Source organism: Lygodium microphyllum, unplaced genomic scaffold, assembly GCF_053477565.2.
Source record: "Lygodium microphyllum isolate KBCC unplaced genomic scaffold, Lygodium_microphyllum_v1.1.10 scaffold_31, whole genome shotgun sequence".
NCBI lineage: Eukaryota > Viridiplantae > Streptophyta > Polypodiopsida > Schizaeales > Lygodiaceae > Lygodium > Lygodium microphyllum.
This window is the reverse complement of record NW_028229514.1, coordinates 16,422,596-16,494,684: the sequence shown is the minus strand read 5'-3', so window position 1 is coordinate 16,494,684 and position 72,089 is coordinate 16,422,596. Positions and strand designations below refer to the sequence as shown.

Genomic DNA, 72,089 nt, shown 5'->3' with positions numbered 1-72,089 from the left:
TATGGGGACTCAACTCTGTTTTAGCACCACTTACCATCCCCAAACAGATGGCCAAACAGAGCGAGTAAATAAAGTCATCGAGGATATGCTTAGGGCATACTACTATCGTGAGCCGAAGAGGTGGATTCAATACTTACCTTTGGTTGAATTTGCCTACAATGCTTCTTACCAACAAAGCATTCAGATGACCCCTTTCCAAGCATTGTACGGTCATGACTATCGAAGTCCCCTAAACTTTTTAGATCCAACCTTAAGGGTTGAAGCTTCAAGGCAGATGTTGGAGGAGCTGGATGACCAAATAAAGTCAATAAGACATGACATCCAAGTTGCCAAGGATAGACAGAAGGCATACGCGGATTGGAAGCGTCAAGATAGAATCTTCGAAGAAGGAGACATGGTCTTCATTCGCGTACGCCCAAAGAAGAGTTCCCTATCCTTAGGAAATTGCAAGAAGCTAAGTCCAAGGTATTGTGGATCATACAGGATCCTCAAATGCCTAGGACCTAATGCTTATAGATTGCAACTCCCTCAGAACCTAAAGGTTCACAATGTATTCCATATCAGCCTATTGAAGAAATATGTACCTAATCCTAACCATGTACTTGACGATCAACAAGTTGTAATGCCTAGTCAAGGAGTCCTTGAACTAAGGCCTGAGAGGATCTTAGATGTTAGGGAGAGGCAATTAAGATCCAAAACCCTGAGAGAATAACTCGTCTAGTGGAAAGATTATCCCGAAGAGGAGGCCACTTGGGTAGATGAAGGCACTCTCAACCATCAATATCCCCAGTTTATCTTGAGATGAGGACATCTCGATTCCTCTAAGGGGGAGAGAATGTAACAACTCTGAAAGGATAATTCCTTCTAATAAAATAAAGGCAAAATTTTTTAATCCCCTCCTCCCCCAGTCGACGTCGCACTGGAGGGGAAGGAGGGAAGCCATGGAATGCAGCACATTGGCGCCCATGTAAGAGCTGAGGCCATGTGTGCTGCCGTGTAGGAGAGGGAGGATCCCCCTCCCCTCCCCTATTTAAACCAAGGGGGGCTACTGCCGTGAAGGGACGGAAGACGAAGGAAGAAAGGGCCGCCATGACACAGTTTTGAGTGTGAGAGGGAACGCATTGAGAGAGGGGAGGACGGCCGCGGAGCTGCTGGAGGAGGATACACCGCCACAACTAGGCCATCTGTTGCTACACTGTGCCATTCAGGTGCCTTCATTCGCCGTCATTGCCGTCGGATGACTATACCCCCTGCCCCCACATGGAGATCTGAATCTCCCCCTCCATGTGGCTAAAAGCTCATGGAAGCTTAGAAGCTTCTAAAGGGGGGCCTTCTTAGCCCCCTTTCCTTTGGGTTTAAAACCCCTCTTTTCCCCATGTTTTAACCCCCTTAAGCCCCCTTTCCCTTGGAACCACACCCCCCCCTCCTGTGTTTAAACCCTCTCAAGCCCCCCTTCCCTTGGGCCTTGGAACCACCCCCCATGTCTTAAAAAAAAAACCCCCCTTAGGGCCCTTCCTGTGGCCTTGGAGATTTTCTCCCCCCATAAAAGGGTTTTGACCTTAAAGGTCTTATCTCCCCGTTTTTTTTTTAAATCCTCCTTAGGGCCCTTGTTCTTATAACCTTCGGGACTACCCCCCTTATATCTTCTCCTAAGGCCTCCTTAGGCCCCCTTTTTCAATAATCCTTTAAGGCTACTTTTTCCCCCCTTGGAGTTCCTCCCTTAGGATTCTATAAGGCCCTTTTTCCCCCAAGAAAATTTGTCCTTAGCCTTTTCTTTCCCCATGCAAAATACCCTTGGAGCTTTGTTTTTTTCCCCCACTTGTAAAAGGAAAGAGAGTGTTGAGGATCTTTTAACACCTCCCTTTCCCACTCAAAAACCCTCGTAAGGGATTCCACAATTTTTTTTAAAATTCCCCGTTTGTGTGAGTTTTTACAAGGCCATTAAGCCCCTCCTATGGCTTTAATGGGTCTTATCCGTAAAAGATTGTGAAACACCCCCCTTTTTGAGATCCCTACTTCAAGGAGGAAGCCTTCTAAAACTACTTTCGACGGACAGTGCAAGTTATTGCAAAAGGGAGCCACGGTGGAATTTCAAAAAGGAGTTGTAAAGCTGATTCCACGTCCGAAAGACTACAATTGCGATGCCTCCCAAGAAAGTCCAAGGCGCAACTGTGGGAGGGTCGTCTCCTGGCATCCACGTACATCTCACCCCAAGCCCAAGTTTTCCTTCCTAATTTTTATTTGATATTGTTATAATTCAATCATGCAAGGTTAATTGTTAGAAATAGGATATATTTTTGTCCTAAATGCTCACGACGAAGGAACTCAGTCATTAATACTTTCAATAAAACATGCAAAATAAAGGAAGCATAAATGGATTTCTAGCAAATAGCTTTATGCATTGAAATGAATAAAAAATTAGATTAATGTCCATTAAAATAGTATATTTCGTTTAAGCCTAGATGTATAAACTGCATATTGCACTATTAACCTATATGCTCTTCGCAATGAATCATCATGGAAAGTGCAAAGCATGAAATGATTCTTACGATGCATGACTCTAGGAAATTATCGTTTGTCAATTGCATAAATTATCAAGTAAAAGGTTAGTTGTTTAGCATGAATTTTTGTTCGCAAAGTTATAGGAAGATTAGTTGGAATTTAACCTAATCCATGCCTGACCTCAAATCGATAAGTTAGGGTTGAAAAATCAATTTAGCCATAGACAACGAGTCATGTGGAAATGATCTTGAAATTATCTTCTAGAGTTGAACAAATTGGCATAAATCTTAAACACCTAAACCGCGGAGTACTCGTTTGGAATGAGTTAAATTCCAAGAAACGCCTATACCTTAAATACTTGCCCACATTCACTGAATGTAGGGACAGCGAAATGTAATCGTAAAGTGAACTAGGGTTTGTCCCTAAGAATCTTATGAGATGGAACTTGAAACTCTACTAATGACGACGTCAGCCTAACGTAATCAGGAAAAGATTGTTTCGTGACTCTGTTCAATGAGTAGAATAAGTCTCATAGTTCGATGCGACACTTGCGCAACAAGTGTGGAGTCATATGATCTTGTGATTGGATCACAAGGGAATGGCCAAATTCGCGCAACGAGGTTGGCAAGTCCTTACGCAAGTTGTCTTGCAAGAGGATGAATAATCATCCTAACTAAGTATCTTTCGTGAGTAAAGAAGATTGATTGGAAACTAAAGACTAGCTGATAAACTTAAATAACCAATGAACTTAAGGTTTTACCAAGTCGAGTTAATAGGTATGCCCTAACCCCAGGATATAGGGGATCTTGCCAAGTTGCAAGTCATTCCGGATCGAGTGCTGAACGCATTCGAAAGGAAGGATTCATTCCTTATCAGTTTGCCAACAAAAACGACCAATGGAAATGTTTGTGCTTGCTACATATTTTAGAGCACTGTTTGGCTTTGTTTGATCAATGAATTAAAAGATAAATGGATATCTATACTTCAGGTTGAAGGCCTGAAGGGAGAGGCAGCTTCAGTTACCCCGACTGCCTGCCTGACCCTAACCTAGGGGGTTGTTGACCGCACCGGGAAAGTGGATCGAACCCACCACCAGAGGTCTCTCCGTTGAGCGCTACTTGGAGCAGGAGGACGCTTGGGTGCCAGGGGGGGCTTTGGCCATAAATCCCTTGCCTTCCGGGTCCTGCACAAGAGGCTAATGTGAGTTGGGATTGGATCTCGAGGCCCGCATACTAGTCCACGGGCGGAAACTTGGATTAGTGATCCTTGTGGATTGCTAGATAGCATTCGGGCGGATTGTGGATAAGCCTACAGGATGGGCTCTTTGTATTTCAAAGATAAATATGATAACTTATTAATAAGGGACTTGTCTGATATTGGTTTTCTATGTCAAGTGATAAGATTACATGAAGGAACCAGTGCCTAACGGGTTAATTAAAGAAACTGGTTGTTACATGTCGAACTAATGTGTTAGGTAATTAAATAGCTAAAACAACCCGAGGAAAGTGCAGAGGATGGGCCATAGGTCCACCGTCCTATGGATGGGTGGGCCCAGTTGGCTGGGAACTTTTCTCAAATCACGATGGACAGGAGGAAGATCGTCAAAGAACGCGAACAACAAAAGCATTGACCTAGAGTTATGATTGAACCTGATTTACGTTATTTTAGGGGAACAGAATGGGACTATGCCTTATGGCAGAGAGGTTGAGCTTTGCATCCCTCTCGTTTCCCATTCTCCTTGAACCAAGTGCAGCGTGAATCCGCTTCGGACCTGGCGTTTTTGTGTAAAGTAGTTCGCTTGGGTTCGACGCTAGTTGCCATTAGGAAATGACCAATAAGGAAAACCCTAATTCAGGTCGATCCTAAGTGGGAACAGCCGGAATACTTCCGCTACGTGGCAGACGCGGAAAGCCCTAGATCGCAAACCCCGTAACATTCCATGTGAGTGCCGGGCGAAGCTTTGTAGACACCCTTTCTCATGGACTGCTAAGACGTGTCCTGAAGATACAAGTGGACACGTTACAAGAACATGGTTAGGGAGAAGGGGGAAGGTGGGAAGGGGCATAAGGAAGGGGGTCACTAAGGGGGGGCATTAGGGGGGGTGGAAATGGGGTGGAGGGGCTTAGGCAGTGGGGATGGGGGTGGAAGTAGGAGGAGGGGGCGGCATGGGATTTGGGGGGTGATGGGCTGGGGTGGTGGTGTTAGTTTGGGTTTGTGTGTGTGTGTTTAAAAAAAAAAAGAAAATTGTGTGTGGTTGGTGTTGGTTTTTCTTTTTGTTTGTTTTATGGGGTCAGATGGCATAAGGACTGACGTCCCGTGTGTGTGCGCTGGGAAAGGTTAAAAAAATTTGTGGACCGGGGATTGAGAGGGCATGTGGAAATACGGATGGGTGGATGATGGCGCGAGGAATGCGTCGACACACCGTAGAAGTCGTAATCAAGGATGCTCGCGCACAAAGACACCGAATATCGGAACATAAATTCACTAAAAAAATAATTCTAAAAAATTTAGCCATCGAAATGAAACACAAAAAGAAGGAAAAGTGGGTAGAACGACATGCCAGACTGGCCTATCAGAAGGAAATGTAGTTTCGATAGGGATAAGACCTCTTTATGTGGGAAAAACCGTAAAAATGCACTCAAAATGGGAAATAAAAATTATTATAAAAGAATCCGACAGTCAAAACCAAGCGTAGTGAAAATGAAAAATGTCAGCAGAAAGATGTTAGACATGATAGGTAGGGTCCTCATCTGGGGACGATAGAGCATATTCGCATGGGAAAAATGACAAAAATACCAATGAAAACAGAGTTAGAAAATTAATATGAAAAAATTTATACATCAAAACGTAGGAAAATGAAAAGAAAAAATGTCAGGGGAAGCTTTTGGGACAAGTTCATCAAGTTAAAACATAGTTTTGATGGTGTTAGAGGGCATTCACATAAACAAGATAGGAAAAATAAGCATAAAAATGTACGAAAAAATTAATAAAATAAAATCGGTGGGTTGGATTAGGATGGAAAAAAAAGAAAAATAATGTAGGGGACCAAGTTAGACATGGCTATTCAAGTAAAATTAAATTTTGAGGTGGTTACGATAAGTTCACATGGAAAAATGATCAAAACACACACACAAAAATTCTCAAAATTATGGAAAATTTTCATAATGGACAAATTAGACATCAGAATGATAGGCAATAAAAATGAAAAATATCATGATGAGGAAGATGTAGGTCAGTCATATCAAATTGTTGTTCTGAAGTGAAAAAGGCATGTTCACATGGAAACACGTTAAATGGAGAGAAAATTCTTCAAAAATTAATAACTCGTGATCTGTGGCTCAGAACAGGGGGCTGTAAGAAGGAAAACTACCCAGTTTTAAGGGATGAATAAGGATGTAAGGTCAGATTGTAAGTTTGGTGAATGTAGGGTGCATTCACAAAAATTGATAAAACAAAGGAAAATGGCAAATGGACAAGAAACAACCCGAAGACGGGTTGAAAAGAGGATAGGTGGGAAGGGACCCCATTAGGGCAGGACTAAGACATGGTATGCTCAAAGCATCTGATAGGGACGTATTCAAGAGGGTATACACAAGAGACACACATGGAGCTATTCCCACACTTAAGACCTTAGTAGATCAAATTAACGACACAACATGGTTCTATCAAGAGATCATAAACCATATATGTGCGTTCCCACACTTAAAACACAATCGACTCCTGAAATAAAAAGGGATAGGGTTAAAAAAACTTGGCCCAGTTTGCAAATGGTCGAGCCGAACCATCATTGTCGCATGAAGGATCATAGTCGTCATGACAGGAGGTACCACAGGTCACCATGTCACACTTTGTTGACCACGGTAGGGACCATGCAACAACAACAACAAGGGAGGTAGCTTTGCTCACCACATGGTGCACGTCGCTCAAAGAATTGTATTAAAAACCCTAGCTCACATCCGTTTTAGAAATCGATAAAGGGAATGGTTCAGAGGGAGTATACCAATGTGCACAATTGATGGTGCATCAGTGCATCCCAACCCATTTGGCATAGGTGCAAAGAAGGAAGGCCAGGGAGCCTTATTGTGCAATGTGCCAACGAGAATGAGGTGTAGAGTGATGGTAGAGGAGACTGGTCCCATGGGTACATAGGAAAATGAGAACATACTTGTCTTTAAGTGTTTAAAAGTCCCTCAATCCTCACCTCTTAGTTGATGAAGGGAAATTAATCACGCTCAGCCCCCCCTCTATCTCATGCTCTATTGATGATTACAGGAGGGAAGCCGAGTTTCTCACATCCCGTTGATTGAATCCTCACTAACACTTGTGCAAAAGGTTGTATGCCTTGTGTGCGCAATTGATAGTGCAACAGTGCAACCCACCCTATGCTGGCATATAGTGCAAGAAGGAAGGCCAAGGAGCCTTATAGTGTCATGCATAGGAACAATTTTTTTCTTTGTGCATTGAGAGGCCCATCCCATGGGTGTAACTCTCCATTTACACATCTCACCTTACAATTGGATATAAAGGGGCAAGGACTAGTCACTCAACCCCACCCTCTGTCTCATGCTATGTTGATGAATACAGAGGGCAGCCAATACTCACATCCCCATCTAGTTAGGATAAAAGCTCACATCACTCTAGGTTTGTCGAGGAAGATCGGCATCATTAGGTTAATGATGTCAACTAGTATCGATTGGTAAAGAGGCGTACCCATGGAGGTAGCCAACAAGTCTAATACTTGGATTGCATATTGGAAATACCGTATGTTGTAGGAGTCAGAAGCACCGATGGGGTTATGGGATGCAGCACACCAAGGGAGGAGGCTTTGGAACTTCTTCTACAAGAGTTCTGCTAAAGATTCAACTATCTTGGACTGCAAGGTGTTATCACCTTTTCCATAGCCAGCTTCACGTCTAAGGGTGTGTGCCATCTTTTCTTGGAACGAGGCTTGTTATGATAGGAAATTTCTTTCTTTTCTCCCATGATAATTTTATTTTTATTTTTTAATTCTTTTCTTTTCTTTTTTTTGCCCTACTCCCAAGGGTGTTTCCACCTTTTCTCAAAGAATAGGTCGACATGGTAGGGACCTTAGTCCCTTTCTCCCATGATCGATATATATTGATTTTTTGTTTCTTTTGAAAGAGGAGAATGGCAGGAATGCCATGTGTTAGAACCATCCTTGCCACCTCTGCTGCATCAGACAAGAAGGAAGCCAAGTTGGGATGAAAGGTGGTTGTGAGGAGCTAACAGAACAAAGACACATATTCAAGATCAACAAGAGGTCTATCAGGAGTATTAGGTAAAGCCATATGGACTGTCGAGCAAGGAATGAGGGAGCTATCAGCGGTGATTGTCACGATCCCCAAGGAGGATAATACATCTTCAAGCGATAGTCATTAATAATCAAGAAGGGATCATCTAAAGCATCGATAGTCTAGACTTGGACAGAGCCATTAGGGTTGACAAAAAGTACCTTATAGGGGCCCATCCATCATTGTTGAAGATTTCCTGGAAACTTAGCAAATCCTGAATCATAAGAAAGGACTAAGTCTCCTTCCTTGAACTCCTTCTGCTTGATGAAGCTGTCATGATAGGCCTTTCTACGAGCTTGTGTGGCTTCCATGCACTGTAGGGCCATCCTGCTAGTCTTATCTAGATAGTCCAAGTGCAAGAGATAGTATTGCAGGGACTTGTCATCTCCCAAGTATTCTTTGATAGCCATGCATAGAGAGGGTAGATTGAGTTCAATAGAGAAGATGGCTTCTACTCCATACACAAACTCAAAATGGGTTTGTTATCATGTACCAACCTTATGGGAGGTTTTGTATGCCCAGAGGGCCTCTGTAAGTGGATCATCCCAATCACGACAATGTGCAACAATTGTTCTTGTTAGAATTGAACAAAGGATGTGATTGGTAACTTTGACTTGGGCCGTTGGCTCTGGGGTAATAGGGTGTGGACTTACGATGGAAAATCTTTTACAGCTCTGTCAATTCTTCCATTATCTTGTTAAGGAAATGAGTATCTCTGTCACTTACAAGCTCTAGGGAACTACAAAATAGGTGATGATATTCTCATACAGGAATAGGGCTACGTTGTTGCCATCATCGTGCTTCAGAGCTTTGGCTTCACACCACTTTGTCAAGTAGTCTATATAGACCAAGATGTATTTGTTCTGTTTTCTTTTGGTTGGTGGATCGATAGGACCAAGATTCCCCACTGCTCGAATGACTTTAGGGGAAGAATGGATTGGAATGGCATAGCGCTAGATTTGGTAGGGTTTCCCATTCATTGACAAGTATCATAACATTTGCAGTAGTCATAGGCATTCTTATCGAGGGTCGACCACAAATATCTTGCGAGTAAAGACTTTTTGGATGTTGCTTCTCCTGCGAAGTGTCCGTCCACAGGGCTCTTCATGACATGCTTTTAGCACTATTTCAATCTCCTCTTCTACAATACATCTGTGCAATACTTCGTCTTTTCCTTTCCTGTATAAAGCACTACCTAATAGGGTGTAGGGGGCTGATTCCAACAAAAGCTTCTTCTTCTCACGGCTCAAGATACCAGGGGGATACTATTGGGCTTCCAAGAGGTTGGCTATGTCTGCATACGAGGGGTAATAATTTCAATTGGAAAAAGAGAAGCATCAGGAAGGTTGGATCATCAGGAAGGTTGACAACAAAGCAAGTAGCATCGGAACATCTCCAAGGCAAACACCATTGCTAAGCACTCAAGCTCTGTCATCACTGTGTAGTTTCATTCTCTATCGGCTACTTTTCGACTTGCATAATAGTGAGGGCTGAAATGATGAACGGGTTGCCTCTTACCCATCCAACCTCCAATCCTCACTAAGAGAACTAAAGAGGGGCACCACCTAGCCAAAGGGAGGATGGGCTAGGACATCCATTTTCTCAAAGAGAATCAAGAGAACCAAGACACAAATTTACAAGAGAGAATATATGTACTAGACACCATATTGAAATATAAGAGAGAGAGATGAGAGGAGAGGGAGACAAGAGGAGAAGAGGTAGAAGAAGCTTGCCATTATGCTACATAATAAAAGAACTCACTCATAGCTTCCCTCAAAGAGATGAGGGTATTCTAAAATGCTCTCATGGACTTGTCATTCTCCCTCCTCCCCCTCTTCCTTCTTCATTCTCCATGGGCTCTTTATATAGCCTTCATGAGGGATTAGATTAAGCTAATCTTCTTGATTAACATAATCCTAGATGATGTATGGCATCTTTGAAAATATGGAGAGTAGTGGATGGGACAAGTCCCCACCTTGGTCATCATGCAAGAAGCCAAGGGTGGTGGTAGACAAAATAGAGAAATGGAGCTAGATTACAAGAGGTGGGTGCCCAAAGCACATTATTATAATATATTTACAAGAAGGATAGAGTGGAAAGTTGGTGTGGTGAAAGAGAGAAGAAAATTGCATATAGCCAGCAGTCTATGCCTTCGTAACTTCAAATCCGTGAGGAATTTGGAAAAAGTTTCTTCTGCAACTTTGTAGACCAAATCGAAATCGATTGGCCTTGGCGAGAATTTTCTTGAAATTCGCTTTTTCTTGGGAGTTATTAAGATTATAAAAAAGGGCTTCCAAAAGCTGCTTTGACTTTAGTATCCCATATGTATATAAATACATATAAGCATGTGACAAAAGGGGTCCATGCTTGTAAGCTTTTGTGCAAGATCCAAATGACACCATGATGTGGATATTGACTTGTGTGCAAGGGTGAGGTGTCCTCTAATGATGGTGATAGATTCCAAATCTTAGTGATGCAAACGGAGCCCATATGTAGTTGGAGGCTAGTCCTTTGAAAAATCTATGCATTCACTCAACTCCTAGGTGTAATCCATTTTCATCTTCCGAGAAGCAATGTAGCATACCTAGTGCTTGAAGAGTAAACCTAAAGTGATATGGTAAGCTCTTGATAGGGGCCTTGGCCAAATTTTGTGGTAATAATCCGGGTTGTAAAAAACCCGGATCATTAGCCCTCCCCTTAGGCTAGAGGTATTCATGCCTCTAGCTTGAGAATGATGGTCCAATAGAGCAAGGAGGACTGCACCCCCTCATTGGTGGCTCTTCATTGAATGACTGCTCCAAAGTGTTCATATTTCTTTGAAAATAAGGCTTCAGTCGCCATCCATTTATCCTTGTCTTGTGAACCTTCCCATCCATGTCACCTATCTTATAGCTGCCATTTGGATATCTCCTTATGACCATGAATGGCCCTTCCCACTTAAACACAAGTTTAGCATCCTTTCTGTTATCAAAGCGGTTATCATAGCGTAGCACAAGTGATCCTTCCCTTATGTGTTTGCTAGCCAGCTTATTATTAAAGGTCATCCTCCTCTCTTCAGCCTGCATGGAATAGTGTTGGACTGCTGCTTCTCTATCTAACTCCAGCCTCTCTAGATCCAAGATCCTTTCCTCTAACTTCTTATCTTGATTCTTCTCTTGACTGGCTACTAAAACACGCAAACTGGCCAGTTCCACCTCTATAGGAAGCAAAGCTTCTTGGCCATAGACGAGGTGAAATGGAGTATAGCCAAGCGAGGTTCTAAATGAAGTCCTGTAGGCCCAAAGAGCTGCATTCAATTTTTTATCCCAGTGCTTGGGGTGCATGTGTACCTGCTTGGTAATTATCTTACAAATCAGCCCATTCACTTTTTCGACCAAACCATTACACTGTGGATAGTAGGGAGTAGAATGCCTGTGCTTGATTTTTAACCTTTCCATTAGCTCCCCTACTAGGTTTGCCCTAAAACCAGGACCCTGATCAGAGATAATTTCCAAAGGTGTGCCAAACCTGCAACAAATATTTTCAAACACAAATTTTCCCACTTCTTGGGCTGTGATCCTACTAGTTGCTGAAGCCTCTGCCCACCTCGTCATGTAGTCCACTCCCATTATGATGTATTCCTTGCCAGATTGAGTTCGTGGGAGTGGCCCTATTGCATCAATCCCCCATTTCTCAAATGGGCCATATGTAGTTATGGGATTTTGTTCCTCATGCACTAGCTTCCTTGGTCCGGCCTTTTGGCAATTGTCACAAGTGCGGCACCAATGTTGCACATCTCGATATAGACTAGACCACACAAAACCGGCTTGGAGAATCTTTCTGCTGGTTATTTCTTGAGCAAAGTGTCCGCCACAAACCCCTTCATGGCAGCTCTTAATCACATCTATAATCTCCTTTGCTGTTGGCACCCTTCTAAGCACTGCATCCTTTCCTTTGCAATACAATACATCATTTATCAAGCGGTATTTAGTGGCCTTAGTAGCCAGCCACCTTTTCTCACTTTTACTCATATGTGTAGGTGCCTCACCTTGCTCGAGAAAATAAAGCACATCTTCTAGTTGAAACTTGCCTTGAAACAAGGGAAGCTTTACGGCAATGATGCCCACCATTACCTCTTTCAATTTTTTCAGCTGCTAGAGCATCTGCCTCGCCATTTGCGCGCCTTGGCACAAAATAGATTTGGACTTTCTGTAGCTTTCTCATGAGAGTTTTAGCTTCTCTCATTTTCACTGCTAAGTTATCATTTTTACAAGCCCAGATTCCTTTCATTTGCTTAACAATTAGCATAGAATCCCCAAAAACATTAAGTCGAGTGACACCATGTGAGAGACACCACTTCAAACCTAAAAGCAAGGCTTGATATTCTGCTTCATTGTTAGAATGGACATCCTCCAAGCTGATACCTTCTCCATAAATTTTGTCACCTTCGGGACTGAACACCATTATTCCTGTTGCCGCTCTGTCTTTAATACGCTTGTAGGCTCCATCAAAGTAGAGGGCATGGGCATTCTCCACCCGTGGCGGCTCCTCAAGAGGAGGTGTCTTCTCTTTTACCTTTCCCTTCTCCTTTTCCTTCTTTTGATGGCATCTATGGGTCAACAAATCAGCTAGGCAAGCTCGAGTAGAATCCTCCACCTTGAAGGTGTAGTCAAACTCCTGGAGTTGGATCACCCACTTAGCTATTCTAGCTGAAACATCCATGTGCTGTAAGGCATAGGGAAAATGCTCTTCTGTCGTGATCACTGTGAATGGCCTAGGAAGAAGATAAGGACGAAACTTTCTTATAGCAAACATTAGAGACAAAACCATCACCTCGACCATCTTGTACCCTCGTTCTGATGCTGTCATTACTCTACTAGAAAAGTAAACTGGTCTCATTAGTCCAGTTTTAGCATCCTTTTGTATTAGTGCTGCCCCTAGAGCATTGTCCCCAAAACTCGGGTTGACAAAAAACTCTTGATCCCAACAAGGCTGTAAAATTATAGGAAGGGTGCTAAGAGCCTTCTTCATCTCGTGAAAGCACCTTTCACTTTCGTCACTCCACAAGAGCTCCTCGAAGTGGGTTAACTGTTGCAGTGGAAATATTAATTGGGAGAGGAGATGAATGAACCGCCCCATATATCGCACCTTCTGAATGAAAGAGGTTAGTTGCTTCACAGAAGATGGTGATGGCACCGCCAATAGGGCCTTAACTTTGTTTGGATCAGCTTCAATGCCCCTCTCACTTACGACATGCCCTAACAAAGTTACACTACTTTCGCCAATTCGACACTTCTCATGGTTTAATTGCCCCCCCATTTGTGCGAGTCGGTTGAAAGCTTCATCCACCTTCCCTAGATGTAGAGCCTTAGAACTATAAATACAAAAATCATCAATAAAGACCCTGATGGATTTCCCAAAATATGGCTGGAAGACATAATTCATGAATCGTTGGAAGGTAGCTGGGGCATTTGTTAATCCAAATGGCATTACTTTGTAAGCAAAACAACCCCAAGGTGTAATGAAGGTGGTCTTTTGTTGATCCTCCTCAGCTATTCGGATCTGGAAATAACCTGAATACCCATCACAAACAGTGTATCTCTCATGCCCAGCCACCTCGTTGAGTATTTCATCCTGAAAGGGAAGAGGAAAGCGATCTCTCTTTGTTGCAGCATTTAGCGGCTTGTAATCCACACAAATCCTCCATTTTCCATTCTTCTTGGGTATCACCACCACAGGTGAAACCCACTCTGAATCCCCTATTGGATAGATAAAGCCTGCCTTTAAAAGTCGTTGCACCTCAATGAGTAGAGCGTTTTGTTGAACTACTCCCAATCGTCGTAGTCGCTGCACCACTGGCCGTGCTCCCTCTTTTACATTAATGTGATGTTGTACTGCTGTCACACCTGTGATGTGTTCATAATCAGAAACAAAAAGTGCAGAGTGTTTTATCACCACTTCCATGTAGGCTGCCTTCTCCTCAACTGATAGATCCTTAGCCAACATTTTTTCTAACCCCTCCTTCTCGACCTTTGGAAGCTGCTGCGGAATTTCACTACTAGAAGGCCCTTTTAATGTAATCCCCATCACTTCTAGAGAGCTTTCTTCCTCCTCATTAGAAGACTCTCCCTCTGTCATAGATGACCAACCCTCGCTGGAACTCCATTCATCAGCGGTGGTTTCTAACACAAGATCCTCCTGTCGGCCCTCCTTCATGTTGTAGATAGTGCTCTTCCATTTTTTATGCAGCCCCTTTTGTGGCCTGAGCTCTAAAGCCCCTGTCTCCCAATCTTGTCTGGCTTTCATTCCCATTAGCCATGGTCACCCAAGAATGAGCGGATAGCCATCCCCCTTCACTGGCATCACATACATGTCAAGCTCCAGTTGCACTCCACACACCTTTACCTTGACTTTCTTTATAACTCCCAAACAATTTACTACCACATTGTTAGCCATTTTGGCCCCAAATTTAGTAGTTTCATTTACCTCTAATCCCAAACGATGCATCAACTTTTCCGTCATGACACAAATCTCTGCACCTCCATCCACATATGTCTTTGACACTCTCTGTCCATTGATTTCGGCTTCCACTAGAGGTACAATATCTTTCATCTTTCTAGCCTGGATTGCATTCACATGTCTATTCTTCATGGGTCTAATGCTTACCATCTTTGACCATTGTCGCCGCACTGTTGGAGATAGATGTAGTAATTGTGGCCATGAAATTTTTGGCCCTTGATTCCTCACATCAGCAAGCAAATCATAAGCTCTAGTACCTTTACCCAAGGGAAAATCATCTGGCTCAATGTGTCGGCGTGAGCGAGCCCTCCTCTTTTTACTGTTGCGTGTCTTTGCAGCCACTGATGACTCTGCCTCCTCTTCCATATTTTCAACCTCCTTTTGTGGTGTAGGCTCCATCTTCTCAATTCTTCGGGCTTTCTTCACCGGCATTGCTTCAACCTCTACTACTTTGGCCTTCCCTTTGACATCACTCTCATCTAAACTAATTATCCTAACATCGTGATTCTCTGGCGGTTGGACAGGCAAGGGCGGCACCTCTGCAAGTGGTCGAGGATGCTGGAGAACTTGAACCGGTGGTGGAGGCCTTGGATTCGGTGGAACAAACCTTTCCCTAGGTGGTGTCACTTGTTGTCCCCTCCTTCTTGGTTGGAATCCATTTCCTGGAAAACGCCTGGGATGAGGGCAAAAGTACATACCATGGCCAGTCTCCCCACAATTATAGCAAACAGACTCTCTTTCTTGTCTTCTTGGACCTCAATTGCCTTCATTTATGAGGGGAGGGGGCTGCACTCCTTGCACCAAATTTAATGAAAGGCTTTCGAGTTGATTAGTAATGCGTTGTAGGAGCTCTTGCTGTGGTATCTCTGGTTCAGGTGGGGCCTCTACTATTTCTCTAGGCCTTTGCATGGTTGGTAAAACCTGTATGGGCTCAACTCCCCCCTTCACTTGGGCTTGATACTTCAATTTTCTATCTTTCTCTCTCGCATAAGTGACTGATTCTTCATATGATGTGGGAAACTTTCCTTTGACTTTCTCCCTTAGTAGAGGATGGAGTCCGGCTAGAAAACAATCTTTCTTAAGGCAATCAGGTACTCTTTCTCCCTCGGCTAAAGATGTTGTCCATTTATCCCACAATTTTATAAACATGCCTTCATAGGTTTGGTACTCCCCTGCTATGGTTTGGCAAAGATCTAAGAGTTGTCTCCAAATATCTTCAGGTGGCTCTGTATCTTGGTACTTGTGCATGAATGCGGTCTTGAGATTCTCCCAATTACACCTGTAGCCTCCGGGAGAGCTTGATACCACACTCGAGCATCACCCTTTAGAACTAAAGGGAAGGCCCGTACTTTGGTTGCTTCGTCATCCTGGCCTGTGACTAGGAAGGCCATTTCTAAGTCATCCAAAAAGTTCAGAGATTTCTCCCCTTTGTGCCCAAAAAAACTTGGAAAAGCCATGATAGGAAGATGTTGATCTAGCTCAATACAAAATAAAGATGAACACGTCTAGGCCCAAGTCATATCTTATTAAGGGTAGAATAAATGGATTTACAGATGCATTAATCTCAGCAAGACGACGAGGGCCCAATAAGACCCTTATAACATTTTGAAACCTGAGCTTTGTGCTAACGATTATATGCACGGTTTGTCTAGCAAGTGGACGGATAGGTCCGTACAAGTCCCTATGGTTCATGGGATACACTTAGAGTAGAATGAATATGTGCACATTAAAGGAGATGTTATAATCCAAAATAGGGAGTATTATGGGATCAGGAGACAACAAGATCTCTCTCAACCTCTCAGCTCCAAAATAGAAGACCAACCTTTGCTGAAAATGTATCTTTCTACTAATGCACACATCCACCCGAATGTTTTGAACCGATTGAAAGTTGTAGAAAGTAGGAGTAGTCATTTATGCATTAACTACAAATTTACACTACAAACTTTCATGAAGCGTGTCGTTGAAGCTATGGCCTCTTAGATCCCACCATTCGAGAGATGCGAAGGATTTGCTCACCACTGATTAGCGTAGCTTTTGTGTGACCATCATCAGCCTTGTAAAGTTCATAGGCTTCGATAGCTATCTTTTCAATTACTTTGAGTCTTCTTGCTAGTAGTAGTTGAAGCGCATCACCATATGTAGCCTCTCGCCAATACCGCACACCATTGATGTATAACTCACCCTCCAAAAACTTGTTAATCCCCGAATTTGAAAGCGCCTTCACCACTTGAAGACGAAGCTCCGTAGGGAGTGTCTTTACACTAGACACCAAGCACTCAACACAATGCCTTGACATAGAGACTTGATGAGAGCAAGATTTCTCATGAAGCAAAGAAGGATGTGTGTAATTAACTTGCTTTACCCGCATACGTGCCGTTTGTCGATAAAGGTCCTTCTTCTCTTGAGCTTCTTTTGGAGACCATTGTGGTACTCTTGAGCGGCGAATCCCTTGAATAGGGTTTGATGAAGATTCCTCCTTAGTGATTTCTTGACAAACACTCGTTGAAGAAGAGGACAACTCCTTAGATGTTTCTTTCTTCATGGAAGTTGTAGAGCATAGCTTGAGAACTCCTCAGCCGGGGCACCAAAAATGAGGGCTGAAATGATGAACGGGTTGCCTCTTACCCATCCAACCTCCAATCCTCACTAAGAGAACTAAAGAGGGGCACCACCTAGCCAAAGGGAGGATGGGCTAGGACATCCATTTTCTCAAAGAGAATCAAGAGAACCAAGACACAAATTTACAAGAGAGAATATATGTACTAGACACCATATTGAAATATAAGAGAGAGAGATGAGAGGAGAGGGAGACAAGAGGAGAAGAGGTAGAAGAAGCTTGCCATTATGCTACATAATAAAAGAACTCACTCATAGCTTCCCTCAAAGAGATGAGGGTATTCTAAAATGCTCTCACGGACTTGTCATTCTCCCTCCTCCCCCTCTTCCTTCTTCATTCTCCATGGGCTCTTTATATAGCCTTCATGAGGGATTAGATTAAGCTAATCTTCTTGATTAACATAATCCTAGATGATGTATGGCATCTTTGAAAATATGGAGAGTAGTGGATGGGACAAGTCCCCACCTTGGTCATCATGCAAGAAGCCAAGGGTGGTGGTAGACAAAATAGAGAAATGGAGCTAGATTACAAGAGGTGGGTGCCCAAAGCACATTATTATAATATATTTACAAGAAGGATAGAGTGGAAAGTTGGTGTGGTGAAAGAGAGAAGAAAATTGCATATAGCCAGCAGTCTGCGCCTTCGTAACTTCAAATCCGTGAGGAATTTGGAAAAAGTTTCTTCCGCAACTTTGTAGACCAGATCGAAATCGATTGGCCTTCGCGAGAATTTTCTTGAAATTCGCTTTTTGTTGGGAGTTATTGAGATTATAAAAAAGGGCTTCCAAAAGCTGCTTTGACTTTAGTATCCCATATGTATATAAATACATATAAGCATGTGACAAAAGGGGTCCATGCTTGTAAGCTTTTGTGCAAGATCCAAATGACACCATGATGTGGATATTGACTTGTGTGCAAGGGTGAGGTGTCCTCTAATGATGGTGATAGATTCCAAATCTTAGTGATGCAAACGGAGCCCATATGTAGTTGGAGGCTAGTCCTTTGAAAAATCTATGCATTCACTCAACTCCTAGGTGTAATCCATTTTCATCTTCACTAAGATAACCATCCCATTTACCCTTTACATTGACATGTCTTCTAAGAACTTGTTCCCCCCATTTGCTAGAGTTATCATAATCGAGAAGCAATGTAGCATACCTAGTGCTTGAAGAGTAAACCTAAAGTGATATGGTAAGCTCTTGATAGGGGCCTTGGCCAAATTTTGTGGTAATAATCCGGGTTGTAAAAAACCCGGATCAATAGGTAGGCTAATCTAACTTCGAGGGGGCCTTTAGGCATAAGACTGCACTTAGGCCTTTGACTGATGCATCAATGCGCACATGGAACTTCTTCGTCCAATCAGGAGGTTGCAAGATGGGTTCTTCAATCAAACACTGCTTCAAGGTGTTGAATGCCTTGTCACAATCAATGGTCCACGTGAACTCTGCATCTTTTTTGAGGAGTTTATGCAAAGGGACTATCTTTGTCGCAAAGTGTACAATGAACCTTCTGTAATAGCCCACATGAATAAGGAATCACCTCAATTGTTTAAGGTTGGTTGGTACTATTAAGGTGGCAATCTTCTCAATGTTTGCAAGATGATATGTTGTTATCCCTTGTATAGAGACAATGTGGCCCAAAAGAACTCCCGACGAGACTCCAAGGACGCATTTGTTGGGATTGAGAGAAATCCCATTCTCTGGACATCTGTCACAAGCATTGCTCTAAGTGTCTCCAATGCTCATGAACTAGGCTATAAACAAAGAAGTCATCTAGGTATACCTCAATGAAGTTGTGCATATGGTTTTGGAAAGCAACCATCATCACTCGTTGGAGGATAGTAGGGGTGTTACAAAGCCCACATGGCATTACTCTGTAAGCATATGTTCCCCATTCTATTGTGAAGGTTATTTTAGATTAATCCTCTTTCCCGATCTGGACTTGGTTGTATCCATTGAATCCATCTAAGAGGGAATAAAGTTCATGGCCTGCCATTGTGTCCAATAGTTGGTCTATGAAAGGGATAGGGAAATGATCATTCTTTCTCTTGGAATTCACCTTTCAAAAGTCCACACATATTCGCAGCTTTTCATTATTCTTGGGTACTACCACAATAGGTGAAACCCATTCACTATTGGCCACTCAGTAGATAAACTCAGCTTCAAGGAGATTCAGTAATTTGGCCTTCACTAAGGTAGAGTAATTTGGATTCTTACGTCTCTATCTTTGCCTCACAGGTTAGGCGTCGGACTCTAGGTCGATGTGATGTTGGCACACTATGTGATCAATCCCCTTTAGATCTTTGTATAACCATGAAAACACGTCCAAGTTCTCCTTCCGTAGGCCTTGCAAGATCAATAGTTCTTCTTTAGGAAGATTGATACCCACCTTAAGGTGACATTCAGTACCTTCTGCATCCACAACGTTAATTTCTTTTCACCAACGCTTCATGGATGAATGTCCCACATGGCTTCCCAATATAGATTTGAATCCTTCAAGGGAGTAGTCTCCTCTTCTGATGGTCCATTGGAACTGATGTTCTTTATTGGTAGAGACTTAGTGCACTCCTTGGGAAGCGGAAAGGGTATTAGAGCAATTTCAGATTTTTTTTAGAGATTAGTTACTTCTTGGCTCGAGGACTCGTCTTCCGAGGATGCGTCCAAGAATGTTACATAATAGGAACCTTTTGAGTCTTGTTTAAGCTGCAAGGCTGGGGATTGTTGGCATGGTGCATCATCATCATCTTGTCATGAGAGGGATGGATTAGGGCAACAAGAACCACTGTTGAAGGAAGGCCTATTCTTGTGAAACCATTTCTTATTGATCTTTTGCATATGACATGACCCATTAGCTAGTCCAAAGGATACCAAAGTCATTCTGTCAAACAACATGGGATTTTTTGCTTTTGAGGCTTCTGAAACTTCATCATCTATGCCTTTTGTGAGTAGGATAGATTCTTCTAGCTCTCTTCCATAGTCTTCTTTTGTATTATCATCTTCGTCCTCTTTAGATTCTATTTATGCCTTTGTGGAGGCTTTGTAAGAGAACAACTTACTCTCTATTATGTCCTCTGCTTCTGCTTATGTGGCTGCCTCTGTCTCTATTTCTGCATTTGTCTCTAGCTTTGCTACAGCCATGTAATAGAGAGAACAATACATCCATGCTTCTCTCTTGCTGTCAAAGGGTCGAATTCAAAAGTCAATTCAGGTTCAAGTAGGAGGTATTCACCCATTGACAAAGAATTTGCTTCCTTCGACACTTGGCTTACAGTGTCCACTGTCAAGGACTGTGCAACTATTTTCTTGGGAAAGATCTGTTTGACAGCTTCTTCATCTCCTAATGTGCCATATGTTACTTCATTGGAGGAATCTGTTAAGACTTTGATGGATGTCGATCCATTGCCTTTTTATGATCCATACAACTTCAACACAACCTTGTTGGGTCCTTTACCTAGGGTTAGGGTTCCTTTCAACCAATCCATTCTTGCTCTTGCTTCAAAAAGTCAAGGTCTTCCTAGAGAAGGAGAGGGTATGAGGTCCCATGAGAATTTGGTTTGACCACTATATATGTCAGCCAATAATCTCTTCCTATGAGGGTGGTCTTCATGCATGGGAGAATGCCTAAAAGCTTGATTTTGCTTTGGTCTGCTAGTTGTCTAATAAGCCACTGTGTAGGTTGCATTCCTTGCAAGCCTAGATCTTTCATTGTCACATCTGTCATGATGTTCAGTGATGATCCTCCATCAATCAATGCATATGCAATAAAGCATCCTTCAATCCACATGCCAATCTGTGGGATTCCAGGATCTAGGAAGGCATTATCCACATCCACTTCTTTTACAAGTTCTGGGGATTTTTTGGGCTAGGTTGCCATTACGGGAGCAATCCTTAGACCTCTTCTTCTTGTCAGTACGCTTTTGAATTTCTTTTGACAGCTAGGAGACAACATCAACAATTGCCACAATGTTAGGTTAGGTTTAAAAGTGTCTAGGTCTTTGACCAATTCATATTCTTTGATAGGATCCACAGGCTTCTCTAATCGACTAGGGAATAGGGCCATACCAACTTTTATGTTCCCTTTTTCTTCTAGGAGCAGCAACATCTGCACTTATTCTCCTTGATGAGGAACTTCACAATTCTCTAGCACCTCGACCTCTGGTCCTGTCTCTATAATTGTCTCTGTAGCTCTCTGTGGCTCTGTAGTATTCTGTACTACATTATTCTTTGCTGCACTGTTTTGTTTCTCCCTAGGAAGGTTGAATTTCACTATCTTGGCAAAGGGAATGTTCTCTTTTGGAACTACAGGTTCTCCTCTCTTTGCATGCATTATTGTGGAAACCTCCAATTCCATCAAATTGGAAGCAAGTCCTTGGGTCTTCTGTTGGGTATCAGGGATAGCTTTCATAGGAGCTAGACTTGGATAACCTTTTGCAATGTGGCCTTCTCCATCAACTGCATAAGGGCTTGTAGTCCATAGTCGTTCCTTTAGAAATTTTTTTGCGCTTCATATCTTCAAAATTTTTTAGTGAACCTTTATCCTTTGTCTCCCTTTTTCCTTGGGACTATCTTCCACTACTGAGTTTTATCAAAAAAATTTACCTTAATATTTCGAGGGTTAACATTACCCCCCTCCTAACTGAGTACCAGTTCCATGGCACTTTATGGTATAGGCTGAAATTGTTGAGGGATAGTGTGGAATAGTTCTTGGGGCATTTGGAGAGGTTAGATTGGAAATGCTTTATGAAATGGATCTTGAAGGTTTCTAATGTTGGAGAAAGATAGTTGGTTGAAGAGGGTCTCCATAGTTGTTGGCTTGTTGTGTTGCTATATAGTGTTTCTAAAAAGGAGAAGAGTGCACTTCCTATTGGGTCATGTCCACCTTATCATACAATATATTATGCAAATGATGGTGGAAATTGGGAGATAGGTCGACGAACCTTATGCGAGAACCTTAGGCAAGCCTAAGGTGTTATCCCAAACTTGAGGACCCAGATCCTATAAAGGAAGATACTATGAGTGACTTAGAAAGACATGTGTATCAAAATATCATGCCCTTGATATGCCCTAAGTTGTGAAGTGGGGGAGGGATAGGGTGGTCCCTAGATGCAGTAATTGTGATAGTCACCACAGAGTAGACATGGACGGATTTCATGTTTGTATTCCTTTTCTTTTCCACTTATTCTCTTTTTTCTTCTCTTTTATTTTTCTCTTATTTTTCTTTTACTTTTTTTTCTCTTTTTTTCTTTTTCTTTCTCATTTTTTTGAATTACAAAGGAAGCACATTAATAGTAACATCCCATTCATGAGCAGGGGTTAAGTTGTGTGGAGGCTTAAGGGATTTGCTTAGGAAGGCCCTACTTTGAATCTAACCCTTCAAGTTAGCTCTTACATCGAGAGACATAGAATACAAAAACGTTTAGTTACACCTAGTGAATCTATTGTCACTCATATTCTCTAATAGGCTCATACAAAATGCTGGCAAGAGGGTGGCTCTCATCATGAGGCAGACCATTGTACACCTATCTATTCCTACATTAATATCAAAAAAGAGGGGTGGTAACTACTCTTTCTCTACATTTAAGGTTTTTGTTTTAGTAGTATTTTCATAATGTGAAGATAGTTACCGATGGTAATGAAAGAGAAATTTAGGCATGAGGAGAATTCTCTGAGGAAACCTACTATTCCCAAAACCTTAGCATGTTGATTTCTTGTATGGTTAATCTAGTTGAGATAAGATGGGCTTGTTGCTCCTCCACTCCTGAACTAGCACTAGGTTTGGTTGCCTTAGCATGGAGTCCATGTGGCAATGCTCTCCTTGCCAGCTCTAATTTTCTTTTTACTACCTCTAGGGTCTCTTCTTCTCTTGACTATGTCACGTTCAGTACTTTGCTTAAACAAGCTCTTTGTTACTCCAATATCTCTATCTATATAGTTGCAACTTTCCTCTCTATTCCCATGAGCTGTTCACTCTCTGAATGGGCTAGCTAATAAGTGAGGTATTTGATTCTATCCTCATTCTTGGCTACCCATTCCTCTCCTTTCTCTTTTAACTACACTAGCCCTTGATTCTAGCATTAATACAATATTACAGAATTTGGGAATCTCCCAAGTTCCACTTTCAAATAAGGAGTAAATATTTGACCAAGTGGTGAAATCCTAACCCCATATTTGAGAGTGGGACTTGGGGGATTGCTTATATAGTATCTAGGAAAAAATTTACCTTCAAGTAAGGGCATACGATTTGACCATGTGTCCAAATATTAATCACATTAGGAATTCCAAAACTTTATGAAAATTCCCAAATTCTTGAATATGTGGTTCATTGGGCAAGTGTAATGATTTCCTGCTCCTACTCCTACCACAGTACACATACTTATTCTTTTTCTTGGTTTTGACGCTCTATTTGCCCCTTTAGGATTGCATATTTGTGAAAAGTTTCTTGAAGTTGGTTATGCATCTCTACCAACTTCTTCCTAGTGTCTTCATCCGTTTGTGTTTTTGCCTCATGCAGCTCTTTCCTTGCTTCCTCTATTTGCTTCTTTTTAACTGCTCTTTGCTCTCCCTTCCACTTGATTAGTCAAGTCTTCATGGGCAAGCACAAGATATCTCATTTGCTAAAGACCTGTAGGCATCATTACTAAATCCACCAGCCACTTAAAATGAAGAGACAATGGATATGTGGGCTGCAATCCATCGTGATGTCTCATAGATGAATACATTTGACATGTCGTACATGTTTCCACAAAGTGAGCAACATCCTTATACATACCCTGCTACCAATATCTTTCTTTGATCATTGCCAAAGTACCCCAAACACCTCTATGGCCAGCCCACAAGCTTTCATGAAATTCATGCATAACATTTACTTGTGAAGCTCTATCACCCAAAAACTCGCAATGGCATACCCTGTTTAGCATGTTTCCATAAGTATCCATATTTTAAGAAAAACTCATAGGATTTCCTCTTGATATTCTTAAACTCCTTATCTGACCATTCATCTCTCTTTGTTAATGTATTGAGGTATCGACCAATTCACAGCTACTCTCCTGCATATTTGTCTTCCAGAAACACTTCTACACAAGATGCAAAACATCTAAAGTGTCTTCTCTTTGTTGTCCACGCTTTTGTTAATGCTGTAGCAACACCTTGCATTGCTAAATTCACCCTTACAACATCGTTTTCAGCCGCAAGAAAGTCATCCTCTTCCTCCTCATCCATCATCCCATCTTCATTCTCATAGCGTGCTCGAGATAACATGTCTACCACTTGATTATCTCTTCCTGCAATATGCCCAAATTCAGGGTTCAAAGATTTGATGTATGCAATCCACCGGAGCATAGAAATGTTTGGGGTAGCACAACTAGTATTCATACCGAATACTGGCAAACAATGAGTCTCAATGACTACATGAGAACCCATAAAATACTCTTTATCACATTTAAGGGCTGTCACAATTCTCCATAATTCTCTTTTTACATGTCAATACCTTCTCTGTCGTTTAGTCAATACTTTAGCACCAAAGCAAATTTCATATCTTTGCCCTTCCTCATCATCTTACCCAATCGCCCATCCAATCTCGATTGGGCTTGTATCAAGAGTAATAATGATGGGCTTTTCATGTGAATAGTCATCCTTTCTCAATGTAGGATAAGATTTTAAGAGCTGCTTCAATTTCTTCATTGGTTTTTGATGCTTCCTTTCCCAATGAAATCTCTAACCTTTCCTTAGAAGCTGATATAGAGCATCAGCTACATGTGCAAAGTGAGGATTCCATATCAAATAGAACACACATGTGCCCAAGAATCTACGCACCTCTGATACATTCGTGCATACATCTTGCATTCTATCAATCCCATCTATTTTTGCTAGTGATGGTCTTCACTCGTAGGGCCCACACATATGCCCAACAATAAAAAACACTTCAAATACAAAGAGAGACTTTTGTCCATAAAGAGTTAAATGCACTTCTTCTAGACACATAAAAATCCTCTCACAATCCACAATATGGTCTGCAACAAACTGTCTGCATCCGTGAGCATCCATCTCTTCATTCTTTTCATCCACTGCACACCCCACAACTAGTATTCATACCGAATACTGGCAAACAATGAGTCTCAATGACTACATGAGAACCCATAAAATACTCTTTATCACATTTAAGGGCTGTCACAATTCTCCATAATTCTCTTTTTACATGTCAATACCTTCTCTGTCGTTTAGTCAATACTTTAGCACCAAAGCAAATTTCATATCTTTGCCCTTCCTCATCATCTTACCCAATCGCCCATCCAATCTCGATTGGGCTTGTATCAAGAGTAATAATGATAGGCTTTTCATGTGAATAGTCATCCTTTCTCAATGTAGGATAAGATTTTAAGAGCTGCTTCAATTTCTTCATTGGTTTTTGATGCTTCCTTTCCCAATGAAATCTCTAACCTTTCCTTAGAAGCTGATATAGAGCATCAGCTACATGTGCAAAGTGAGGATTCCATATCAAATAGAACACACATGTGCCCAAGAATCTACGCACCTCTGATACATTCGTGCATACATCTTGCATTCTATCAATCCCATCTATTTTTGCTAGTGATGGTCTTCACCCGTAGGGCCCACACATATGCCCAACAATAAAAAACACTTCAAATACAAAGAGAGACTTTTGTCCATAAAGATTTAAATGCACTTCTTCTAGACACATAAAAATCCTCTCACAATCCACAATATGGTCTGCAACAAACTGTCTGCATCCGTGAGCATCCATCTCTTCATTCTTTTCATCCACTGCACACCCTTTGATTGGAATATCATCCAAGAAGGGCATTTCCAATTGTGGTATAAAATCCGTGAGTACCCTATTCATAGCATTTGTTATATGTGCCACTGACTTTGTTGCACCCTACGGGAGAGTACACGTTTGTACTAACCCCAAGGGAGTCTTCATGGTTGTGATATCCATGCTTTCAATTGCAAGCTAAAACTGATCATACCCTGAGTAAAGATCACCCAAAGAATAGATCGCTCTGCCTGCAAAAGCCTCCACAGATTCATCAACCACAGGACCTGCACCTACATTTCTTAAGGTCACTTTATTGACCCGTTGCATGTCTTGAATAAATATCAAAGCCCCATTCTTTTTGGGCACAATAAACCAACAATTTGAGTGAGGGGCTAAAGAGGGCTCCAAGATCTTTATGCAAATCTTTTCATTCCGCAAATCCATCAGCTTTGGCAAGTAAGCTTTAGGCACTAGAATAGGCCTCAAGTTCCATGGTACATGTGGCACAATAAATATTACCATAGGAGAGACAACATTTGGATCCACACAACCTATTTTAGTTGGCTAAAATGCAAATGCCTTTCCATGCCTAGCCAACATCCACATAAAACACTCTCTTTCAGTAGAAGAAACCCTTCAGCACCAACTTTCAATTCCTCTAATGTTTCAGATGTAAACTGATGACCTATATCTTTAGGATCACGTAAGCTTGGCTGCCTTGATACTTTTTCATACAAACCCTTACTTTTTGGTCTTAGGATCTTCTGCTTGTAGAAACAATTCAATTTTTTGACTTGCAAGAGCTTGTTGTTCTGCAAGATCCAATTGCTCAAATCAAGTTTCAAATTCTCTTAACAATTCTGTAACCACAAGACCCTTATTGGGTTGTATAACCCACTCCTGAAATGTCTTGCGCGTAATCAAACTAGTATCTTCAATGTAAAATTCTTCCCTAAGTGGCATCTTGAAAGCTACCCAGTCAGCATCCTACATGTACAATTTAGTAATTCACACTTTTAATTCATGTATAGTGATCCGAATAAAATACTGGCTCCATGAAAGTTGAGCCATTCCAAAGAATTCAATCTTTTTAGCATACCTATGTACATATGTAGATACATTCTTGCCATTGAATAACTTCATCTCATGCTCAACTGCTTGCAAAGCATTCATCACAATAGTTTCTATTTGAGCAAAAGCCTGCATCACCTGTTGTTATTTTACCTCCATAAGCATATTCATATTTTGTACTAGCTGCTGCAAAACATCACTAGAATTTGTATTCGAAGGTTCCCCCATCTTGTCTTTCTTTGTGAACGACCTTTCACATCGGGTTCACCAATGTCGGAGGGGTTTTTGTTGAAAGAATGTATCCAGTGGGGATCAAAGGTAGAAGGAAGTAGAGATAGGAGATGGAAGAGAAGAAAAATAATAGATAATAGATAAACACAATAAAGACAAAGAATAATGAATCAAATCAATATGTATTGACAGAACCTAAAATTCATTGTTAAGCACTACTCAGAAGCAATCTCCAATCATTAGATCTCCTAGAGCTCCCTCGTAGTCCAAAAACATGTATCAAACAATAACTTCCTCTCTGCTGCTTGGAACCCAAATCTGATGGCTCCATTGGCTTTGAAAGTGGGGTAAAACCCCAGGACACTTACCAAGACACCTAGTCAGGGATCTCCCAGATCACTTCCTCTTCTTCTTCCAGTTCAAAGTGTTTTTTTGTGGCTGTCATCTGCAATCGTGACGCACATGATTTCACCCATCTTTCTTTTTTATGAAAAACCCCATAACTGGCTTAAAAAAGCAACTTTCTTTTTGCATGCCACCCTAATCTAGAAGTTTTTCTAGATTTTTCAGATATTTACAATAAATAATATCCAACATATCTAGAACAGGCTAAAATTGTCCAAAAATCTAGTATTTTTGGACCATCCATGCCACTCACACTAGCACTAATGACTCACATGTCATTGACTCTCTTGATCAATAAGAAAGTCAGATGATGATGCACTCTAGAGTTTTTCACATCTTGTCCGCGTAGTGACACGACACCATCAATTGTTCTCCAATGAGGATATTTTGAAGCTATTACAAAAGCATAATCCGGATGTTTTGGATCCAAAGAAGGGTATTACCACGTCAGGGATTAGTGTCTCTACGATTTCCAATTCCCTATGGAAGCTGTTGTGCCAATTTCTTCAAGACAGGTTTATGCCTGCCAAAATTACGTCTCATTATCTCTCTAAGGAGTTGTTCACAGCTTCTCGTATGGTCTTGAAAGGTACTACCATTGATTGGAGTACCTATGTCTTAGCAAAGATGGATTACCATTTCATTAGAGCTATAAGAGAAAATGTGACTAACGTAACATTTGGATCCTACCTTTATGTATTCCTGATGCATACTGCCCCTACAATGGAAGTCCCTTTACCTCCAGTTGAGATCGTCTAGAGGTTCCTTCTCCTTCTCATGAAGATGATGATGTGATCATTGAGGATGATGATTCTCCCCCACCTCTAGTCATTCAGAGAAAGCACCTGAAACGAGATCCTAAATCAATGAAAATTCCTACTCCTTTAGTTCTAGTTACAATTCTTGCTCAATCTTACATCACACTACCTGCCTTTCTTCAAATGCCAAACCTTTTCAAAGCCCATAGGGATGGTATGCTAGACATTTCTATTCCCTTTGTGTGTAACACCTAGTAATATGAGATGCCATTCCTTTTTTGTGCAAGGATATCTAGAGTTGAATTGAACTTTCAGTTATTACTGCCTGTATCCAACATCTTTCTTCTTCTGTTTATGAAGAAGTTTAGTCGTATAAGGAGAAGCTTTATAAAGCTAATACTGAGTTTGCTTTTACTTAAGAGAAATTTTCTGACCTCCATATACAAATGGAGTAGCAAACTAAGGTCATGGATACACAGAAAGATAAAATCTACACTTTGACAGCTCAATTGGCAGAAGTCCCAAGTTGTTACTATAATAGAGGAGAGGGATAGGTTATAGAAGGAGGTTCAAGAGATAAAGGGTGTGATAGCTGCCCAAACAAAGAAGCTCAAATAAAATACAACTATCATAGACCAACCTGATTTAGCAAGTCAAGGATCAGTTGGCTTTGTCTCTCTGTTCTTCAGAGAGTCCTATGAAGCTAGTTCCTTATTTCTCCCTTGTGCACACTTAGCAGTTCTTCAAAGACAAGCCACATTATGCTCTTTGTTCCAGGCTAAGGTGGAAAAACTTCAATCTCAAATGGATTTGATGTTGTCTTCATTTGAGCAATTTCAAGAATATGTTCATCCAGATCACTCCTCTTTCGTGCATTATGACCTTTTCCATTTAGCTTTCCATGACAGATCTACCTCTCCCAGAGGATGGTTGGAGTGGGTCCTGGTCTTTAGACTTGTTGAATGAAGTAGTCCGAATGGTTTTTGAAGACTCCATGACTTCAGATACTATGCTTGTGTCTCATATGTATTTGAGAGGTGATTAGCTGATTCCAGACAATGAAGATTTGGTTTGGTATATCGGGGATGTGGTACTACAAGCTATTTTGTATATCAGACATTTGGAGTTGGAGATAGATGAGATGTTTCAGTGTTATTCCTCCAAAGTTGTTGATTGTGTTGAGATTTCATGGCATACCATGATTGAGTCTATCATTTTGAATCAACGCCAAATCAAAGCTTCAGCTCATGCAAAAAACATTAATCAATTGAGGGTGGATCTTTTAGCCTATCTTTCCAAGCAACCCCCATTTGATTCCTTCTTCTTTGAAGCTTATAATCATAGATCCACCTTAGGTCTAGTAGGACCTTCTTTATCTCATTATCAACAAATGGGCCATAAATATGACATTTATATTTCCCTTTATCAATCTAAGCCCCCATGTCATTTTACCCCTTCTCTTTCAACCTCAAGGTGCTTCTCAAATTCCTATCTTTACTTATTGTTCTTTTATCGAAGATTGTGTCTTTTCCCCTCGTTCTTCTTTTCCTTCCCCATCTACCTTATTTCTCTCCACTTTTTCTACCTATCTATCAATACATTTTTTAATAGATTATCCTAATTTTCAACTAATCTCTCTTTAGCTAATTCTTCATTTTACGATTTTTCCTACCCATCTCTTCATCCCTTTTACTAGTTTCTCTTCCATCTCCTACCACTTCTATTCCTCATCCCCCTCAGTTGGTTAGTGGATATGCATGTTTTGATCAAAAGATTCCTAGAAGATGAGGATGGAGTTTATATGATTCTCTTACTAGACCCCACATTAATTGGCCATTTATTCTAGGGGAGTGGATGAGTGCTAGTCAAGCATATTAGAATTATCTACATTATACTCAACAACATTCTCAGTCTACAGATCCTTCAATGAGATTGATGGCTCACTTTGCTTGGTGCCTAGCATATATGCACTAGCATTCACATAATGATCCAAAGGCCATTCCAAAGTTGTGCATGAATGTAAATGTAAACATTGATTCCCAACAACTAGTCTATGTATTGTATTTTCATGCCCTTGGTCTTCCTAGCAGATATATTATCTTGCTAGAGAGGATGTGTTGCCTTTAGTTTTTCCAAAATCCTCCAAAGACTTTTGTGGATGAATCCTTATCCATGAGCCGTTTTGCAATCACCAAGTATTTGGGAGGGATCATCTTCATTGATACCCGTAGATGTATCTTTCATGATTCATAATGATATGTCTCTCTTATGGAGGTGCCATTTAGATGGTTGTTTTATGTTTAGTGTTTGTTTTTTGTTAATATATATGTGATGGGTTTATGGTGGTTGGATATTTGATTTGTTTGAGAGATATATTTTTGGAGATGTACAACGATGGTGATAGTGGATTGATAGTTCAAGATGAAAAGATGCAAAATCTCCTATATCCTTTACGGGTTTGTCATGATTTTTTGTTGTTCATAAGATGTGTTAATGGTGGATAAAGGGTTTTCCTATTGTTGTATTCTTCATTAAATGCAGGTTATAAGATGGGGTCGTGATTTGATGGTGTTTCCTAAAGATTATTATTGATGATCAATTTGAGCTATTTGATGAACTTGTATTCTCTTTTTCCTTGGTCATCAGGATGCTCCCTTATTAAGTGTGGGGTTACGTTGAATGTTGAAATGACTTGTTTTTTTGGTTGATTTTTGTTGTTTTTGTGGGATGAATGGTTGATTTTACGTGATGATGGATTGTTTTGTAAGTGTTTTGAGAGTGTTTTGGATAGGGAGGAATGGTTTTGATAACCTCATGATGTTTTTCAGTAGAGAGATGATGTTTTGTTGATGTCTTGATAGTGTTTGATTGGTTGTGATAGCTTCTGTTTTACTTTTGTTTTATTCTGTGTTTCTTCTATATGAAGGATGGAGTAATGATTGATGAATTTTAGGGTTGTTTGAAAGCTCATTGAATGGTTTTGATTGATTTTAGTTGAGTTGGATACTTTCTATTGACCTTCTGTAACCCTCTATTGAGCTTCTATAGAGCCTTTGTTCTTGTTCTGTTCTATTCTGTATGCCTCTGTAAGTGTCCTATTGGATGAGGGTGAAGTATGGAAAAGTTTTCTAGTTTTGGAAAGAGATGAATGAAAGTTCAAAAAAAAGCTCAAGGAAGTGGAAGAAGTAGTTGTTGAAGACTCAAGTGAAGACTAGAGTGAAATGACTGTGATGAGCTACGAAGAGTCACGATAGTGGCTTTGGTGACCTTTCATATTAGACATACCTCTTGGGAGGGGTATTCATGAACAAATAAGGGATATTATGAGAGATTATTAAGTATTTTAGTGAGGATATGATGCACCATTGAGAGAGAGAGAGAGAGAGAGAGAGCCCCAATTCTATGAAAAACAATGTCTAGTATAAGTGTGAGAGATTGTCAAAGAAAGCTATGGAATCTTTGAAGATGAATAATATGTGATATATTTTCATTAAAAGTGGTGTATTATCTTGTGTTTTTGTAGTCTATTAAAGAATTCTATGAAGAATATGAAGAGCATGATTGGTTTTGTTAAAGTTAAAGTTGTGGGAGAATTGTTTCTATGAAGCTGTGTGAAGATTTTTTCTATGTAGTGTTCTTTTCTTTGTTGAGATCATATCAAATATGAAAAAGATAGTTGTTGATGATACAAGATAGATTTTCTTGCAATAGAATCCATATTTCTTTTTTTTCCATCTTGGGGCTCCAAAGCCGTAACTCTTGGCTTAAAATGCTTGAAGCAATAAGCAGTCTATGGGTCTTGGAAGTTGCTCATGAGAGCGATGACATCCAATTTTTACTTGTTGTAAATACAACATAAAGAAATTGATAGGATCATTAGTAAACATTACTTTTTAAGAAAATATATCATTTATATTGCTCTATGATCATTAATAGGAGAGGGTGACATCTTATAACTCTAGCTATAGTAAAACAAAGAAGCTAGTTGCTGTCATGATTAAAATAAATGTAATGTTTGGTCCGCATCTTGTTGTTAGCCAGATTTATGAATGAAGCGTCTAATTTTTGCAAAAGAATGCTATTTATAAGACATTGAGCAATGCTCAAGAAGATTTTGTAGCTTTCTATATCAATTTGTGATGATATCTTACATGCAAGAGAAAGCTCAGAAAGCCATGGGGGAGGGTCCTTGCTAATTTTCATCACTATTACATTGATAGAAATCAATGGAAATAACACAAAAAAGGATCATATATGCCATCTCAACATTTTGCAAGATGTAAGCAATATGATAGTTGCCTTGTTTACAAGACACTCCAAAGAATCAAGTTAAGGAAGGATGTCAATCCATAAGAGCTAATGAGTAGAGATTTATTGTTGCTAATTTTTCGAGGGAAGCTCTCAAGTATAAAGAATAAGAAATCTGTGGGCCCTCCACTGGATCTATGGCACTAGCCAAGCCTCTACTACACACCCAAACCACTCCTCACCACCTTGGACTAGATGTGTCTAAGGGGTAAACTACCCTAACCTCTAATAGAAGACTTTGTGTTTGTATGGATTATAATCCAATGGATAACCCTTCCCAAAATCCTCAAAGGGAGTCCCTACAGATATTGGTGTAATACACCATGTAATCATAGATAAAGAGAGTGCTCCTCGCAGTTGAGTGCCCTGGCTCCACTACAACTCTCCTACACCTTAGGGATTGGTCCCAAGATGCGCCCATACATAGAACACATACAACACATGCTCTAGTCTTTCAATGAATCGATCAAAATGATGTAATATATTTCTTATCTAGTGAGTATCCCCCAAAGTAAACGAACGCTAATCCTACAGCTTAAGGTACCACTACAAGATATAGACCTTATAGCGACGTTTAAAGCGACGAAAATACAAACAACAAAATTTGCCCCCATCGTCGCAAAAAGCGTCGTTATTGACGATGCCATAGAATCGTCGCTATATGCGGACGCATATAGCGACGGTTGCAGAGTATTTGCGACGCTCATAGCGACGCCAATAGCAACGCGTGCAGTAAATTTGCGACACAAATAGCAACGGTAACAAAGAAAATTTTTTTTTTGTGGCAGGGCAGCAAGCTGCCCTGCCACATATAGCACTGTGTGCTGTATGAGAGCCATACAAAATAGTTTCTGCACTGCTGCATACAAAGCGTTTGCAAACAAAAAGAATGTATACTGAAATCATAAAATTGATACATGAAATAAATACATGATCTCATAAAATGCGATTGGTACAATCATGAAACGATATTACTAGTACATAGAAAATGTCTACATAGATTGGGCGACTAAAAACTAAAGGTGTGTGAGCTCTAAGGATCCAAGGGCGAGCTACAAATCCTCGTCCCCCTAAAGCTCGTCCCGCTGCAAAGGAGCATCAAACGGATTCTGCAGAAAAAGAAACAACATATCAATCCACCATACAATAATGCATTCAAATATCTCATGGTAACTACGGACAAAAAAGATGAGTGACTTACAGGGCCGCCGCGTCTATACAATCAGTCGATCAATGCCCTGAGACCATGCCTCTCTGCATATTGAGTCTCAAGGCCTTGCGGATCGCGATTTGTAACGGAGTGCTGCAAAGAAAACAAAATGCTAACTGTTAGAAACATGATTGTCAGTACAAAGAATATCTCAAAAAAACAAATAAGCAAAACAAAAGAGAAACTTACAAAGTTCTCCAAATATGTCCTGTGGCCGCCACTCCCAAGATGATGTACCGATCCGGCCTCGATTCGTGCCCTCGCCACCTCCCGCTGCTGACTCCAACGTCCTGGCGAATTTGTAGCCTCCTCCCTCAGTCGGCGCCAGTCATCTGCATCTAACCACTCGAGCTTTGGAGCCCCACTCTTGATTGCCTTGCGTGCGTCAGATTGTCTATGTGACATGTATGCACGCATGCAATCCATCATCCAGCCCGTAGAGAATCTATCCACTGCGGCTGGCACCGGGAACTCCTCGTGCAAGGATGCTACTATGTAGTCCTTGCTCCCCTCCGGTATGTTTCTCCAATGATCCAGGACGTTGTGCCGAAAAACTTGTTGGCACAACTCCCTCATGCGAGCCATCACCCTCCTCCCCTCATCAATCAAGATGATGGCTCCTGACCTGCCATCCACTAGGTATCCATAACCCCTAGGAGTGTGCCTAAGATGGGCCCTCTCCCATCTCCATCCACGCTCCTGGGCATATCTAGGAGACCCCTGTACATCCGGTGTACTGATGGGGGTACCCTCTCCCGGAGTGCCACTCAAAGGGGTGCCACCAAAAGGAGTGCCACCAAAAGGCGTGCCATTTGCCGACGACTGCGCAAAAGCCAGAGTAACTGGAGTGGACGTCTCCACAGGTGTGACAAATCCTAGAGGTGATGCAGCTCCAGCTGAACGACGAGACGGAGACACCATGTCCGTGTCTCCACAGCAGCACCCCCCTGATCCTCCTGCAGTCGCAGTCCCTCTAGCCCAAGTCGCAAGCATCGAGATCGTCTGCTCGAAGCTGAAGCATCTGATCGCGCTGAAGCTAATCTAGCTGAAGCTGATCTAGCAGAGCGCCCTGACGAAGAACGAGACAGCTCCTGATCTGCCATCTCTCTGAATCTCGCGAGCTGATCTGGAGACATGCGTGCCATCATGTCCTGAAACTCCTCATCGCTCATCCCTCGACTCATCCTGAAAATGTCGATACCTGCACAGATAAAAAATGATGTTAGAATAATCAATTTAAACTATACAAAGCACATTAATATAAATCATTTTTGAAAAATCCCTCTTAAAATGCATATCTTATATACCTTTATGGAAGATCTAAACAACGAATTGAGTAATACAATTCTCCAAGAATGAAGTATTCTATGGTCCCATGTTAATCTCCTGACACAACTCTGCATACACTGGAAGGTCGATAGACATGTCACCACAAAAGAACGAGTCTGCCTCGTTCTCAAAAAATTCTACGACTTCTGTATTTCCATCATTGTTAGCCGATGCGGGCTCCAAGCTTGCGGTGACCTCCACCCCTTGTAATATCGATCCCTCTATTTGCATATTTTCTTCATCTATGCCTGGAACATCGCTTTGATCATATACTCTCGCACCTCGAGGAGTTGAAGGTATAACATACCACCATCGAGGTTGTCGGGGGTTTGGATAGAAGATTACCTGTTCACAAACACTTACAAAGCGACTTTAAACCATTGTGACATAAACCATGTCGTATTACAATTAGCAAGCAAATGACTATTTGTACCTGTTCACAATGGGCCAGCAACACAAAGGTGTCGCGCAAATCCATCCATTTTTTTTCGGAATCTATTTCGAGAAATCCAGATGGACCTCGTCGAACTGTTGCTCCAACTCCTCCAAGTACCACTTTGAACCACTGCACATCGAATAGTATCATAGAGAAGCTACGGTAATCCACCGTAATAATACTTTGCAAGTTCCCAAAATACTCCATCTCATCCACAACCGTGTTCGGATCCGTTGCTCGTCGCCGGCTCTCTTGCTCAAACCTTGCCATGATACCACAGTCCATTGTGGAGCGCATTTGGTCAATACGCTCCACCTGAAAATGCCGTCCGTGCGACCATGCTGCACTATATATTTTGTACTGCACATTGAAACACTCAAATTAGATGTAGCAAGCAAATTTAGATACGACACATTCTAAACCCCTTATTACCTTTGGACTACATTCACTCGAGAACTCCCACTCCTCCATTGAGACCTCTGTCCCTTCGCTGGATGCTGCGGTCAAGGCTCCATGCAACCATCATGTTGACATAAACCGTGGCATCTCCTCCATGCCTTCGGGATATCGAATCGGTCGGTGACGTGTACTGCGTCGGAATTTAGCTCGCGCTTCCTCTCGATCTTGCCTTGCAATCTGGTACTTGACGAGCCACGTCTCCATGGAGACATGGTGCAACATACAAAAGGGATTCACCTTCTCTTCCATTGAGGCATCCATTCTTTTTTCTACCCCATTTCCAACCACCACATCTCCAGTCAGCCTATCATCGTCCTTCAGCATCCATAGCATTTCATTGTCTGGTTCCACCGTTGGTAGCCATTGTGAGATATGCACTAACGCCTCTGACACCAACCAACCTTCCGCCATGCTACCTTCCGGACGAGCTCATTGTCACACAAAGCCTTTCAGGGTTTTCATGAAGCGCTCCAGGAAGAATATCCATCGCATATGGACAGGTCCAGCAATCTCCACTTCGTCCACAAGATGCACAAGAAGGTGAACTTGTATCGTGAGCATGCTAGTGGGCAGGTATTTCTCAAAGAGACAGACCGTCTCAACTGCTCCCCGCCTTGCAGATTCAATAGAGGACGTCTTAATCTATTTCTGTGAGATCCATTGCACCAAAGGCGACAACTTGTAAATGGCCCCGCAAATTTTTGGAGTTAGGCATCCCATGATCGCGATCGGTAGGACAAACTGCCACAAATGAGAAAGCATTAAGAATAAAGGTCACTTTTCAAATTTCAAAATGTCCACGCTAATTAAAATCCATTTTGTTCACAAACCTGACATATCTTATGCCAATCATGGGATTTTAGCCCAGACATTTGGTCATCTTTAGAAAATGCGGACCTGAGAGAACGCATCATACCCGTCGGAGTGCGGATAGACTTGATTACTTGCTTCACAATGCACTCTTCTTTGGTAGACAAAACCCAGGGAGCGCGAGGAAGCTGCACTTCCCCTTCAGCACTCGACTGCGCCCAAAGCGCCTCCATCTTACCTACCTCCTTTAAATTCATTCGTGACCCTATAGTGTCTCTCTTTCCTGTGATGTGGTCCCATAGCAAGCTGCCCACATTTTTGAAAATATGCATGGGATCCAACAAGTGGTTGACCTGTAAGTGGGTCCAATATGGCAACTCGTAGAAAACTAAGAACCGTCGCATTCCATTTGGATGTGATTCCGGGTTTACCATTTTCAGCTCGTACCAGCTTGCAACGTTCATACGTGCTGGAGGTCGTCCAAGAAAACCTTCCCTGAGTTCATGATCCTCCGGCAAGAAAGTGGCGTGTCCTTGATATACCATATTCTTCATGGTTCGTGACCTTCGGGAGTCTAACTGTGGCCCACACAATGGACATGCATGATAATCTGAGCTAACGAGACCTGCAAGGCGATCCACGACCTAGTGAATACTTGATTGAATGAAATAAAATATAGATATTACCAGCGAGAACAAAGGTCTGCTCACCTGAGCACTCTCCCAATCCCGGAAAGTCATGCATCGTCCACATGAGAATGGCTCGAATGTTGGCTGACCGCCGACGATCGCGCCTGCTCATATCTTGCACCGTGACCCCCTCCTCCCACAAAATCTTAAGCTCATCGACTAATGGACGAAGATACACGTCCATATTTTTTACTTTGTAGCGGCCCGGGATGAGCAAGCTAAGGATGAGACGTCCTTTCTTCGTAGAAAGCCATGGAGGAATGTTGTAGTTGACAAGCACTATAGGCCACACACTATAAGAAGTCGAGCGCAGACCGAATGGGTTCACACCATCCATGGCGAGACCGAGCCGAAGATTCCTTGGCTCTCGCGCAAAGCCTGGGAAGGTAGAGTCAATGTGGCTCCATGCGCGTGAATCTGCTGATATTCGTTGAACTCCATCCGTGGACCTATTCTGCACATGCCACGTTGTCAAGCTTGCCATGGCAGACGTGCGAAACATGTGGTTTATGCGGGGGATGAGCGAAAAGTGTCTAAGAACTTTTTGAGGGATGGTCTACCCTTGCAAGTCCTCTCGATACTTGTGAGCTCCACACTTTGGACATGTCTCCATAGTCTCGTATTCATCTCGAAACAATATGCAGTCATTGATACATGCATGGATGTTATTGTAGTCCATGCCAAGCTTCCGTAAAACATGTCGTGCATCATCACGAGACTCAGGCATGGTGTTTGTAGGTGGCAATATATGATATTTCAATAACCTGAAAAAAATCATAAAACACCTTGAAAAAACACAAATGTTTGCAATAATACTGTTTTTAAAAAAAACAATGAAGTCTGTGTGCAAGGTACTTGAATAACTCAGTCACACTCGTATCGCTCCAACCGTATTTTGCTTGCACACTTAAGAGTGCAAGCAATGTCTTCAACCGAGATACTTGGCACCCATCATATAATGGTATGGATGCTTCCTCTCTTAGCGAGTCAGATGTCTCAACATCCATGGGAATCAATGCATCGATCATTGCCTCCATCTCAGGCTCGAAGATTGTAGGCAAGTCGGGAAGGTTGTCTGTCTCATCTGGCATTGATGGTATAGATGGGCCTTGCGAGTGGTCGATTGGCTCCTGCAATCCATCCATCACACGTCCACAAACTCTTCTAATTGGCCGCAAAGGGTGCACTCCCCCTTGGGTCGAGACATCACCCCCCTGGATACAAAATTTGCCAACAAGACCCAATCTTATTGTGTATGGTTTTCAATTAGCTTGAGAGTACAATGCATGAAAAATGCTAACTTCAAATTACCGTTTGCTGAAAATCCGCAATCGCCTAATCAATGATCTCAGATTGAAACTCGCCAAATCGTCGTACGTGTTCTATAGACAATCGGCGTTTTCGTCTAATTGCCAACTTGCATTGAGAGCAAGGACGTGGGACACGCTGATTAAGATACGTCTCGCGGTCTTGAACAATAAGACCTTCTTCGTTTGCCATCTTATCTACATTACAGCAAATGAGGCTTAAATGGATAGCTTTATGGAGATGTACGTCAAGTTGCAAGTTAACCATAAACCTTGCATTGTATATAGTAGTTGAGAGATTTTCCGATGTTATATCTCGGCCTTGTATCATGCTCAACGATTTGTTTGTCCTGGCAGATAATTATTTGTTATATCTCAGCTTTGAGTATAAGTAATCCATTTTAAAATTAATGCGCACCATCTATGAAATTTTATAACTATAGTAATAAAATTTATTTCAATCAATTCTACTCATAGTCATAAGACCTGAGAGAAATTATTCTATACTCAATTTAAGGGTTTCTTCTTCTATAACAATAATTTTGGGTTCATTTTGATGAAGTACGTGGCCCATGGCAAAGCACATTGCATACCATTATCAATAAGTCTATTATCTTAAATTTCCTTCCCCTCCCTCTCCCTCTCTTTCTCTCCCTCTCTCTCTCTCTCTCTCTCACTCTCTCCCTCTCCCTCTCGTTCTCTTTCTCTCCCTCTCTCATTTCCTTCCCCTCCCTCTCCCTCTCCCTCTCCCTCTCTTTCTCTTTTTCTCCCTCTCCCTCTCTATCTCTCTTTCTCTCTCATTTCCTAAACAAGCAAAAAATAAAGTGATTTAAATATCCTCCAAGCAAAAGGAAGAGGAAGAGATACAATGCACTCTCCCTCTCTTTCTCTTTCTATCCCTCTCTCATTTCCTTCCCCTTCCTCTCCCTCTCGCTCTCTTTCTCTCTCATTTCCTCTCCTAAACAAGCAAAAAATAAAGTGATTCAAACATTAAACAAGCAAAAGGGAGAGGGAGAGAGAGAATGCACTCTCCCTCCTTCTCCCTCTCTTTCTCTTTCTCTCCCTCTCTTATTTCCTCCCCCTCCCTCTCCCTCTCCCTCTATTTCTCTTTCTCTTTCTCTTTCTCTTTCTCTCCCTCTCCCTCTCCCTCTCCCTCTCCCTCTCTCTCTTACTCTCTCGTTTCCTCTCCTAAACAAGCAAAAAAGAAAGTAATTTAAACATTAAACAAGCAAAAGGGAGAGAGAGAGAGAGAGAATGCACTCTCCCTCTCTTTCTCTCCCTCTCCCTCTCCCTCTCTTTCTCCCTCTCTTTCTCTTCCTCTCTCTCCCTCTCCCTCTCCTTGTCTTTCATTTCCTCTCCTAAACAAGCAAAAGATAATGATTTAAACCTTCAACAAGAAAAAGAAAGAGAGAGGGAGACTCACCAATGAGATATGGCGAGCGTGGGCGGATTCTCTTTGCAATGAGGGCTCCTCCTCTCCTTTGCGAACAACGGCGGTGGCGGCGGCGGCAGCGGCGGCGGCAGCAGCAAGTCTCTTCCTCTTTTTCTCTCACAAAGCCTTCGCTCTCTCCCTCGCTCTCGCTCTCAAAAGGCGAAGAAAAGAAAATGAAAACGGCGCTCTGGTTTCGGCCGCGCTTTTTTTTCCTGCGGCGTCGCTATTGGCGTCACTAATTGCCCAATTCCTTGTAGTGACACCTCACCACCTCAACGCAGGTCATTGTTTGGAAAAATAATTATTGTGTATCCAAGATGATATCATATGTTTCTTGTAATGTAATTCTGTATGATTTATAGTGCTCAAACAATTTTCTTACTAAAAACCAACATTGTGAATGTGCAAAAATATTTCTTTTTAAGCCTTTACTCAAAACAAGATTGTTGTGTTGCCTAAGGCTAGCGCTGAGCATGCTTGTGCTACTACTGGACCCTATTAATTTTAAACCACGCATGTCCTATCTGATGTGTATAAGAAAAACATCATAAATCAACATATTATAAGCACTTAACATCCCCCTTCTCCCTACCGCTTAAGGTTATGCATTTTGTGATGGGTTTGGAGAGCATTTTTAAAATGTATTTTTCCTTCATAAAAGTAGTAAATACCCACTTTAACATAAAGATAGGGCTGAACTGAGGCTAAACCTAATGTCTTGGCCTTATCATACATTAAAAAACACAAATGTTATTTTTTTCTATTTTTTGAATGTAAAAAAATTATTTTTCACTTTTTTATATTTCTTTATTTATTTATTGATAATTATGAGTATTTTTTGATTTACTGATTTGAACTAATTGATCTTATTAAGAATTGTTTTTCTATCACATTCCATCCCATGCGAACACCATACGATAAGAAAACCCCAAAACTCCATATTTTCCTTTAAAATCACAATGCTGCGGGTTTTGCATGTTTATAAAGAAATTATTAGATGCCTCACTTTTCTTGATTCTCTTAATATTTTTTATAGATCACAGTATTGACAATCAAATGCAACCATTTTCAATCAAAATTTGTCACAAAACAATTAAATTTATGACTTACTCATAGAACTGCGCCTTATATCATATGTATCTCATGATTGGAGGCCCGCTATAGTGATGCCAACAAAAATCATTGCTAATGAGTTTCACCATAGCTCTATTCCCTTGTAGTGTAATCAACATGTGTGATTAGCATTAATATCACACCAACATGAGGCATTCCTACAACTCCATGTATAATACTGCTACTTTGAGAAAGAATCATGCTGTCAGGAATAAAGTATTCTTGGAAACCCTCTATCATTTCCCATTGGAAATTCTCATTTCCTTGATAAGTAGGTTAGTAGTTCCTCTTCCCCATTGCATGGATCTAAATGTTCCAAGCCTCATATTTTGCATTGATACAATTAATTGATCTTCTGTCTCAGGTGCTAGTTGGGATCCCTATATAGTACTTGATGGTTTTGGCCATTGAGATCTAGAGAAGTTTTCCTACGTTCTACTCTAGGTCTCTCTTGTCTAGGCCTCTCAAATAGATCTCTCTTTCTCATGTTTTCAATTTTACTTTCATTCTTAATTGCTATCCTTACTACCTCTTCAAAGAAAGGCCTAGTTCCTTGACATGCAAATTTGTCCTTACTTTCCCATTCACTTTGTCCACAAATTTTTCTACTTTGAGCATGGTTGATGATCTCTCTCCATATTCTAATGGTCCCACACTCCTTGAGGCAAAAAAATCAATGGTCTGGTCTAGTTTCCTTTGTCATAGCTCAATCCTTTCACATAGTTCTTGTGGGGTCTCACTCTCTCAGAAATGTTCTAAAAAACATTGTTTTGTGGCTTCATACTCTGATTGGACTAGAGGGTTTATTTGATTTACTTTCCTCTCATAGGTCTCTAACTAGTTTCAACTCTCATCCAAAAGTTGACACTTCAATATTTGAACTTGAGATAGCGAGCTTAATAATTCTTTCATCGATGCAACCCAACTCCAACCATTCTAGGAACCTGTGAGGATCCACATCCTTTTCTCCATGAAACTAAAGAAATGAGTTTTTCATCTTGCCACACTAGTTTGGTAACATTTTTATACTAAAGTCACTCACAACGTTGTTGTGACGTTGTGCATCCACCACTGCGAACCTAAGGGTGAAGTTTTCTTGCCAAGAATTTGAACTCATTAGTCCGTGTCATTAGGAATTTGTTTTCTGTTGTGTGTGTCTTTTTTTTTGCCATTTAGTTTGAACTATTAGTTTGAAAATTTGATGGTTTGGTTCCATCCTAAAATTTTTGTATTGACCTTGCAATCAAGGGGAACATGCAGATGGAGATCTATGGTTTGTCATGTGATTCATTCACATATGCACTAGCTAAGAGGGAAGGAAGGGGAGAACTTCTACCTTTCATGCTTTGAGATGGCTTCATGTTAAGTGCAGTCTACTAAAAATGAAAGAATCACATGCTTCTTGTATATTTGAAAGGTAAGTCGTCCCAGCTTCATCATTCTGATCAACCATGGAGCTTTTTGCTACTGTATCTAATCTTCCATAGTCGGCTACCTTTAAATTCCCCTCAATAGAAGTGGCCGGTGTCTGTCTCGAGGAAACGCAAGACCAGACATAGAGAAACCATGGCAATGACTAAGCCCCTATGAAGCTTGGGAAGGCTAGCATTGAGGAAGTGCAAGAAACCATTCATTGTATCCGAATCACTCTCTCTTCCAAGAATGTTAAGAACTTAGAAAAAGTGTGTGCTAACTTGGTGCGAGGATCAAAGAATAAGATGTTGAAATTCAAAGGTCCTATAAGGATGTCAACTAAGGTCTTCCACATTACTACCCGGAAGTCTCGATGAGGTGAAGGTAGAAATACATGGGATAGGTTTGAACTGCTTGTCCATAAGCAAGTGATTGATTTGCATAGTTCTTCTGACACTACAAGATATAGGCCTTATACCAACGTTTAAAGCGATGAAAATACAAACAACAAAATTTGCCCCCGTCGTCGCAAAAAGTGTCGTTATTAACAATGCCATAGAAACATCGGTATTGGCATCGCTATTGGTGTCACTATGCACGTCGCAAACCCTCGCTATTAGCGTCGGTATTGGTGTCGCTATAAGCGTCGCATTTGCGTCGGTATTGGCGTCGCAAACCGTCGCTATCAGCGTCGATAGCGATGCCAATACCGATGCTAATAGCGACGGTTTGCGACGTGCATAGCGACACGAATAGCGACGCGAGCAGTAAAATTTACGACACTAATAGTGACGGTAAGAGGGAAAAAATTATTTTGTGGCAGGACAGCAAGCTGCCTTGCCACATATAGCACTGTGTGCTTTATGAGAGCCATACAAAATAGTTTCTACACTTCTGTGTACAATGCGCTTGCAAACAAAAACAATCTATACTGAAATCATAAAACTGATACATGAAATAAATACATGATCGCATAAAAAGTGATTGGTACAATCATGATAGGATATCACTAATACATAGAACAAGTCTACATAGATCAGGCGACTCAAAAATAAAGGTGTGTGAGCTCCGAGGATCCAAGGGTGAGCAACGCATCCTCGTCCCCTGAAAGTTCGTCCCGCCACAAAGGAGCATCGAACGAACTTTGCAGAAAAAGAAGCAGCACATCAGTCCACCATACAATAATGCATTCAATATCTCATGGTAACTATGGACAAGAAAGATGAGTGACTTACAGGACCGCCGTGTCTATACAATCGATCGATCAATGCATTGAGACCGTGCTTCTTTGCATATCGAGTCTCAAGGCCAGACGGATCATGATTTGTAATGTAGTGCTGCAAAGAAAACAAAATGCTAACTGTTAGAAACATGATTGTCAGTACAAAGAATATTTCAAAAAAATAAACAAGCAAAACAAAAGAAAAAATTACAAAGTCCTCCAAATATGTCCTGTGGCCGCCACTCCCAAGATGATGGACCACTCCGGCCTCGAGTCATGCCCTCACTGCCTCGCGCTGCTGACTCCAACATCCTGGATAATCTGTAGCCTCCTCTCTTAGTCGGTGCCAGTCGTCTGCATCTAACCACTTGGGCTTTGTAGGCCCACTCTTGATTGCCTTGCGTGTGTCGGATCTTCTATGTGACATGTATGTATGCATGCAATCCATCATCCAGCCCGTAGAGAATCTATCTACTATGGCTGGCACCAAAAACTCCTCGTGCAAGGATGCTACTATGTAGTCCTTGCTCCCCTCCAGTATGTTCTTCCAATGATCCAAGACGTTGTGCCGAAAAACTTATTGGCACAACTCTCTCATGCGAGCCATCACCCTCCTCCCCTCATCATTCATGATGATGGCTCCTGACCTACTATCGACCAGATATCCATAACCCCTAGGAGTATGCCTAAGATGGGTCCTCTCCCATCTGCGTCCATGCTCCTGGGCATATCCAGGAGACCCCTCCACATCCGGTGTACCGACCGGGGTAATCTCTCTCGGAGTGGCACCCAAAGGTGTGCCACCTGCTGACGACTGCATAAAAGCCAAAGTAATTGGAGTAGACGTCCCCATAGGTGTGACAAATCTTGGAGGTGACGCAGCTCCAGCTGAACGATGAGACAGAGACACCGCGTCTGCGTCTCCACAGCATCCACATGAGCCACGAGAGTGAAGAGTCGCACCTGTATCCCATCTCGACCATGGGCTCACTACCTCTATATCTCAGCAGCATTCCCCTAACCCTGATCCCGATGCACTCCCTCCCTTTGGCCCAAGTCGTGAGCGTCGAGATCGTCTGCTCGAAGCCGAAGCATCCAATCACGCTGAAGCAGATCTCGCAGAGCGCCCTGACGAAGAACGAGACAGCTCCTGGTCTACCATCTCTCTGAATCTGGCGATTTGGTCTGGAGACATGCATGCGAAGATGACTTGTAACTCCTCATCACTCATCCCTCGACTCATCCTGAAAATGTCACCTGCACAGATAAAAAATGATGTTAGAATAATCATTTTAAATCATACAAAGCACAGTTTATAAATCATTAAAAAAAATCTCACTTAAAATGCATATCTTATGTATTCTTATAGGCGATTGGTCAACGAATTCAGTAAGTGGATGCTCCAAGTATGAAGTATCCTATGGTCCCATGTTAATCTCTTGACACAACTCCGCATACACTGGTAGATCGATAGACATGTCACCACAAAAGAATGAGTCCGCCTTGTTCTCAAAGAATTCTTGGACTCCTGTATTTCCATCATTGTTAGCCGATGTTGGCTCCAAGCTTTCGAGGCCTCCAGCCCTTGCAATATCGACCCCTCTATTTGCATATTATCTTCATCTATGCTCGGAACATCGCTTTGATCATATACTCTCGCATTTCGGGGAGTTGAAGGCATAACATACCACCATCGAGGTTGTCGAGGGTTTGGATAGAAGATTACATGTTCACAAACACGTACAACAGAGTTCAAACCATTGTGACATAAATCATGTCGTAATACAACTAGTAAGCAAATGACTCCATGCACCTGTTCACAATGGGCCGGCAACACAAAGGTGTCACGCAAATCCGTCTATTTTTTTTCGGAATCTATTTCGAGAAATCCAGATGGATCTCGTCAAACTTTTGCTCCAGCTCCTCCAAGTACCACTTTGAACCACTGCACATCGAATAGTATCATGGAGAAGCTACGGTAATCCACCGTAATAATACTTTGCAAGTTTCCAAAATACTCCATCTCATCCACAACCGTGTTTAGATCCGTTGCTTGTTGTCGGCTCTCTTGCTCGAACCTTGCCATGACACCACAGTCCATTGTGGAGTGCATTTTGTCAATACGCTCCACACGAAAATGCTGTCCCCGCAACCACGCTGCACTATATATTTTGTATTGTACATTAAAACACTCAAATTAGATGTCATATATAAAATTTAGATACGACAAATTCTAAACCCCTCATCACCTTTGGACTACATCCCCTCGAGAATTCCCACTCCTCCATTGAGATCTTTGTCCCTTTGCGAGATGCTGCGGTCAAGGCTCCATGCAACCATCATGTTGACATAAACCGCGGCATCTCCTCCATGCCTTTGGGATATCGAATCGGTTGATGACGCATATTACGTCAGAATTTAGCTCGCACTTCCTGTCGATCTTGCCTAGCGATCTGGTACTTGGCGAGCCACGTCTCCATAGAGGCATGGTGCAACATACAAAAGCGATTCACCTTCTCTTCCATTGAGGCATCCATTCTTTTTTCTACCCCATTTCCAAACACCACATCTCCAGTCAGTCTATCATCGTCCTTCAGCGACCATAGCATTTCATTGTCTGGTTCCACTGTTGGTAGCCATTCTGAAATATGCACTAGCCCCTGAGACACAAATCAACCTTCGGCCATGCTATCTTCTGGCCGAGCTTGTTGTCGCATAAAGCCTTTCAGGGTTTTCATGAAGCGCTCCAAGAAGAGCATCCATCGCGTATAGATAGGTCCAGCAATCTCCACTTCATCCACAAGATGCACAAGAAGGTGGATTTGTATTGTGAGCATGCTGGTGGGCAGGTATTTCTCAAAGAGGCAGTTCATCTCCATTGCTCCCCGCCTCATGGATTTAATAGAGGACGTCTTAATCTCCTTCTGTGAGATCCATTGCACCAAAGTTGACAACTTGTAAATGGCCCCGCGAATTTCTAGAGTAAGACATCTACGATCGCGATCGATAGTATAAACTGCCACAAATGAGAAAGCATTATGAATAATGGCCACATTCCAAATAGCAAAATGCCCACGCTAATTACAATCCATTTGTAGTACAAACTTGACATATCTTATGCCAATCATGGGATTTTAGCCCTGATAATTAGGATTATAAGCCACACACTGTAAGAAGTTGAGCGCAGACTGAATGGGTTCACGCCATCCATTGCGAGACCGAGCCGAAGATTCCTTGGCTCTCGCGCAAAGCCTGGGAAGGTAGAGTCAATGTCGCTCCATGCATGCGAATCCGCTGATATTCGTTGAACTCCATCCGTGGACCTATTCTGCGCATGCCACGTTGTCAAGCTCGCCATGCCGGACGTACAAAACATGTTGTTTATGCGGGGGATGAGCAGAAAGTGTCTGAGAACTTTTTGAGGGATGGTTTTCCCTTGCAAGTCTTCTCGATACTTGTGAGTACCACACTTTGGACATATCTCCATAGTCTCGTATTCTCTTTGAAACAGACACCAATCGTTGATACATGCATGGATGTTATTGTAGTCCATGCCAAGCTTCTGTAAAACATGTCGTGCATCGTCACGAGACTCAGGCATGGTATTTGCAGGTGGTAATATATGATATTTCAATAACCTTAAAAAATCATAAAACACCTTGAAAAAACACAAATGTTTGTAATAATAGTGTCGAAAAAAAAAATCAATGAAGCATATGTACAAGGTACCTGAACAACTCGGTCATACTCGTATCGCTCCACCCGTATTTTGCTTGCACACTTAAGAGTGCAAGTAGTGTCTTCAGCCAAGATACTCGGCACCCATCATATAATGGTATGGATGCTTCCTCTCTAAGCGGATTAGAAGTCTCGACATCCATGAGAATCAATGCATCGATCATTGCCTCCATCTCAGGCTCCAAGATTGTAGGTAGGTCTAGAAGATTGCCTGTCTCCTCTAGCATTGACGGTATAGATTGGCCTTGCAAGTGGTGGATTGGCTCCTGCACTCCATCCATCACACGCCCACGAACTCTTCTAATTGGCCGCAAAGGATGCACTCCCCCTTGGGACGAGACATCACCTCCCTGGATAGAAAATTTGCTAGCAAGACCCAATCTTATTGTATATGGTATTCAATTAGCTTGTGAGTACAATGCATGATTGATATTAACTTCAAATTACCGTTTGCTAAAAATCCGCAATTGCCTGATCAATGATCTCAGATTGAAACTCGCCAAATCTCGTATGTGTTCTATAGACAATCGGCGTTTTCGTATAATTACCAACTTGCATTGAGAGCAAGGACATGGGACACGCCGATTAAGATACGCCTCACGATCTTGAATAACAGGACCTTCTTCATTTTCCATCTTGTCTATGTTACAACAAACAATTTAATGACTTGTAATACAATTTGGGGAAACGAGGCTCAAATGGATAGCTTTATGGAGATTTATGTCAAGTTGCAAGTTGACCATAAGCTCTTGCTTGAGAGGTTTTAGCCTCTGCAAGAGGTTGAGAAGAAAATTTTGAAAAACATTGAGGTTGATATTGATGCATCCATTGTGTTGAAATCTAAACTTCAAGATATAAGAAATGCTTTACTGATTGATGTAAAAAATGCATGGGACATAGTAGTTGAGAGATTTATTGAGATTTACTGATTGATGCCTTAGATGCTAAAAGGAAAAGTGATGAATATGTTACTTCATCATTGCAACAAAAAGATTGGTGACAAGGATGCTATGATTAATGAAGTTCTTCATGAGGTGAATATAGAGTTGAAGGGGATGGAACACGATTCTTCTTTGGGATTTAGTGGTGATCAGTCAATTATTGAGGTGTCTTCTTATATGTCCATTATACCTTATATACCTAGCTACAATCTCTAGGTTATGTACTTTGAGTATCTTATCCACGCTCTACTAGGATTACTTATACAACTACACTAGAGGGCTTTGAGTATAAGTAATCCTAGTCAACAAAATACAACTTTGTCAACAAATCCTAGTTGTATAAGTAATCCTAGGCGCCATTGATGAATATCACTTTCCACTTTGTTTCATCATAGTTCTTTCTTAGTCTCATTTTGTTGACACCTAGGATTACTTATTCATCATAGTCTCTTTCTTAGTCTATTGAGGCCATAAAATAAACTAAAGAAAATAATCATCAATTAAAGAGAAATACAATAGGGAACATTGATACTCATCCCTCAAATGTTACATATATATCATAATATGCATTAATCATGCATGTGTGTGTGTGTGTGTGTGCATGTGCGTGTGCGCGCATGTGTGTGAAGTAATATCATGAAGTAGCGATATGTGTCAGCATACACCCTAGTTATGGGATATCAAGATGTCAAGTAAATTCTATATGCTTATGTACACTTACCCATATATTCATATATTCTTTCTAGCACAACATCAACATTGATGGTATAGAAAATTTATGAGTATCATTGAGGATCTCTTAGTCTAATAATAAACCAATCTCAACAAAAAGCATCTTAGTAATGTGGTTTTTTTGTCCAAGGTCCATGTATAATATTTAATGCCATCTATGAAATTTATCAACTTTTATTGTAATGATTGGAAGACATCAAATGCAACAATGTAATACAAGGTTACCATGTCAAAGACAATATAAAATAGTAAAAATATTTGTGCCTGTGTGGGGGTGTGTGTGTGTGTACCATAGTTATAAAATTTATTCCAATCAATTATACTCATAGTCATAACCTTTGAAGAAAATATCCTATGCTCAATTTAAGGGATTCTTCTTCTATGGCAACACCTTTGGGTTCATTTTGATGAAGTACCATAATGACCATTAGCTAGGGGATCATTTTCTTTTAGTCCTTCCGTTGACTAGTTGGCATGATTACTAATTTGTTATGCCTATAAAGTTAATACAAAAATAAGGAATTATGCATATCACAATTAGATCCCCTACTTGGACATTATGAAGGATATGACTAATTTTAAGCCATTTTAAAGAGTCACCAATGTACGTGACCCATGGTAAAGCACATTGCATACTATTATCGATAAGTCCATTATCGTGCATCTTAAATCTCTTAATTAGACTTTATAAAGTGTATGACAAATTTTTAGCCCTCTTAAGGAGTCGTTGATGTAATGGTACCCATAAAAAAAGCAAAGTGCATACCATTACTATAATCATGAATATGTTATCGTTCCAATATATACACACACAGGTGGACTACATCTTGAGTAGACAAAAGCTATCTATTTGAGTAGATATACATCTCCATAAAGCTATCCATTTGAGTATACATCTCTTTCTCTTTCTCTCCCTCTATCATTTCCTCCCCCTCAGAGAATGCACTCTCCCTCTCTCTCCCTCTCCCTATCTTTCTCTTTCTCTTTCTCTCCCTCTCTCATTTCCTCTCCCTCCCTCTCCCTCTCTTTCTCTCTCATTTCCTTTCCCTCTCACAATATATTCTAACACTCTCCAAAAGAAAAAGGGAGAGGGAGAGAGAGAATGCACTCTCCCTCCCTCTCCCTCTCTCTCTCCCTCTCACAATATATTCTAACACTCTCCAAAAGCAAAAGGGAAAGGGAGAGAGAGAATGCACTCTCCCTCCCTCTCCCTCTCCATCTCCCTCTCTTTCTCTCTAATTTCCTCTCCTAAACAAGCAAAAGAGAAAGCGATTTAAACCTTAAACAAGCAAAAGAAGGAGAGAGGGACACTCACCGATGAGATATGGCGACTGTGGGGCGGCTTCTCTTCGCGATGAAGGCTCCTCCTCTCCTTCGCGAACAACGGCGGAGGCAGCGGCAAGCCTTCTTTCTCTCCCTCTCTCATGACGGTCGCTCTCTCTCTCGCTCTCGCTCTCAAAATACAAAACGCAAAAATGCGAAATAAACCCGCACTCGATTTCGGCCTGTTTTTTCCCTGTGGAGGCGACGGAAATAGCGACGGCGGTACCCGCGTCGCTATAGGCTTAAATCCTTGTAGTGTGAGGTTGTAAAGCAAATTACTTCTATCACAACAGAGCCAGGTGTTAGAAGTGGAGGGCGCTGCTACGAAGGAATCCCCTCCCCTTGATTACATAAATGACATAGTGCCAGCTTTTTGCGAGTGAAGGCTACTATTAGCCTTAGAAGACTATTATGGGAAAAAGGTGCTTATTATAAAAGGAAGGATCATCAGGACTGCGTGCTTTTTGGGATGACAACGGAAAATAAGTTAACGAAAAAAGAAGGAGGCTTGCCAACAATTCTCGAGTCTTCCATTGCATATGATACAAGGGACCAATAGCGCTTGGTAAGGGAGGCTATGGCGAGTGACTATGCATGGATTGATTAACACAATTAGCTGAAAGAAGGCGAGCTCATATCAGGTTTACGTGGGCACAAAGTTAGTACAAGGCAACCAGACTATGATTAAAGGCGATAAGCCTTGGAGAGTGACACCGAGTCGTCATTATATTCGAAGACTTAATATGCAACAAATGCAATACTCTGAAGTTTGAGTTGTAGATTGAGTAGAAGAAGGCGGCGGAACTGCAGCACAATAAGATCTGAGAATTGGAAGAAAACCATTGTCAATTTTGGGTCGCACATGTGCGTCTAGTATAGATTGGGGTAGGCTACTGGCGCATCTCATTGCAGGCATGTTGACTTGGATATGGCTCCACCCTCCGGCCCACCAGTCAACGTGCTTGGCTCGGGACACCCCTACAACTGCAAGGCCTGTATTCTAGATGTCTAATTACTAGAAGACTAAAGCATGTATTGAATGAGGAATTCCTACAATTGTCAAGATAGTTGCTATCAAAGCTGTGATTGCTTTTGAGTGGAACACTATCTATGCCTTTCGAAGGAGGCTATGACCTTATCAGTATGTGTGTTGATCGCTAATTGGCAGTTGACGGCTATCATGGCAACATCATTCAAAGGATGACAATTTCACATTGAGCTATTTCTCTGTACTTGGAGTGTACCGTTAGAATAGAAACATGTCTGAAAGGTGATATTGCAATGTATGGACATCGATGGTGCTGAAGAGAGGAAAGGCAACGAGTGCTTAAAGTATGGCAAGATTCTTTGGTTACGAGAAGCTACAAAAAGTTCATCATGTTCTTCATCACCATGCTATTGTGGTTGTCTGCCCGTTCCAATCGTCATCATGCACCTAGTTGTGTTCTTGTGCCTCCAGCTACACTCGTTTCTTTTATAAATGGTTCATTTTCGTCCGACTCTACATGCTCAAAGGTGACTAAAAGGTTTCATAAACTCTATCCTATGCTAAACGAAATTTAAAGCTTTCTCTCACTTGCATGAGGGAAGGCAAGTACTCCTGTGACCAAGGATATTTTGCTGAAAGTATACTATTCAACAGCTTGGAGAAAGCATGCTTGATGTGTTACAATCGTGCCAATAATACTTTGGGTGACTATATCTTAGCACTAAGCTGAGGGCAAGGATAAGGTGGTGATACTTGAAAGGATGGGAGCTCATTGAATGAGCTCAATGTTTTGCTCTTAGTTTTGGAGATTTGTCTTGTTCATATCTAAAAGACATGCTTCAAGTTTACTACTATGGGTGTACATTTAGAAAGAATTTTAAATGCAAGATTGATGCCGTGTGAATTGTGAAGCTATGTCAACAAAATATATTTGCACACACCTTGAACTCTTCATACCTAAACATGAACATGCTCATCTAAGTTGAAATGACGTATTGTGAAGATTGTATTCCTTGTATCCCCACTTCATCTTACCTTGCCTACATATGTATTTGATTGAATGTGAAACCTAATCATTCTTCATACTCCATGCATTTTTCTTGAGTTGAGTACTTTTCATCATCCTTTTCTCCCATCTCGTAGAGTGTTCCTATGATGAGCGACTTTCGCGAACTCCCACGCATATTTCGTGTGCCATCTAGTGAACCCGATGTAAAATCATCGCTTTTGATCATCGAGATGGGAGACCCTTTGAATAATCCACCTTCATCATTGATTGCTACTTCCTACCGATGAGATGAAGACTTTGTTACAAACTCTTTCTTTAGCCATTATGATGCAAAATCAGCAGATGCAATTATGTATGAAGCAATAGCAGCAGTTGCATCAGTAGCAGTTGGATCAACAATGATTATTGCATCAAGAATATGAGCATACGCTTGGAGCGACTAAGGTGATTGAGGTTATGGTTAGTGAGCAAAAATTATTTGATTGCTGGAATGTTTCAGTCTACATTAAGGACTTTGAAAGCCAGATGTGCTTCTTTGGAGTTTGGATCAACTCGAGAAACTATTTCTTAGGGCTTGTTATGCTTGCTTTGTAGGTTAGAGTGATAGATTTGTTTGTATAGGACTCTAACTAGGATGCTTTTAAGAAAGCGCTCAAATATGAATATTTTTTGGAGAATTAGGGTATTGCTACGTGAAAGGCATTCAAAAAGTGGGTTAATCAACCCACAACAAAGGACTTATTGCTTCTGAATTGTTGTAAGAGTCTGAAGAGCGATACAACCAGTTGGATGCACTAGAGCAAAGAGCTCTGAACTTAGATAAAGTGGAGTTATTCTTACAAGTGGTTGATCTTGCACCTCAATATGAGCTAGGAGAGCTGCTAGAAGACCGTATGAAGCCTATGGGATTGAAGACGGATTGGCAAGATGCTGTCGATGCAGTTTTTACACTAACAAAGAGGCAAAGATGGAAGGTTTGCTTGCAGAATGGGATGCAGTCACCACCAGCAATGTCTTCTCTTACCATGACTTCTCCTACTTCACCTATTGCACCATCCACTAATTCTCCTATTTCTTAGCTTCTGTCTATGCCTATACCTAATGACTAGAATTGATGTGCTTTATGATACAATCCATTAAAATACATTCAAAATGAGTTTTCAATTTGTGGTTTCACTTCTTTTTTATCTCCAAATTTTTCTTTTAGCAAGAATGAACTTCCTCTATAGGTCAAAGATCTACTATTGTAGCCCGAGTTGAGTCCTCAACCCGAAACTTATATTGAAATTCTTCAAGTTCAACAATCCATTTCATAACTCTCCTCAAAAGAAGTTTTTCTATTCACTAACTATGGCAATAGTGTATAGCTTGTCAAAATTGTAAAAGGTTTTGGTAGTAAATATCTCCTAAACTTTGTGTAAAAAATTTTACACTAATAATTACGAGTTCAATTTCAGTATATGTTCTTTCTATTTGCAACTTCACTCGACTTGTAAAATAGATAGGTCTCATGTGTTGAGAATTCCTTCCTTGTTGCATAAGGATTGCTCCAATAGCATCTTCTCTTACTAATGGATTCACAAAAAGTTTACTTTCTAAATCAGGTGCTTGGACTGCTGATGCATGATTTATAGTTTTCTTAACGTGTTGAAACAGTTCCTTAGCCTATACTGTCCACTCTAAATGATCTTTCTTAGCTACCATCTGCAACAATGGATAAAGCAACTAAGATACCAAAGGTATAAATGTAGATAGATATCTTACCTTATGAATAAAAGCCATAAGCTCTTTTGTATTTGTAGGTGATACTAAGGTAACCAGAGCTTTCATCTTTTTAGGATCAAGCTCTATTCCATTTTCCAAAACCACATGACCAAGAAGGTTCACTTTTGGTTGAGCTATCTTACTGTTTGGATTTAATTGAGAATCGTAACTATCCAATCTTTCAAAGTTTAACACTTTTTCAAGTTTTTCACAATATTTAAGTCTTGCACTATGAACAAAAACATTATCAATAAATTCTCTAACAAACTTTCCTAGAAAAGAAGCTAACACTTTGTTTACCCCCCTTGATACCAAGCTGGTCCATTATTGAGTCCAAAAGGTAAAGATCTATAAGAGAAACAATCCCACAATGTTATAAAAGTTATTTTTCTCATATTCAAGAGTGATGGGCAATTAAAATTTCCTTGAATAACCAACTGAATCCAAAATTTCATCTGTAAAAGGAAGTGGATAATGATCTCTCTTTGTGACTGCATTTGGAGGTCTATAATTTACACAGATTCTCCAATCTCTAATTTTCTTTGGTGATATAACTATTGTGCTTACCCATTCTAAAGTTTCAACAAGATAAATGAATCCTGCTTGCAATAATTTATCAACCTCTTCTTTCAAAATAGACATTTGTTCTAAGGTCATGGGTTTTAATTTTTCACAAATTGGTGTGGCAACTTCTTTAAGTTCTATTTTTAGCCCTTCCCCTTTCATTCATCCAATTTATGTGTAAGGAGTTACAAAGAGATTTGGATATGTATAGATGGTTGTTTGATATTGTTTTCTCTCTCCTTTCATCAGGTCTTGACTCAACATGTTCTCTAGAAAACTCTTTTTTTAATGATGAAACTTGAGTTCATTCCATTTGTATTTCTAATTCCTCTAGTTTTCCTTCTTCATCTTCTCCAATCAACATGTTTTTATGATTTTCTTTAGTTTTAACATTCACAATTTGAACCTTATTTGAAGTTTCGTGTGAAAGTGTTGAGAGATATGACAAATGATGTATGCTCTAGCAAGGGATGTCCTGAATCCCATATGCACAGTGGAGAAAAAGGGAACCATCATGAGCTTATAAAGTGATATACCTTCTTATCATTCAATGATAGAATACTATTGTACTTTGTCAATTTAGTCATAGTCAGTGCCATACTCAAGATTGTGTTTATGAGTCCAAGCTTCCTTCTTGGAACCTAATTCACTTGAGTAAGAGTTGGTCTCTCTAATCTATGTCATCATGAACATTGTCTTTGTATTCCATCCACCATAGCCATGCTCTAGATTCATGCATTTTAACATGGTATTAGAGCCATGGTGAGCATGGCTAAGCTCAACTTATCTCTTCTTTCTTCTCCTCTAGTCCCTCTCCATCTTTGGTCAGATTAGTACTTGTTTAATATCTCATCTTCCACTTCTATCTTCAAATTACCTTCAGGCCTACCATCGCCAGCCTGCACCCTGCCTCCTTGGAGATTTTCAATCTCTCAAACTAGAGTATGTCTCTGCAAGCTTTCTTCTAGGGATACCTTTGTAAGTTCAGGGCACAACCTCTCATCACCTAAGCCCTTGACATTAAGCACTCCATAGCCCAACGTTACAAAAATTGGCAATTGTTATCTGATTTGCACTCTGTGGTGGTCCCTCAGGGGGGTGTATGTATATATAACGTGAGTTCAAAATAAGGGGTTTTTAAAACACCAATTATATACATTTTTTACATACAAAAGGGTGTCATATAAAGGGGTTACTTACAGATTGAAGAGAAAAGGGTTGTGTTTAATTCAAGAAAAGTTCAAAGATTAAGATATTTAAAAATAGGCCATGAACGCACGTTATATAGAGGATATATATATAGTGAACCCCCCGAGGGTGGTCCTATGGTCGAGGCTATGTATATAGGATGCCATTTGTCCTGCAATGTTAGGGCTTTTTGAGCCTACGTTATAAGCTTCTCCCCCAACAAATCTTGTGGCAAATGGTTGGTGATACGAGCTGCTGCATCAAGAAAACTAGTCACCTCTAGGAAACCCTACTCTGGCAACCATAGCCACGAGCACCAAAGCTCATATTTGTTATTGTTTCTTTATTCCTCTTAGTTCAAGAAACTCATTGTCATTGTGATCTACTATCACACTAAAGACATTAAGATTCACCACTCAAATCATCGAGGGGAATTTTTACTAGAAGATTTGAAGATCTTAATCGTCATCAAGCTTGACATCTAGTTCTTCGCAGCTAGTATCTCTTGATACTAGCCTAGTGCTTCTTGGCATATAAATTTCTTGACACATCCAATAACAATTCATTTTTTGGTTTTACTTCAGTTCTTGCAATGAAAAACATGAAGATTTTTAATGTGGAATGCCCAATTGATTAAATCCCTTGTAAGCCTCAATCTCATTGTAAAAGAATAGACACTGCTGGAGTATACTCGTGGTAACACCTCCTTCAAAATGTCTAAACTTGAGCAAATAGCCAAATTCAATGGTGAAGACTTTCATGCCTAGAAAGAAAAGACAATGTATCATTTCATGAGGAAGGACCTTTGGATCTATCTGAGGATGATGTAGGAGATGCAGATAGCAAGAAGGAAGATGATCAAGATGGGTTCATTGCAGAAGTCCAACTAAAGACAAAAGAGTGGAAAAAGATGAACAACAAGGCTCTAGGCATCAGTGCATGGAGACTATTTGATGATGTATTGCACCATATCTTTGGCATCAAAGATGCAAGAAAGGCATGGGATGAGCTTGATAGGATCTTTGGAACTCAAGCTAAAAACTCCAAGGTAAAACTACTGCAATTCTACAAACTGGATGTAAAAGATAGTTCTTCTATGATCATGTACATTAATAAGTTTAAGAGTCTAAAAGCTCAACTTGCTACTCTAAAGAAGAACATTGATGAATATGAAGCCAAAGCAGTATTACTACAAGTATAAATCAAGAGTCACACAAGAACCTTGTATCTAACTTAAGTAATGTTCCAAGTCTCTCACTTAAGGACATTGAGCACTCTCTACTTGATGAAGAACTAAACATAAAAACAAACATGCAAAGGGAGTTGTCTCAACACAGAAAGACAGTCTGTTGTACACCAAAGGAAATTATGGAGCAAAGGGCTGAGGCCAAGGATTCAACTCCGACAACAAAGATCGGATGACATGTCATTATTGTGGTAAGATCGGCCATATAGCCAGTGAATGTTTCCACCGTAAAAGAGCACAATTAGTGCAGAATGGTAACCATCATCAAAATCAGTTCATGAATGAAGGAGATGCTTCCGCTATCAACAATAACTCTAACAAATTGCTTTGAAGAAATTATCTTTTCCATAGTGGATCTTATGTTTTCCCTTAGTGGATTTTCTTTGAAAAAAAAACCCTTGCCAAAGATGTAAATTTTCAAGCTTTAACTTGACTAGCTTGCCTATGAGCTAGTCTCCCGAGCCATGTCATCTTGTAGGGGGGAAAATCCAGCAAGTGTAGGAACTCATCATTTGAGGGGGGGTATTAAAAGATATGACAAATTATGTATGCTCTAGGAAGAGATGCCCTGAATCCCATATGCACAGTGGAGAAAAAGAGAACCATCATGACCCTATAAAGTGATGTACCTTCTTATCATTCAATGATGGAATACTATTGTACTTTGTCAATTTAGTCATAGTAAGTGTCATACTCAAGATTGTGTTTATGAGTCCAAGTTTTCATCTTGGAACCTAATTCACTTGAGTAGCAATTGGTCTCTCTAATGTATGTCATCATGAACATTGTCTTTGTGTTCCATCTACCATAGCCATGCTCTAAATCCATGCATTTCAACATAAAGTTCTTCTTCACATTATAATTCTTTATCTTTTATAAAAAACAAAAGCCCTATTTCTTTAGATGAAGGGTAAAAACTATGTTTCTCAAAGTTTTTGGATACTCTTGAAACTATTGATGGTTGGATATGTGTTATTGACTTTTCATTGATATCTTAGTATGTTTTCTTTTTTTCCCTTCTTTTTCTCTATTATTATTGATGAAACTTCTGGGTTTGAGTCACTTTTTGAACTTTCATCCTCAATTTCTTCTTATTCATCAGAACTTTCACTCTCCTCCTCCTCTTCTTCTTCACTATCAACCTCATTCACTAATTCCTTTCTTGAAGCCATATTAAATTTCTTTGCTACTTCTCTATGATCATAAATTGTTATGATTCCTTTTTCCCAATCTTGTATTGCACCTGCCTTTCTAAGACAAGGTCTACCCAAAAAAAGAAAAAAATGACCTAAACCTATTGGCATAACATGACAAGTGATTTTCATAGCTACTTCATACACCTTGATTTCTAGATTTTGAATTATTTTTATACATTTCACTTACACATGATTTGCAAGCCTGATTCAAAATCCAGATCCTACAGTGATTTGAAATCTGAATTGTTGTACACATGCTTATGTAATCACGTTGACTTATGCTTCTCCATCAATGTAAGCCTCTCCTATATTTTGATTTTTATACCAAGAATCAACTACATGACAAATATCAGGTAACTTGTTTACACTAAAAACTCTTATAGTTTCTTTTTTTATTTATCTTTGTTTTTAATTTACTAATTTCTTCTACTATCCTCTCATCCTAGGACATAACTCCATCAACTAAGCCAATGTTATATCTACTTTTCTACCCATCAAATCCTTTCTCAATTCATAATAACTTTCTCCTTTCCCTAAAGGTATATCTGTAGTATGACACTACAAGATATAGGCCTTATACCGACGTTAAAAGCAACGAAAATGTTAGTAAAGAAATTTGCCCCCGTCGTTGCAAAAAGCATCATTATTCGTGATGCCATAGAACAGTTGGTATTAGCATCGTTATCAGCATGAGTATTTGCGTCGATATCAGCAACGCTGATACCGATGAAAATAATGATGCTTTGCGATGCTAATAATGATGCGAATAACGATGCATGCAGTAAATTCGTGACACTAATAGCGATGGTTACAAGGAAAAAACAAATTTTGTGGCAAGGCAGTAAGCTGCCTTGCCACATATAGCACTATGTGCTTTATTTGGGCCATACAAAATATTTTCATAAATGTGTACAATGCTCATGTAAATAAAGACAAAGTGTACTTAAATCATAACAATGATACATGAAATAAATACATGATTGCATAATGAAAGCGACCGGTGTCGAAGGGTTTTGAAAGCAATGTCGCAACTTCAGAAGTCCTTGAAAAATTTCAGGATAAAAGATAAATCAATTATGACATTTACAACCTTGTAGACAAGTACAACCTTGCAGATAAGTTCAGATAAATGTATTATCCATGTGTAGCATTTGTTTGTTCCAATACATTCAGATACATTCAGATCCTTTTAATAATCATCTTTTAACGTGACTGAAATCAGTAGTCTCTGTTTATACAAGAACTGAAGTCTCAAAGTACTGTTTTTCATATTAATTCTTCAATGGCACTCTTGATGAGCTTCAAGAAAAGATACAGAGAACACTTGGTCACTTGGAAGAAAGTTTGGACTGTTTCTGAGCAATATTCATCAATCAAAATCTCTCATTTTCTCTTCAGATTGTCGACGGCTCCAGTTCAGAAAAACTCTCCCTAATGAAGCTCGAAGCATGCCTAGCAGCTTCTGTGGCTATTGAATTTTCTTCAATATGAATCCTGAAAGGTCTTTGCTCCAAAGCACCCTTCCAGTCCAGACGATTATCCTCCTCTTCTTCACACTCCGTAAAGCTCACTGTTCATCAAAGTTGCCCAGAGAACCAGTCCCCTGTTACTTAGATCATGTGTGATGACATGTAAGAAACGTGTCTTACTGGCCCATCCAAATGTGGAGCAGTCCAAAAGTCTGAGAGCCGTTTGTATTACGGCCGACATATGCCATTGATTAAAAACCCCTCGTTTAGAGTGACTGTGGATGAAGTTCTCATCAGGGAATTTTCCTCCATATATGCTTTCCCCTTTGTAGGATTTGTTTATCCTTTGACAAGCTATGGCGCCATTAAAGCGTGAGAAGGACGCTCAATCCACAGGCAGGGCACAGAGAGAGCTTTAAAGCGTTTGGCGCAATCATCCACAGTGAGAATTAAGGTCCATGAACTGTTCCGGAATTCAGCTCTCGATTAGGCTTCCAATTTCAGCATATGGCGGTCCCCTGGCAATGCAATCCGTCATTGATTTAATAAGTCTTTTGGTTGTGCTGAACTTGAACTGACTAACTCAAGGTCTAGATCAACGGCAGGAGATAATGCAGGAAGGCCTTGACAGTGTGTTATCGCCAACGACAATTGACCTTCTATCTATCACTGCATCCTTGGGATCAATGATCTCCTTAACTCCTTTTCAATTGCCTCTCTGATTCCGCCTCAGTCCATCCTTTTCATCCCTGCGTGTCGACTCCCCTATTTCTGCCTTTCTTCGGCTGTAGTTCATCGTAATGATTTCCCTTTTCTAGATATGCAAGGACTCCCGTGATCCATGTCCTCCTCTCCGCAGAGCTCTTCAACTCCCTCTACTCCCTCAACTCCAATCAAAGCTTTTCTTTCCCTTGCACCCAAAGCTCCAGCACTTCGTCTGCGCCAGTATATCCTGAAAAGCAGAGTGTAGGACTTCCCCAAATGGTTCTCATTGATGAAGCCTCCTCTCCAGTCGACTTAGTCTTTAGCTGCACCATGGCCTCTTTTTCCTCTGCATCTCCTTTTGCTACAGTGCTCACAATCCGATAGCTCCGTCCATGGCGTTCCTCCTTCATCTATTTTCTCTCTCTCCCCAATTCGTCCCGCACTCTCCTCCCCTGTTTCTCCCTGTAGTTGAAGAAGACGACTACTTCGTGTATGATAACACGAGCACATCCATAATCCTTTGCTATTTAATCTCATTTGACGAATTGGAATGTCTCGACGACAGAGTACCATCTCCCCTTCCCATACAGAAAATCATCCTCTTCGTCTTCCACATCATGATTCCTCGGATCCTCCCCAAATTGCCAAGCTCCTTTTCCTGCGATGCTTTTCCTTCTGCCCTGATTCGATTGAGGAGCCTCTCTTCCCCCCAAAATACCTCCTTCTCAAAATAGCTCCAAAAGCTTCTCCTTTTTCCCCTCAAAGCACGGCTCTCCTTTTCCCTCCTTCTTTAGCCTTCGTAGCTCACATATCATTATTTTTGGTTCAAATTCAAATTATCTATTCTAGAGCTTGTAGAAGTTTTAGCTTATACAAAAGCTCTTGGCTATACTGCATATCTCCAACAATTGTAGTTTGAAAATCACCTATTTTTCACATTCAAGGATCAGCATTAAACCACAACTCATCAGTTCTTCACCTTCAATGGTCCGCATCTCATCTGTTCTTCAAATTCAATGATAATCCTTAGCTTCTTCCTTCTCCTCCAATGCGTGTGTAGTCACATATGCATGCACCTGTGTGTGCTCATGGCCATGGCCACTGTGCTCCCATGGATGCCACAAACCCAGAAGGACAGGGCCATCCTCTTTCGCTCTGTAGAAAACCCAAAACCACATGATGAAGTAGCCTCAGTCATTAAGCTTAAACCGTGAATCCGTCCAACAGTCAATGGCTCCTCTTTTTGCTGAGTCTACGAGCAATAGTGCTGATGGATTTTGGCAAGCAATGATTCCAAACCTTTTTGCAGCAACATGTATCAACATAGGCTGAAAGCATCTCATCATGTTCACTCATGTGCAGAAAATAAATGTAAACAGAACAACTGAGTATATACAAAGTATCAAATCACACACACAATTTTTGGGTGGTTTTCACACCTCGAATGCGCAGCAATACGACATCCACCCCCTCTAATCCTGCGCATCTTCTGGATGGGCCAACTACCCATGATCATTATCTTCAAGATCCACAAACAAATCAATCTCTTCCTTATGCATTTCCGGTAGATCAACAAGATCTTCAGTCATATCATCTGTCCCTTCCATTGGAGTTTCTTGTCGTTGCTCTTCTCTTGAAAATTCTTCCAATGCATAATCCTCATCATCTCTTTTCTTGAAAATCTTAATTCTTTTTCCAGCAATAGGCACTCTAAGCACTGTTCCATCCAATTCTGTCAGCTCATATGTTGCATTATCAAAGACATGTCTGACTATGTACGGCCCAAACCATCTTTTCACCATCTTCCAAAAAATCTGCAATAACTTCCTCATTTTCCGCATGGTTCTAGTGTGGCTCTCATCCCAAAATAGTTTCTGCCCCTTTCGAAACAGCTCATATAAACAATCTGCTATGTGTGCAAAATGGGGTGTCCAAATCATGTAAAACACACAAGCTCCAATGAATCTCTGTATCTCTGAAGTGGTAGAACAATACTCCATAATCTTGCCTATAAAATCCACCTTCTTATCCACAGTCTTGTATTTTGTGTCAACCCTGGCTTCATTATGCTCTTCTGCATTACATAAACCTTGCTGTAAATCAGCAATTCTGCACTCCAATGGCTGAATATTCTCAGCCCTCTGCTCTATGGACTGCATAGAAACAGCCCCAAACTCTGAATGCTGAAATATTTCAGCAGTAAACTCTGTTGGCTGAAAATTTTCAGCCCTCTGTCTCTCTGAAAGCTGATCATAACCAGCTGGAAACTCTGTTTGCTGAATTTCTTCAGCACTCAACACTCTTTGCTGAGTTACCTCAGCCTCTAACTCAATCTGTGACATAAAATCTACAATTTCATGAAACATGTCCAGGGACTGCACTAATACATTACCATGAGAATTCAGCATATCAGTTTTCAGCATATCTCCCATCTCTGTCATCGTATCTGCACAAATCACACTGTCATACATACCATCTATGTGCTCATCATCCTCCAAAATTCCTGCATCTTTCAAATTTTTCTCCTTCCTGCATATATACTGCATGGCAGCTCTAGGCAACCTAGAAGTCTTCTCATAGCTCATTGAACTGTTTGCTGAAATCCCAACATAACCGGAGGAGAAAACACCGCTGCCAGGAGGCGAGAACTCCAATCTCCTCTCCTCTGTACCACCGTCGTCTCGCGAAACGGCGGTACCTAATGAAAACCCGAATCCCTCACAGTGGGCAAGGGTGCATCTCTCAGAGTATCTCTGTTTCTAACATGGTTCACACATACAGTCATAAACTGAACTGCTCTCATATCATCCTTACTGCGAATCCGTGCATAAGCAGATCCATCATCCATGACCTTTGTCTCCATGCGCATCTCTGTAATGAATGGCTGACCAAGAATTATAGGATATGAGCATGAATCCTGCACAAAGAAATGAAAATCCTCCTCTACATCACCAATAGAAACCCTGACACTAGGGCAAGCAGCATATAAATCACCTGCAGTATTATTGGCGGCTCTCATACGCCACCCATGCTCTACATCCATAGGCCATCGGTTACTCTCATAAACTCCACGAACAATGAGATTAATCTCTGAACCATGATCAACCAATGCAACATAAGGCACCTGTTTCTCTCCAATCTTTACCATCGTCTCTGTAGTTGCCCTAGCCCAATGGCTCCGCGAGAAGTGACTACGCGGTATCAAAACAGGCTCATCAATTTCAGCATAATGCATAGGCTGAACCCTCTTCTCTACCTGCGGAAAAACAGAAGCATTATCAACCATGACCTCATCATCATCCTCATCCAACTCTCCAATCAAAACTCCTTGTGTATCAGTGGTAGCCAATGCATGTCTTTTCCTCTTCAGGACCTCCTGAAACTGATCCTGAAACTCTCTTTTTGAGATGCCCAAAATCTCGGAAATAGTGAAAGTCACCTCACTGCCAAGTATCTTATCATTAAAGATTTTCTTCATATCTGTAGATGTCTCAATGTCGGACATTAATCTGAATCCTGGCTGCTTTCTCTCTCTAGGCTCTTGCCTCTTTTCCCTCTTTGGAGCATCCTCCATCTGTCGATCTGGCCCTGGTCTTGAAGACGGTCCTGCAGTAGGTGGAGTAACAAACTCACCCCCTCTAGTCTTCTTAGCTGCACTTGGATTTTCTTCATCCCTCTTACGCTTCTCCTCAACAAATACATCTGCACCATGAGATTTAGCCAAATAAGCATAAATAGAATACCTGTCAACAGGCGAGTCCCAACCTGTCTCTGATCTGATGCTAGAGCCTGCACTAGTCAAAACAGTTTGCTGAATTTTCCCCTTGTTTGCAGACTCCATAGCATAAGTCCATAGTGCGGACTGAGTCTCTAATCCCTTCTCAATCTGTACTCCATATGCAGAAGCATCACCTCTAGCCGTCACATAAGAAGTACGCGCAGCCATGTCCTCCACTAATTTCTTCATTCCACCTTTACCAAAGTTGGTAGCAAGTGGAGCTCCTGTCTCAGTCAACCAAATCTTACCATCTTGCCCCCAATATACCAAATTCTGCCTCCTTGCATCCTGGAAAGAGTCACAATCCCTGCAATGCTGATGCTCCGTACTATCACACCAAATACATCTCTGATCTCTCCTAGGAGCACTAGGAGCACTCCTAGGTGCAGTAGGAGCACTAGAAGAAGTAGTAGGCACAGTCGAAGCAAACTGCTCCTTCAACTTACCCACCAACTCCGCTTTGACTGACTCAAGTGTCAAATCTGTGATACCTTTGATTATGTCATCAAGAGAAGTAGGCACCGATGGAGCGGATGGTTTTGGAGCAGAAGGTGTAGGCATCGGTCGTGGAACAGGAGGAATAGGTGGAGTAGAAATAGTAGGCACTGGCATAGGCCAAGAAACTGGCTGAGGAGGAGAAGAAATAATAGGGATAGAAGTAGGCATAGGAGCAGATGATGGTGTAGGTGTCATGGAACCATTCTGTAGGCGAGTCTTCCATATCCTCCTCTTGGTCAAAGTCGAGACTGCATCCTGAGCATCCTGCCAATCAGTTTTAAGACCCATAGGCTTCGTGCGATCTTCAAGAAGCTCACCCAATTCTTCTTGAAGAGCAGGATCTGCAGCTTGCAAGAAAAGCTCAACTTTTTCAACATCCAATGCTCTTTGTTCAATGGCATCAAGCTGACTATACCTCTCTTCAAATTCTCGAATCAACTCCGAAGCAGCAAGACCTTTGTTTGGCATGTAGACCCACTCTCGGAATGACCGTCGAGTAGCCATACCAAAGTCCTCAAGGAAGTATTCTTCTTTCAAGGCCTTCTTAAAATCTTGCCAATGTGTATTTTGAATAAATAAATCAGTCACCTTTGTCCTCAAAGCAGGTGTGACAAGACGAAGGAAGTACTTACTCATAAGTCCAGCAGGAACTCCAAAAAACCCCATCTTGATCTCATATGTCTTCAAATATGCTAAAACATTACGCCCGTCAAATAGCTTCTTCTCACTCTCAACTGCTTCAATAGCCTTAGTCGCACTGTTTGCATTCTCCTGCTCCGAATAGAGTTGCCTTTGCTGAGACAACTGTTGTTGATGCAATTGTTGTTGCTGTTGCATATAGATTTGTGTTTGCTGATTCTGAAGCTGCATATACATGGACATATTCTCCAAAATCTGTTTTAGATCCTCCGTTGAAGTACTTGATGCAGCAGTCATTGAGGGAGCTGAAGAAGAGGCAGCTGGAATTGTAGAAGAAGCTGAAATAGAGGCTGAAGTATCTCCCATCCTGAAATTTCTGAGACGCTTTCACGTCGGGTTCACCAAAGATGTCGAAGGGTTTTGAAAGCAATGTCGCAACTTCAGAAGTCCTTGAAAAATTTCAGGATAAAAGATAAATCAATTATGACATTTACAACCTTGTAGACAAGTACAACCTTGCAGATAAGTTCAGATAAATGTATTATCCATGTGTAGCATTTGTTTGTTCCAATACATTCAGATACATTCAGATCCTTTTAATAATCATCTTTTAACGTGACTGAAATCAGTAGTCTCAGTTTATACAAGAACTGAAGTCTCAAAGTACTGTTTTTGATATTAATTCTTCAATGGCACTCTTGATGAGCTTCAAGAAAAGATACAGAGAACACTTGGTCACTTGGAAGAAAGTCTGGACTGTTTCTGAGCAATATTCATCAATCAAAATCTCTCATTTTCTCTTCAGATTGTCGACGGCTCCAGTTCAGAAAAACTCTCCCTAATGAAGCTCGAAGCATGCCTAGCAGCTTCTATGGCTATTGAATTTTCTTCAATATGAATCCTGAAAGGTCTTTGCTCCAAAGCACCCTTCCAGTCCAGACGATTATCCTCCTCTTCTTCACACTCCGTAAAGCTCACTGTTCATCAAAGTTGCCCAGAGAACCAGTCCCCTGTTACTTAGATCATGTGTGATGACATGTAAGAAACGTGTCTTACTGGCCCATCCAAATGTGGAGCAGTCCAAAAGTCTGAGAGCCGTTTGTATTACGGCCGACATATGCCATTGATTAAAAACCCCTCGTTTAGAGTGACTGTGGATGAAGTTCTCATCAGGGAATTTTCCTCCATATATGCTTTCCCCTTCGTAGGATTTGTTTATCCTTTGACAAGCTATGGCGCCATTAAAGCGTAAGAAGGACGCTCAATCCACAGGCAGGGCACAGAGAGAGCTTTAAAGCGTTTGGCGCAATCATCCACAGTGAGAATTGTGGTCCGTGAACTGTTCCGGAATTCAGCTCTCGATTAGGCTTCCAATTTCAGCATATGGCGGTCCCCTGGCAATGCAATCCGTCATCGATTTAATAAGTCTTTTCGTTGTGCTGAACTTGGACTGACTAACTCAAGGTCTAGATCAACGGCAGGAGATAATGCAGGAAGGCCTTGACAGTGTGTTATCGCCAACGACAATTGACCTTCTATCTATCACTGCATCCTTGGGATCAATGATCTCCTTAACTCCTTTTCAATTGCCTCTCTGATTCTGCCTTAGTCCATCCTTTTCATCCCTGCGTGTCGACTCCCCTATTTCTGCCTTTCTTCGGCTGTAGTTCATCGTAATGATTTCCCTTTTCTAGATATGCAAGGACTCCCGTGATCCATGTCCTCCTCTCCGCAGAGCTCTTCAACTCCCTCTACTCCCTCAACTCCAATCAAAGCTTTTCTTTCCCTTGCACCCAAAGCTCCAGCACTTCGTCTGCGCCAGTATATCCTGAAAAGCAGAGTGTAGGACTTCCCCAAATGGTTCTCATTGATGAAGCCTCCTCTCCAGTCGACTTAGTCTTTAGCTGCACCATGGCCTCTTTTTCCTCTGCATCTCCTTTTGCTACAGTGCTCACAATCCGATAGCTCCGTCCATGGCGTTCCTCCTTCATCTATTTTCTCTCTCTCCCCAATTCGTCCCGCACTCTCCTCCCCTGTTTCTCCCTGTAGTTGAAGAAGACGACTACTTCGTGTATGATAACACGAGCACATCCATAATCCTTTGCTATTTAATCTCATTTGACGAATTGGAATGTCTCGACGACAGAGTACCATCTCCCCTTCCCATACAAAAAATCATCCTCTTCGTCTTCCACATCATGATTCCTCGGATCCTCCCCAAATTGCCAAGCTCCTTTTCCTGCGATGCTTTTCCTTCCGCCCTGATTCGATTGAGGAGCCTCTCTTCCCCCCAAAATACCTCCTTCTCAAAATAGCTCCAAAAGCTTCTCCTTTTTCCCCTCAAAGCACGGCTCTCCTTTTCCCTCCTTCTTTAGCCTTCGTAGCTCACATATCATTATTTTTGGTTCAAATTCAAATTATCTATTCTAGAGCTTGTAGAAGTTTTAGCTTATACAAAAGCTCTTGGCTATACTGCATATCTCCAACAATTGTAGTTTGAAAATCACCTATTTTTCACATTCAAGGATCAGCATTAAACCACAACTCATCAGTTCTTCACCTTCAATGGTCCGCATCTCATCTGTTCTTCAAATTCAATGATAATCCTTAGCTTCTTCCTTCTCCTCCGATGCATGTGTAGTCACATATGCATGCACCTGTGTGTGCTCATGGCCATGGCCACCGTGCTCCCATGGATGCCACAAACCCAGAAGGACAGGGCCATCCTCTTTCGCTCTGTAGAAAACCCAAAACCACATGATGAAGCAGCCTCAGTCATTAAGCTTAAACCGTGAATCCGTCCAACAGTCAATGGCTCCTCTTTTTGCTGAGTCTACGAGCAATAGTGCTGATGGATTTTGGCAAGCAATGATTCCAAACCTTTTTGCAGCAACATGTATCAACATAGGCTGAAAGCATCTCATCATGTTCACTCATGCGCAGAAAATAAATGTAAACACAACAACTGAGTATATACAAAGTATCAAATCACACACACAATTTTTGGGTGGTTTTCACACCTCGAATGCGCAGCAATACGACACCGGTACAATCATGGCAAGATATCACTACTACATATAAAATGTCTACACAGATCACGTGACAAAAAGGAAGGGTGTGTGAGCTTCAAGGATCCAAGGGCGAGCTATAGATCATCGCCATCTGAAACCTTGTCCCGCCACAAAGGAGCATGGAACGGACTCTGCAAAAAAAGAAACAACTACACATCAGTTCATTATACAATAATGCATTATAATTAAACATGGTAACTACGGACAAGAAAGATGAGTGACTTATAGGGCCGCCGTGTCCATACAATTGGTCGATTAATGCAGTGAGACTGTGCCTCTCTGCATATCGAGTCTCAAGGCTGGTCGGATCGCGATTTGTAATCGAGTGCTACAAAGAAACAAAATTCAACTGTTAGAAACATGATTGTCAATACAAAGGATATTGCAAAAAAATAAGCAAGTAAAACAAAATAAAAACTTACAAAGTCCTCCAGATATGTCATGTGGCCGCCACTCCCAAGATGATGGATCACTTCGGCCTCTAGTCGTGCCCTCGCCACCTCGCGCTGCTGTGTCCAACGTCTTGGAGAATCTGTAGCCTTTTCCCTAAGTTGGTGTCAGTTGTCCGCGTCTAACTACTCAAGCTTTGTAGCCCCACTCTTGAGTGCCTTGTGTGCGTCTGATCGTCTATGTGACATATATGCACACATGCACTCCATCATACATCCCGTAGAAAACCTATCTGTTGTGGCTGGTACCGGAAATTCCTCATGTGAGGATGCTACTATCTAGTCCTTGCTTCCCTTCGATATGTTCTTCCAATGATCCAAGACGTTGTGCTGAAAAACTTGTTGGCAAAACTCTTTCATGTGAGCCATCACCCTCCTCCCCTCATCATTCATGATGATGGCTCCTGACCTATCATCTACAAGGTAGGCATAACCCTCTTGGGTATGCCTAAGTTAGGTCCTCTCCCACCTGCAACCACGCTCCTGGGCATATCCACGAGACACTTGTATATCTGGTGTATCTACCGGGGTAGTATCTATTGGAGTAGCACCCATAGGGGTGCCACCTACAAATGGCTAAGCAAAAGCTGAAGTGAGTGGAGTAGACGGCCCCATAGGTGTGACAAATCCCGGAGGTGACGCAACTCCAGCAGAATGACGAGATGGAAACATTGTGTCCGTGCCTCCATAGCAACCACCTGAGCCATGCTCTCGGGAACTGCCACGAGAACGAGGAGTAGCACCTATATCCTGGGCCGACCGCGGGCTCACTGTATCCGGATCTTTGCAGTATCCCCCTGAACCACTCCCTCCGTCTGGCCCAAGTTTGGAGCATCGACCTCGTCTGATCGAAACTGAAGCATCAAATCGTGCCAAAGTAGATCTAATACAGTGGTTTGACGGTTTCTGAGAAAACTTCAAGTCTGCCATGTCTCTGAATCTCGCCATCTGATCTTGAGACATACGCATGAAGATCTCTTGCAGCTCCTCATCGCTCATCCCTCGACTCATCCTAATGATCGAAGTATCCACAAAGGTCACCTGCACAGACGAAAAATGATGTTAGCATAATCAATTTAAATCATACAAAGCAAGGTAATATAAATCTTTTAAAAAAATTATGCGAGGGATAAGCGGAAATTTTCTAAGAACTTTTTGAGGGATGGTTTTCCCTTGAAAGTCTTGTCGATACCTATGAGAACCACACTTTGGACATGTCTCCATAGTCTCGTATTTTCCTCGAAACAGTATGTAATTGTTGATACATGCATGGAGGCTGTTGTAGTCCATGCCAAGCTTTCGTAAAACATATCGTGCATCATCACAAGACTTAGGCATGGTATTTGTAAGTAATAATATATGATACTTTAGTAACCTGAAAAAAATCATAAAACACCTTGAAAAATCACAAATGTTTTTAATGATAGTGCCAAAAAGAAATCAATGAAGCGTACGTATAAGGTACATGATCAACTCGATCACACTCGCATCGCTCCACCTGTATTTTTCTTGCACACTTGGGAGTGCAAGCAGTCTTCAGGCGAGATACTCAGCACCCATCATATAATGGTATGGATGCTTTCTCTCTAAGCAGATCAGAAGTCTTGACATCCATGGTATCAATGCATCGATCCTTGCCTCCATCTCAAGCTCCAAAAATGTAGGTAAGTCTTGAAGCCTGTTTGTCTCCTTTCGTATTGACGGTATAGATTGGATAGTATCTTCCAAGTGGTGGATTGGCTCAGGCACTCCATCCATCGCACGCCCACGAACTCTTCTAATTGGCCGCAAAGGGTGCACTCCTCCTTGGGATGAGACGTCACCTCCCTGGATAGAAAATTTGCCAACCACACCCAATCTTTTTGTATATGGTATTCAATTAGCTTGCAAATACAATGCATGATTGATATTAACTTTTCTTACCGTTTGCTCAAAATCCAAGATCGCCTGATCAATGATCTCAGATTGAAACTCGTCGAAGCGTCGTAGGTGTTCTATAGATAATCTACGTTTTTGTCTAATAGCCAGCTTACATTGAGAGCAAGGACATGGGACATGCTGATTAAGATACGCCTCGCGATCTTGAACATCACGACCTTCATCGTTTTTCATTTTGTCTACATTACAAAAAAAAAAAAAAATTGTTATCATTCTTTTTTCTTTCTTAAATTGTTTGAGAAGGGATTTCTTCTCTTGTAACTCAACAAAAATTAACGTATGTAAAGTCTCCACCCACCCACCCACAAATTAACATATGTCAGAGTGTTTGTCGTCTCGTGGTATCGCACCGGACCTCACCGGACCTTGCCACCACTCTCTCTTTGTTTTTTATCCATTCATTATCTCGTCTCCTTCCATCTCTCTCTCTTTTTCTCTTTCTTTATTATGTTGTATGTTTATTCCCTCTTTCTCATTCCTTCTTCCTTTCTCTCTTCCTCGCCCTCTCTCATTTCCTTTAACAAAACATATATATCTCTCTCTACTACTACTACTACCACCACCACCACCACCAATAAGAAAACTAAATAAAAATAAACAAGAAAACCAAAAAAACTATTACTACAATAATAACAACAACAAACAAGAAAACCACTACTACTACTACAACCACAACTACGACGACTACGACTACGTCTATGACCACAACTACCACTACCACCACCACCACCACCACCACTATAATAAACAAGAAAAGAAGAAAAAACAACAAAAATACAATAACAATAAACAAGAAAAGAAGAAAAAACTGCTACTACTACAATAAAAAACAAAAAAACTAAATAACAATAAACAAGAAAAGAAAAAAAACTACTACTACTATAACAACAACAAACAAGAAAACTACTATTACTACTACTAGTACTAGTACTACAATCATGAGTACGATGACTATGA

At 41.2% G+C, this 72,089-nt stretch overlaps 1 protein-coding gene across 1 annotated transcript; it reads right to left on the bottom strand.

Annotated features, from left to right (window-relative positions):
* Window positions 1–34,755: 34,755 nt before the first annotated feature.
* Window positions 34,756–35,493, bottom strand: LOC148009359 (uncharacterized). Its single transcript, XM_087673549.1, has 3 exons — window positions 35,449–35,493; window positions 34,994–35,360; window positions 34,756–34,887 (listed from the first exon to the last, which is right to left on the bottom strand). Exons 1-2 carry the CDS (start codon window positions 35,491–35,493, stop codon window positions 35,052–35,054), a joined length of 354 nt encoding a protein of 117 aa, XP_087529675.1. The 3' UTR covers window positions 34,756–34,887; window positions 34,994–35,051.
* Window positions 35,494–72,089: the final 36,596 nt, after the last annotated feature.

Coding starts and splice junctions, on each gene's coding strand:
- LOC148009359 (XM_087673549.1), bottom strand. CDS start 35,493: ATGGATTTGCGCGACACCTTTGTGTTGCTGGCCCATTGTGAACAG. Junction 35,361..35,448: donor TGCTGGCCCATTGTGAACAG/GTACAAATAGTC, acceptor GTTTGTGAACAG/GTAATCTTCTATCCAAACCC.